At 39.0% G+C, this 72,089-nt stretch overlaps 5 protein-coding genes across 8 annotated transcripts in view; all 5 read right to left on the reverse strand.

The window, feature by feature from the left end:
• The window catches only part of LOC136768556 (interferon-induced very large GTPase 1-like), a 951-nt gene extending 741 nt beyond the window's left edge, over nucleotides 1-210 (reverse strand). Inside the window, exon 1 of the mRNA XM_066722817.1 lies at nucleotides 1-210. This exon is cut by the window's left edge and continues 741 nt beyond it. Within this exon, the coding sequence (XP_066578914.1) occupies nucleotides 1-210 (210 nt within the window).
• Nucleotides 211-279: 69 nt separating this feature from the next.
• Nucleotides 280-3,444, reverse strand: LOC136768524 (up-regulator of cell proliferation-like). The gene is given in 3 exon segments (XM_066722767.1): nucleotides 280-1,667; nucleotides 1,670-2,977; nucleotides 2,980-3,444. Coding segments are annotated over 3 exon segments (3,072 nt in total). The 5' UTR covers nucleotides 3,368-3,444; the 3' UTR covers nucleotides 280-291.
• Nucleotides 3,445-15,985: 12,541 nt separating this feature from the next.
• On the reverse strand, nucleotides 15,986-46,264 carry LOC136768522 (interferon-induced very large GTPase 1). 4 transcript variants are annotated; one of them, XM_066722761.1, is made up of 17 exons: nucleotides 46,100-46,254; nucleotides 45,328-45,436; nucleotides 45,037-45,176; nucleotides 44,507-44,621; nucleotides 43,719-43,855; nucleotides 43,207-43,291; nucleotides 40,621-40,787; nucleotides 40,124-40,235; nucleotides 38,668-39,143; nucleotides 38,127-38,248; nucleotides 37,756-37,831; nucleotides 32,378-32,647; nucleotides 31,006-31,275; nucleotides 27,463-27,732; nucleotides 24,248-24,523; nucleotides 23,646-23,915; nucleotides 15,986-21,715 (listed from the first exon to the last, which is right to left on the reverse strand). In XM_066722761.1, exons 14-17 carry the CDS (start codon nucleotides 27,650-27,652, stop codon nucleotides 16,998-17,000), a joined length of 5,454 nt encoding a protein of 1,817 aa, XP_066578858.1. In that variant the 5' UTR covers nucleotides 27,653-27,732; nucleotides 31,006-31,275; nucleotides 32,378-32,647; nucleotides 37,756-37,831; nucleotides 38,127-38,248; nucleotides 38,668-39,143; nucleotides 40,124-40,235; nucleotides 40,621-40,787; nucleotides 43,207-43,291; nucleotides 43,719-43,855; nucleotides 44,507-44,621; nucleotides 45,037-45,176; nucleotides 45,328-45,436; nucleotides 46,100-46,254; the 3' UTR covers nucleotides 15,986-16,997. The 4 variants fall into 4 exon arrangements, with proteins under 4 accessions (XP_066578858.1, XP_066578860.1, XP_066578859.1 ...); XM_066722763.1 differs by having other exon boundaries at nucleotides 43,683-43,855; XM_066722762.1 differs by having other exon boundaries at nucleotides 43,719-43,858.
• Nucleotides 46,265-66,797: 20,533 nt separating this feature from the next.
• LOC136768103 (snaclec 7-like) lies at nucleotides 66,798-69,714 on the reverse strand. The gene is made up of 2 exons (XM_066722156.1): nucleotides 69,699-69,714; nucleotides 66,798-67,099 (listed from the first exon to the last, which is right to left on the reverse strand). The coding sequence occupies exons 1-2, from the start codon at nucleotides 69,712-69,714 to the stop codon at nucleotides 66,798-66,800; spliced, it is 318 nt and encodes a 105-aa protein (XP_066578253.1).
• Nucleotides 69,715-71,801: 2,087 nt separating this feature from the next.
• Nucleotides 71,802-72,089, reverse strand: part of LOC136768531 (perforin-1) — a 3,867-nt gene continuing 3,579 nt past the window's right edge. The window contains exon 2 of the mRNA XM_066722781.1: nucleotides 71,802-72,089. This exon is cut by the window's right edge and continues 1,999 nt beyond it. The gene's annotated coding sequence lies outside the window, so the exon portion shown is untranslated.

Raw genomic sequence — 72,089 nt, forward strand, 5'->3', positions numbered from 1 at the left:
TCTTGCTGCGATCCCACAGATGTGCAGCTTCATACAGGCTTCAAATCGGTCACTGGTTTCTAGTTCCTTGTTGCTCTCTAGCCTCTCATCAATCATGTTTAACAATTCTCTAATGTAAGTGTTATGGTAATCTGTTCCAGTTCTTACCTTGTCCAAGATAAACTGTCTGCACTGTTCTGTTATACTGTCTGACATTTGTTGTGTTTTCATAGTTTGTTAATCTTTTAAAAAAATAGGAAATATCTTCTTAAAGAAATTCTTATGTTTGGTATCCTTAACAACAAAAGCTTTTCATCCACATTGATATAAATGTTTGACTTCATTTAGCATTTCGTGCACTGAACCTCCCTGCCTTACTAAATTAAACCTTAATTGAATGAATGCGTCCTGTGGAACATCTCGTCTTTGCAAGCCTTTAAAGGACAGCTCAGACACTGTCTTCATCCACATGTTTTGAAATTCTTTATCCAAATCCTCTTCTGAAAAATCAGCTTTGACCTTCCTACAGCGGTCAAGTAACTCCAATACCTTCCGTTTCATTACAGCTGCATGGTTCTTTTTTATGTTGTCTAATTTCTTCATTCCTTTCTGAATTTCAAAAGCAGCCTCAAGTGTGTTCTTCAATGAGATTTCAATTTCTCTGCAGAGGCTTTTGGCACTGTTTACAAAGTCTTCTCTGTACTTCTCCATAAGGTAGATGTGGCCCTCCTGTCTTTCATAGTATTCAGCCAGGTTGTCAAGGATTTCCTTTTCTCTCCTTTTAAGCAGTATGGCTGCCTCACATTTCAATTTGTTCAGAAAGTCATCAATGTTTGAGGGCTGGGGTTGTAGAGATACTGTCCCAAAGTTAGAAATCTTTGTTTCTGCATTTGACTCCCATGTGTACATATGCTCTCTGAATGACCATTCCCATTTATTGAATTCAGTGCACAGCTTGGAATAAGCGTCTGCCACTAGGCTGTTTCTGAAGCTGAAGATGAAATTCTCATACTTCACTGCTTTCCACAAACTTCTTGTCCATTCCAGGAATTCTGTGATTTGGTTTGTGTGGGCTTTGTTCTTACACTCTTTGAAAACTTCAATCATGTTCCTTTTGAACTCACTCACTGATTCGCTGTATCCTGCGTTCACTGGGGCCATTGGGGGATTGCCATGCCACAGGCCTGGGATGTACCAGTTGTCTCTCTCTGGATTGTACTCCATGACATCTGTGGATTTCCTGTTGGATCCCTTCTTTTCCATTCTGGCTGCTGCTTGTGTCATCTCATTCAGCTGTTCTAAAAGCAGTTTCCTGTCCCTCATGTTCTTGTCATGGGCCGACACATCTGCCACATTCTGGTGCACAAACTGACATTTTGGTTTCTTCCCCACTTCCTTCATTCTAAGAAAGGCATGGACCACAATCTGTAGGATGTCCTTCATTTCAGTGGAGTTTTCCATGGCTATGTTGATTATTGTTATGTCACTTAACCCAACCACCAGTGTTGCCAGTTCATTATCATGCTCGTAGCTGTCAGCCAGCTGTGCCAGCTCTGGAGATTTCAATCCTTCAGTGTCGATAACCATAACAAAGTCACATTTCAGCATCTTTTTAAAATTGTCCTTGACTTTAATCAACAACATAAAGGCACCTCTTGTGCATCTGCCACTGCTGACAGCAAACTGACACCAAACATTGTGTTGAGAAGAGTTGACTTCCCGGTACTTTGGACTCCTAACACGGTGACAACTAATAATCTGCTGTTGGACTGCACTTCATGATGGAGTGCAGTTAGAACATCTGTCACCCATTTTATAGGGATATTGGATGCATCTCCATCCACTAATTCAAGAGGGAAGCCAACCAACAAAAGCTTAGCACACAATGTAGGAAGGTGTTGCATTTGTTGTTGATAGGGGTCATTGGAAGGGAGGGAGCTGGCTGCTTCATACAGCTGACCCATTTCTCGTAAGAAGTGTTCAACCCCTAATGAACTGTTTGAAATCTGCTTATCCAGGTCAGCAATTAGGTCTTTGTTTTCTGAAGAATTCTGACACACTTCTCTGTACTTCTCCCGCAGGCCTGAAAGGTTTTTACGAGATAAAGCATCCAAATGAATTCTCATCCACTTGAGAAAATAAGTCCGCTCAGTGATTGAACTTGATATTCCTGCTATGAAACATGTCATGACTTCAGTCATGTTGTAACTCGCTTGCTGTTTTCTCAGTTGTTGCTTCTTATTCTTAAGTTCACTCTTATATGCTTCAATGTTTTTATCCCGTGCCTTTTTCAGTCGGCACTCCTCCTTCTCTAACTTTGCTAGTTCTTTCCAGACCTTTCCTTGCAATGGCAACTGTCTGTTCTTGTACTTCGGGATGTCAGATATGTTTGATGTGATTGCATTGGCTTTCTGCTTGGCCTCTTGACATTCGGGACAGTCTTCATCTACAGGAATCCCTAATTCATGGGCCACTTCAGACATACTTTCCACTTTCACTTTGGATGGGCTCCTCTGAAGGACATTATTCACAGTGGAACGCAGTTTTTTGACAAATTCTGCATCATTCATCTGTTTACTCTTGATAATGATATTGCTTGGTTTTAATTTTAATTCTGAAGCAATTTTTTTCAGAGACTCTGCACTGAAGGTCTTACATTGTGAATTTCCTACCAAAAACAGCTCAGCTTTCATTTGCTGGGGGGTCAGGAGTTTGTAGCTATGCTCTAAATCATGGAAAAATATGAAAACTGCTGTAGAAGTTTGGCACAAAAAGGAATATTGTGTCTCAAAGGAACTGATATCACCTCGGAGATTGGCCACAGCTACAGGCTCTGTAAAGATGTCTATGTTTCTGTTTCCACCTGGCAAATACCAGCTTATTTCTACCAGAATGTCTGAAATTCTACAAGGGCTGTCTCCAAACTCCATGTCATGATGTACAAAGGTATCATGGTATTGTTGGGGGTTGCTCAAGATCTTGTTCAAAATGTGCGACTACAATCACCCAGTCTGACAAAAGACATCACTGGGAGATCAGTGAGAACTATATTATCTTCAACAAAACCTCTTGTGTCTGCTAAGGAATGGGGTCTGAACTTCTTCACAATGTCCCTCATGGCCCACAGCATTAGCGTACACTGCTGCTTATCACAGTTGGGGAGCAAGAGGGGCACAGAAAACTGACACATTGACATCTTCAAAACCATCTCCTGCTGAAGGAAACTGTCAGCACAGAGGAATAGAGCTGTTATAATGTCCAGGGGATTAATTACATTACTGCTATACAGGTCAACACTCAAGTGAGCCAGAACACTGTCAATATCTTGGGGTGTTTCATCTGGGTTAGAAGTGGCACACTTGGCATTTCTAGCTGTGACATTGGCCATTATAAGTTTTTTTAAGAAGCACGAAGGAAGAGATGTCAGAGAATCTGTCGGTTCATATGTAATATTCGTCTCATCAATCTGAAGGACAGTACTCAGTGTTAGTTTATTTTCCAACTGATGCTCCAATCCCAAGGCATGTAGCAGGTCTTCCAGACAGGTTTCTGTTAAGAAAATAGAATACATTTTTATTAATTTGTTCATTCATTTGTTTAGTTAGGCTCGAGAGGATACTAGGGTTTTATGTTTCTGTATGTCCAATTGTTTTGATCATCCACACACTGTATAATACAAACATGTCTTTTGCACCCTAACCCTGCTCTAGTGTTTCCTGAACCCTACCTTCACAGCCCAGATGTCATGTCCAAATGTGTCACATCATGTATGGAAAGGTTTTGTTTGCAGAAGGCACTTACTTGTTTTAACTGATATTGAGACAGCCTGGCTTTGATGATTATTTTCAAGCACTGTAGAGACGTTGAAGGTGTAAACAGTTCCTTTTTCTAGATTTAAGATGGTAGCAGTACTGGACTCTGTGTTAATTACTTGTAATGCTTCACCAGAAGTGGCATAAGTTACTTTAAACTTGAATGTGATCCCTTCCATGTCAGCTGGCTTCACCCAGCTCAGTGTGACTGATTTGCTTGTGATGTTATCTGTCTTTATCTTTCCAGGTGGAGAGAGCTCTGTAAGAGAAATTACATTTACAATTATTTAAATATTATGCACACAATATAGAAAGACTTTCCTGCAATCAACATGATAGCAGCTACTATTACTTCATTGTGAGTATGTGTAACAGCGCACTGTGTGTACATGAGCTCGTTACAGTAACGTAACCCCTCTGTACATAAGTACAGTGATAAACTTCCCGCATTGGGAGACACGGACTTTTGGAGTGGTGTGCTTATCGCTCTACTGGGTGGAGCTGTGCGGTGCAGTGCGCTCAGAGGAGCGTCTGTATGATGTACACTACCTGTCAAAGTTTTAGAACACCTCAATTTTTCCAGTTTTTATTGAAATGTACGAAGTTTAATGTCTCAGTGTACTCTGAAATTAAAGAATAGAACAAATAAACAATTGGAGATAAAAAAAGGAATCATGGAATTGTTTTAACAAAATGTAACCCCTTAAGCCTTTAAAAGGGCATCAAATCCATACGTTTCTCTTTAATCCCATGTCTACTCTCCACTGTTGTGTTTATTGTTTGTCAAGTGTTTGGTATTCCATGAAAACTGAGACTCTCAGCTTTCTAATGATGTGAAGCATTCTCTGATGTGAAAAATCTGTTTTCTATACCCTCCCCCACATTTTTACGCCCCCCCATCCGCATTGTGAAATGGGGGGGTGGGGGGATACTTGGTCTGAGTAGGAATAAAAAATCTCAGAAAATATTGACAATTATGACATATTCTGGAACCAGACAGTCTACTGATCAAAACAAGACCATCCACGTTTTGATAGAAGCAACACACACCCGTAGAGAGCTCAAAATGTCAAGATGGAAAACTCTGTTTACAGTGTACTAATACACAACGGTTTTACATAATTGGATCTGAACTTCTCTGTGTTTGATAGAACATCAAATAATATATCAAATAATATAATTGTTAGGTTGTTCTGAACATAACTGTTCCTCGGCTACGGCCGATCGTGGAGGGGGGGTACTGTCACGGCACAATCTAGCACTTCCACTGTCCCCCACTAGATGTCACCATCACCCTGCCTTATCAAACAACATCCCTGTTACCCTTGTGCACTTCTGCAATCACCCTCTTCTCCCATTCGACCTTCACCTCTCAACCTGGTTTTCCTTTCCACATAAAAACCCCTCACTGTCTCACACTCTTCGCGAAGTTTTGTCAGTTCACGCTACATTTCCAAGCATTCTCTTTGAGCCTAGTTTAGCCTTTTAATCATCGACCCCTTGCTTTACCTCCCAACCCCGACCACAACTTTCCTCTATACTCTGTTTGCCTGATCGCCTGACCCTTGCCTGTGACCACGACCATGTCTTTGTCTTGCCCTTGATTGGCTGTTCTACCAGTATCCAACCCATGCCTGACTGACCACCTCTACCAACACCGCAACTGGGTTCCCTGTTCCCGTGCCCTGCGGTACTTTACAGAAAGCTTCGCCTCCAAATAGACCCAGCGATGCTGACTACCCTCGCCACCCAGAGAGCCGTGCTCGGGGAGCATGAGCGGATGCTCTAGGGGATTGTGACCGCCCTGGACCGGTGACGGCTGATCCGGCTCCTGCTGCCGCCCCTGTAGCTCCTGTCCAGCCGGTCTGGCTGGCTGTTCTGGGGAAATACGACGGCTCCCCCGACCACTGCAATGGGCTTTGGACTGCAGTGCAAGCTGTACTTTGCCCACCTGCCCACGTCCTTCCCCACCGAAGAGGCCAAGATCACCATTCATTGTCACCCTCCTGACTGGGAGAGCGCTCGGATGGGCTGCCGCCGTCTGGGAGCAACAGGGTGAGGTGACACGGTCCCTTAGTGCCTTCCTGAAGCACTTCCTGGAGGTGTTCCATCACCCAGCAGAAGGGAGGGACACCGGGGAACAGCTCGTCGCGCTGCGCAAGGGCTCCTCGTCCACCACGGATTACGCCCTGAGGTTCCAGACCCTGGCAGCGGGCAGCGGATGATGTGACCGGTCTCTGCTCTCCCAGCGCCACAGACAGCTGCCCAAACTTCACACCTGCACTTTCTTCTCCTGCAAGCTGTCACCGGTGGAGCGCAACTACGACATCAGCAACCGTGAGCTCCTCGGCATGAAGCTGGCTTTCGAGGAGTGGCAGCACTGGCTGGAGGGCGCCGCGCACCCATTCCTGGTTCAAACGGACTACCGGAACCCGGAGTACATCCAGTCAGCGAAGCGCCTCAATACCCGCCAGGTGTGCTGGGCACTCTTCTTCACCCGGTATCAAAGAACATCAAGGCGGACTCCCTCTCTCACCAGTTCGACTCCTCTCTAGCCCCGCAGTCCACGGAACCCATCCTGTCTCCCTCCTGCGTTCTGGCTCCCATTCAGTGGAGCATCTGGGACCAGATCCAGCGTGGACTCGCCACTGATCCGGCTCCTCCCACCTGTCCAGCGAACCGGACCTACGTCCCGTCATCCATGCGCCCGCAAATGCTGCACTGGATCCACGGCACTCCTGCCTCCGTTCACCCGGGTGTCAGCTGCACCGTCGCCCTGGTTCAGGGAAAGTTCTGGTGGCTGGGTCTTGCACGTGACATCATTTCGTTTGTCAGATGCTGTTCCACCAGGTGTTCCGTGTCTACAGGCTGCCTGAGGACATTGTTTCCGACAGAGGTCCCCAGTTCACCTCCCGTGTCTGGTCTGCCTTTTTCAAGGCACTGACTTCGGGATATCACCCCCAATCAAACGGCCAGACGGAGCGCTTAAACCAGGAGATCGGGAGGTTTCTATGCTCCTATTGTAGCTCGTCCCAGACTAGAATCACTTCTTGCCCTGGGCGGAGTACGCGCAGAACTCCCTCAACAGCTCTTCCTCTGGCCTCACCCCCTTCCATTGCACCCTTCAGTTACCAGCCTGCCCTGTTCCCCTGGGATGAGGAATCCACAGATGTCCCGGTGCTGGTGATCTGGCAAGCGGCGCACACCTGGCTGCAGTTCGAGATCTGCCGCCAGAAGTCTACAGCAGACCGACATCACCGCCCAGCGCCACACTATCTGCTGGGACAGGAGGTGTGGCTTTCCACCAGGGAAATCAGGATGAAACCGCCCTCCAAGAAACTCAGCCCCCAGTACATCGGCCCTTTCCGGATTCTCCACCACGTCAATCCAGTCACCTACCGCCTGCAGTTGCCCCCACTTTCCACGTCTCCCTCCTGAAGCCGGTGGTTGGATCATTCACCTGCTCCTGCTCAGCCCGCCTCTTCTCCTGCTCCTGCTCCTCCCCCTCCTCCGCCTTTGAATCATCGACCCCTTGCTTTACCTCCCGATCACGACTTTGGACTTTCCTCTATACTCTGTTTGCCTGATCGGCTGACCCTTACGTGTGACCATGACCACGTCTTTGCCTTGCCCTTGATTGCCCTGTTCTACCGGTATCCAACCCACACCTGACTGACCACCTCTACCAGCACTGCAACTGGGTTCCCTGTTCCCGTGCCCCACGGTATGTTACAATAACAAGCCTATTTGCAAAGAAATCCAATTGAAATTGAGTCATCTGTGACCGTCTGAATGAGACCCCCCATCCCCCAGAGCAGACAACACAGAAACTGTAAATTGGATGTGTCTGAGAATGAAACGCCCTGGTAGCCAAGAGAATAAGCTTTCAAATGATGTGCGCATTGTAAGAATACAGTGTAACTTCTATGCACAGGAGCTTCGCGAAACACTGCCAAATAATGCTTTAGAGATTGTAGTAATACAGTATATAGCTCTGAAATGTACATTATTTTTCAGTTTTTGGTAACCTACATTTTTTTTTTAACCTCTGTCAGTTTACCACTTACCTTTGTACCATTTCAGGTTATTCACTGGACTTGAACTGCTTAAATTTCAATAAAAACTGGAAAAATGGGGGTGTTCTAAAAGTTCTGACTGGTAGTGTAGTTCGAATCCCAAGTGGGAAACTCCAAGGTACACACAGTATATCTTGAAACAACACGTATAATAAAATAATTTATTTAACAAAAAATGGAAATACAGTATGTGTAAGTACAGAAAATTAATTAGAATGCTACATTAGTCTGTAGTTGTGTTGTCATGCATACAAAATCAAACCATTGTGACATTAGTGTATTTTATTAGTGCTAAGCTAATTATTTTAAATAATAAAACAGGAAAACATAGTCACAAGTTATAGAATGAACAGAACTTTGTTAATATGTTGTTCCTCTTCCAAAAGTAGTTGCAATAATATAGAAGTAATATATTACTACCTCTTGCCATATCAGAGGTTTCACGGTGAATTCTTTTGTGGTCTGTGTGAGATCTTCTGACTCCACCAAACCTGACTTCATCTAACCTTTCATGGGCATCTTGGAAGTCCTTGAAAATATAATTTGAGAACGTGAGGTATTTAACCAATTTAAATCTGGTTTTGTAATTTAAAATGATCATTAATGATTGTTAATGGAGTTATCTAAACCTGCCTGAAAATAATATTTTGGTGGTAGGGGGCTAATTGAGCAGGAGCCATTAATGACACCTTAGGTCATTGTTGTCAAGGGTAACTTCTCTGCTCAGTGTTAAGGCTGTAATATTACCCACTCTATTTTAATTGAATTACTAGAATCATGAATAAAAGTAATCTTGAATAATTAGAGATTTTATTTGTATCATTATGTTTTTTCTTCTCATAAAAAAGGAGTGAGAAACAGAACATGACAAATGTTTTAAAAGGAAAAAGAACAATAGCAAATAAAACAGTACTATATATTTGTTAATTACAGATGCACAGGGACAAATACATGAATCTATCTTATGTTCTTCCATTTTGCATTGCATTGCTAGGCCACTCCAGGACCTTAATGTGCTTCTTCTTGAGCCACTCCTTTGTGGTGTTTTGGGTCATTGTCATGCTGGAATACCCATCCACGACCCATTTTCAATGCTCTGGCTGAGGGAAGGAGGTTCTCACCCAAGATTTGACGGTACATGGCCCCGTCCATCGTCCCTTTGATGCAGTGCAGTTGTCCTGTCTCCTTAGCAGAAAAACACCCCCAAAGCATAATGTTTCCACCTCTATGTTTGACAGTGGGGATGGTGTTCTTGGGGTCATTCCTCCTCCTCCAAACACGGCGAGTTGAGTTGATGCCAAAGAGCTCGATTTTGGTCTCATCTGACCACAACACTTTCACCCAGTTCTCCTCTGAATCATTCAGATGTTCATTGGCAAACTGCAGACGGGCCTGTACATGTGCTTTCTTGAGCAGGGGGACCTTGCGGGCGCTGCAGGATTTCAGTCCTTCACGGCGTAGTGTGTTACCAATTGTTTTCTTGGTGACTATGGTCCCAGCTGCCTTGAGATCATTAACAAGATCCTCCCGTGTAGTTCTGGGCTGATTCCTCACCATTCTCATGATCATTGAAACTCCATGAGGTGAGATCTTGCATGGAGCCCCAGACCGAGGGAGACTGACAGTTATTTTGTGTTTCTTCCATTTGCGAATAATCACAATTGTCACCTTCTCACCAAGCTGCTTGACGATGGTCTTGTAGCCCATTCCAGCCTTCTGTAGGTCTACAATCTTGTCCCTGACATCCTTGGACAGCTCTTTGTTCTTGGCCATGGTGGAGAGTTTGGAATCTGATTGATTGACTGCTTCTGTGGACAGGTGTCTTTTATACAGGTAACGAGCTGAGATTAGGAGCGCTCCCTTTAAGAGAGTGCTCCTAGTCTCAGCTCGTTACCTGTATAAAAGACACCTGGGAGCCAGAAATCTTGCTGATTGATAGGGGATCAAATACTTATTTCCCTCATTAACATGCAAATCAATTTATAACTTTTTTGAAATGCGTTTTTTTCTGGATATTTTTGTTGTTATTCTGTCTCTCACTGTTAAAATACACCTACCATTAAAATTATAGACTGATCATTTCTTTGTCAGATGGCAAATGTACAAAATCAGCAGGGGATCAAATACTTTTTTCCCTCACTGTACATAGCAAAGGCTAAATTGCATTTCCCATTGCACCCTTAGTTTAACTAATTATTTCCTATATCTGAGCCTTTTGATTATTTTAAACAGTAGGGGTTTTAAGTTAAGTATAAAATTGTATAAGGAACGTATCTTATTAAGGCACCAACTTTTTATTAGTCACACAATTTAAAAATTAAAGTGTAAGCAAATTATTACTTAATTAAGGGCTCGAGAGTCATTGAGTCATTGAAAGTTCAGCTGGCACAAAAAGCAGCAGGGTAGTGGGTCCTCCAGGAGCAGGGTGGAGAACCACTGATCTAGACTAAACACTTAATACGACATTAGTCTGAATTATCTGAATTAGAAAATAAATGTTATGTACATGCAGAGGATTGGACCTGGCACCACCAACACTGCCAACACCGCTCTGCTGTTCAAGAACTGCGGTACCAAGCTGGAGCTCAGCACTGAACCACAGCCCTGCCCCAGGCATCTTATACTAATACACTATTGGCACAAGTCGGCTATAGGCTACATACTATGGAGTGCTAGACCTGTCAAAATCAATAAATAAATACATACTTAAATAAATGCATGATACTGAAATAGATGAATGATACATTTATTTCAACATGTATTCATTAAATCTTTTCAGTGTCAACCATTCAATGATAGACCATGACATTGCTATTGGTTCATAGGTTTTGTCCCTATCCACCAGGGAAGCAGATTCAAGCATGCCATTGGTCAACCCTTTTCTGTGCTGTGCTCAATTGTGTGTGACTGCTAACTGAAAATCCCATGGGAGGCATTTAAAATGATAAAAATGACAGACTTCCAACCCCAAGAGTTTCTTAGTGAGATTGTCAGGGAACTAAAAACTTTGGAAAACAAACCTGATAGCAACAGTTAGGAAAGATGCTTTTTGTGTCGTGTGGAAAACCTTTGTAAAGACTAGGCCAAATTGTGGCTCTCAGTAATTATGATATTGCCAATATAATTGTCTGTAATTGCAAGATGTTTTGGTTAGCATCTAACTGCAAGAGAACAAAATGGCAATGTTAAGCGGACACCGTTCAATCAGCATTAGATTAATCAGTCGAGACAACTGAGGCTTACATTTCGATTGGGTTGCATGCTCCTGAAATTGCAAGCTTATTTGGTGTGTCGGAAAGCACTGTAAGGTGAATAATGGGAGAGTCTAAAACGCCTAATGTAGAAAACACTTAATGTCTTACTGTGTGTAACAGGGCTCATTAGGTATACAGCTGTAAAAAATAGTCAGACATCATACTTGAGTAAAAGTACAAATATTCTATCAAAAACATACTCCAGTAAAAGTAAAAAGTCTCCCATTCAAACAGTACTTGAGTAAAAGTAAAAAAGTAGTTACTTTCAAGAATTACCAAAAGTAAAAGTAAATTGTAATTTTAGTAATATAGTGAAAGTTCATGTGTTAGTGTGTGAGCCTTATGAAGAGCCATGCAAGAGATTCATTCAAAGGGTAACACTGGGGGATTCATATAATAAATGGACACTCGGGCAAGTATAATAAATGGACATTCAATTTAGCCAGTTACTTAGCGCACTTATCAGAAGCGTTACACTGTAGGCTGTGATTATTTAGCATTTATTTAGTATTACTACGAGCTATTGTTCAGTGTAACTGCGTGTGTCTGGCTCTGTCTTTGTCTGTATTCAGAATTGTGCCATTAGTAATCCTGTGTGGGAGGGAGGGCCATCCTGACCAGCCTTGTGAGTTTTGCCGCCGGCAAAAGCAGGAGCAAGATGGGGGGTGGGAACATTTGTTTTTGGGGCAAATGCTTAAGACTTTAGGGGCAATGCGTGAGCTATACCTGCCACAAGAATACAGGTCACTGCACCGCTTTACAACATGGACCATTCATAACCGGCTCGAACAAAACGTTATGACAACTCTACAGCTACATGCACAATACCCATCGATCTAATGCAACACAAAACAGAGTACAGGCTCTCTCAGATCAATACTCACTTCTCTGTGCTGTGTGCGGAGCGGGTGTCTGTGTCCTTCTGTTTCTCCCATAAGTCGTCAAACTCACAGGAAAGTCGCAGTTTTTCATACATACCCATTATTAACGTTAGATATATTTTTTCATGCAGCTGCGCGGTTGTAACAACAGGACTGCCAAGTGTTGTGGACCAAAGTGCATGAATAAAGATTCTGGTCAAAACAGGCGTGAGGTCAAGAACCAGCAAACTGGGCAATGGAGGCTGAGCTAGAATCGTGGTCGGGGTAAACAGGCTATAAATCGGACGATCAGGCAAACAGAGTACAAAGGGAGATCCAAGAGCCGGTAATCAAAGAACAAGCAAGGAACAGAAGAACTACGAACTACGAACTACGAACTACGAACTACGAACTACGAACTCTAATGCTCAGTAGTATAGCACAGGAGGCTTTATAAGACTTTGCGAGGAGCTATAGAAACAAGGGGGTTTAAATACTGAGCTAATGAGCCCAGGTAGCTGGGAACAGGTGTGCTAATTGGTAAATTAATGGAGAGCACTTGACCTGAAGTAACCCAGAGCAGGAAAACAGAAAGTGGAGAAGGATAGAAGGTGAGAAGTATTGACCTCTGGTGGAGAGACTAGGAACAAGGTCAGGACGTGGACATAACAGCGGTGAAACTTTTTTTTTTTCGCTGTGGGCATACGTAACTTTGAAAGCAAACCGAAATGGTCAAAATGACCCAGCCTTTCTACTGTGTGATGACCAATCAAAATATATTTTTTTCACAACTGGTAAAATGTGTGTGACTGACGTATGAATGGTGCTATGAAGCTGCAGAGTGAAGCATATAGTCGGATCAATATTAATGAATTAAGTGAGCTGTGTGCCCCTGAAAACGCAGGTTTGATGTTATTGTATTCCTCTACACCGCGCAACCAGCAACGCAGCACATCAGGTGGGCATGACCGAGGGGTCAAATTGTAGGACAGACTAGGGATACAAAACTGAGGTGCCACAATATTCCAACTGAGGGGGCATTGCCCCCTTGTGGCGCCGGGCCTGTCTCTTTCAAACCCCCAAAACAGCCTTTGAATGCTCAAAAACAGCCTTTGCTGATTAATGCATTTTATTGTCAGAACAATCAAAAACTCACTCTGCTGGGACCTTGAATAGAGACCCTGACTCTGAAAGCCCAGAACTACACGGGAGGATCTTGTTAATGATCTCAAGGCAGCTGGGACCATAGTCACAAAGAAAACAATTGGTAACACACTACGCCGTGAAGGACTGAAATCCTGCAGTGCCCGTATGGTCCCCCTGCTCAAGAAAGCACATGTACAGGCCCGTCTGAAGTTTGCCAATGAACATCTGAATGATTCAGAGGAGAACTGGGTGAAAGTGTTGTGGTCAGATGAGACCAAAATCGAGCTCTTTGGCATCAACTCAACTCGCCGTGTTTGGAGGAGGAGGAATGACCCCAAGAACACCATCCCCACCGTCAAACATAGAGGTGGAAACATTATGCTTTGGGGGTGTTTTTCTGCTAAGGAGACAGGACAACTGCACCGCATCAAAGGGACGATGGATGGGGCCATGTACCGTCAAATCTTGGGTGAGAACCTCCTTCCCTCAGCCAGGGCATTGAAAATGGGTCGAGGATGGGTATTCCAGCATGACAATGACCCAAAACACACAGCCAAGGCAACAAAGGAGTGGCTCAAGAAGAAGCACATTAAGGTCTTGGAGTGGCCTAGCCAGTCTCCAGACCTTAATCCCATAGAAAATCTGTGGAAGGAGCTGAAGGTTCGAGTTGACATACGTCAGCCTTGAAACCTTAATGACTTGGAGAGGATCTGCAAAGAGGAGTGGGACAAAATCCCTCCTGAGATGTGTGCAAACCTGGTGGCCAACTACAAGAAACGTCTGACCTCTGTGATTGCCAACAAGGGTTTTGCCACCAAGTACTAAGTCAAAGGGGTCAAATACTTCTTTCCCTCATTAACATGCAAATCAATTCATAACTTTTTTTAAATGAGTTTTTCTGGATTTTTTTGTTGTTATTCTGTCTCTCACTGTTAAAATACACCTACCATTAAAATTATAGACTGATCATTTCTTTGTCAGTGGGCAAACGTATAAAATCAGCAGGGGATCAAATATTTTTTTCACTCACTGTATACCAAACAGGTGCTAATGATCATCAATTCAATATGTAGGTTGAAACACAATCATTAACTGAAACAGAAACAGCTGTGTAGGAGGAATAAAACTGGGTGAGGAACAGCCAAACTCAGCTAACAAGGTGAGGTTGCTGAAGACAGTTTACAGTCAAAAGTCATACACCATGGCAAGACTTGGTCAGGACAAAAACTATCAATGGCAGGATGCCTGCTGCTACCAGAAGCTCAGCTTTGTCTGCTAGTAACTTTGACTAAAAGCCACTTCACAACATCTAGATTTGTTTATTAATTTTCTAATTATGATGCTATACTGAACAATATGCATGCATTCAATGGTCTTGTTTAATACCACAGTCTCTATATAAACTTAATTTGTATGAAAACTCACTTAAAACAAGTAGTTAAGTAGAAATCAGACCCTAAAATATAATAAGTTGCATGAAACATTGTGGTGCCCAAGTTATACCTGCAGGTTTAGGATGTCATTCAATATTTGTAGACTTGGCATGTTCGCTAAGGGTTTGCCCTCTCCAGGTTAGGGGGGAGTAGGCTGTCCCAGGGCACGCTGGAGGGATTATATCTCCCGGCTGGCCTGGGAACACCTGGGAATCCCCCAGGAGGAGCTGGAATCTGTTGCTGGGGAAAGGGAGGTGTGGTCCGCCCTGCTTAGTATGTTGCCACCGCGACCCTCACCAGGACAAGCGGTGTAGAAAATGGATGGATGGATGGCTAAAGGTTGTTGTTGCAAATTATTCGTATTTTTTTATTTTACCACCACCTAAATAGTTTTTGTATCTGAAAAGCAGTAATTAAATTACCATCTGTTGATTATTCACATGCCTAAAAATTGATTGGTTGATGGCAGTCATTTTGTTACTCAGTTTTATTTAAGTTTTGGGCTTTGTTTTGCTATCCTCCTCTCTGGTTTAGAGTCTTTTTAATTTACCATACAACACCAGACTGCATGTACAGTTAGGTCCATACAAACTAACATAATGATGAATTAAATTGTGAGTTTCAGTACTTGGTTGCAAATCCTTTGCAGTCAATGACTGACTGAAGTCTGGAACCCATAGACATCACCAGATGCTGGGTTTCTTCCCTGGTGATGCTCTGCCAGGCCTGTACTGCAGCTGTCTTTAGTTCCTGCTTGGGCGTTTTGCCTTCAGTTTTGGCTTCAGCCAGTGAAATGCACGCTCAGTTAATTTCAGGTCAGGTGATTGACTTGGCCATTGCAGAGCATTCCACTTCTTCACCTTAAAAGTCTTGGGTTGCTTTCACAGTATGCTTCGGGTCATTGTCCATTGTCCAAATATTTATGGACATAACTGTATATAATATGTATGTAATCCAGACCATATTCTAAATATTTTAGTCATTATGGTAATGCTAAAAGCTAGAATGCTCAACCTATTCATATTTAGTCCAATATCTAATTTTCTAGCATTTCAGTGTCCTCCCCAGATAATTCCCATGCTGCCTGTTCTAACACATTGAATGCAAGGAATGCTTTAAAACCGATCATCCAACATTTGGGATAATTGTACATACTTTGGTGAATTTAACTCCGACAGGGCGAGTCTGTTATATTTCAAATATGCTATTATTGAATCTCTTTTTGTTTATGCCTTTCTCTCACCATATATCACACCACTACAATCTTTACTAGCAAACATACCCAAAATAATTTGTTTAAGCAGCATGGTAGAATACACCAGAGTTTAAATGAATACTCTATAATAGATTAAAAAAAATAATAATAATTGCAAAAGAGAATTATAAATGTAATTGGGAGAATAAAATACAAAATATAAGACAATATTAATTATTGGTATATTTATTAAGGATTACAATATGTGTAACAAATCAAACCTTGTCTTCATGGAGGGAAATTAAAAGAAAATTGGCAGAATAATAAAAGCAGAATATAGCAAAGCAACATATAAAGAAATACAAAATGAAGTAAAGTGTTACACAGTCATAATGTCCATATGCCAAAGCTCCTTTTGATTAACTGTATTTTGAGAAGAAATAACCCCAAAAATGTCAATCCAGTTTACAAACCCCTCAGGTCAATCAGCTGAAATCATTAAAGTCATCTCTGTGCTGAATTCAGCATTATGTTTTTGTATTTTTTATCAGACACCCTTATCCCAATAATTGTCAAAATATAATTAAAAGTAGTTTAATTAAAAAGGTTACTTTCACAAATTTGATCACTTCAATAACATTGCTTAAATGTGTGAATAATTTCAAAAACCAAAAATGATATGGAATAATTTAACAATAAAAATAATGTAATTAATTAATTAAAGACTATAACTTGTTTTCAGTAATATAAAGCAAAAAATAACAAGATTAAAATCTGGTGCACTACACATCTTATTAACTTCTACTTTTTCCTTTGTCTTCAATGGAATCATTGCATTTGTCTTTGCAGATAAAAGTGAAAGCAATTGATCATATTTGTTTCTTTCCTGTTCCTAAGCCTGGATACACACAGCCATTTGTTTTAACTTCAGAAGGACGGTAATGCAGTTAAAGCACAGTAGTAAGGCTCACTGTCTCAGATCCCATGCCTTTGTATCTCACATATCTCTTCTGTTATTTGCACACCATTCTCCCAATTATATGTCACACTTTTATTTAAACATATGCCAAGATAACAGTTGTAACAGTACCTAATTAGAAACATACACTTGTGAAGACATAATCTTAATTCTAACCATTAACTTCACTTGCAGTCAATCAGTCACCAGTTTCAAAATGTAAAAAGAAAAATGAAATAATTATCTCCCTGGTGTCACACCAAACTCCTGGTTGCTGAGTTGGTTCATTTCATGTTGAATGATTCTTTCAAGCTGTTCATAGCTTGTCCTTTTGTTATCTCACACCAGTCTGGCGGCATATCAGCAGGTTTAGCATTGTACGTCTTCGCAAACTTTTGGTTAAATGAACGAAACACATATTTCCAGTAATCTGTTGTCTGAATGCTGGTGTCTGGTGGGATATTCCAGTCAGGGTACAATGTCCTGTAATCTTTATATGGATGGAGCTTCCAATCTGTAAGACTGTTTTTAAATTTCCTCTCACTGTACACATCAGATGAGCAAATTTCACATGCAAGTTTATATGTGGTAACACTCCTGTATCCACCAAGCCCCTGAGGACGGTGTACAGAAGTCCAGTGGTCTTTGTGATCTTTCCCTCCTGCTTCACAAGGAGCTTTGCAAAATGGGCATTGTTTCCCACAGCCAAACACTCTCTTGAACAGCTCGTTCTCTGGTTTGAATGGCAGATTGTGAAGTTTCTTCTCTATGTCACTTTCCTTATGAAACTCAGCACTTATACCCTGTTCCATTTCTCCTACGACGTGTTTAAGACACTGAGAGAAGTCCTCTGTGTTTGCATTGTTTAACATCATCACTGCTTCTAACCCATCCCTGGGAATAACAAGCTTCTCTGCCAGGTTACTGCAAATGTCTTGAATAAATTCCTTTATGTTTCTGCTGTCCTTGCAATGTGATCCCTCACTTTGTCTCTTCTGTGCATCTGCAATGGCTCCCTTTATTTTCTGTATTATTTGTTTCAGCTGTTTCTCTTCCAATTCCACAATTTGGTTTTCTGTTGAAAAGTGCTCTGTGATTTTTCCAAAGATCCATTTCTTCACAAAATCTTCATAGGACTGAATATACTTCACATAGTTTTCAAACTTTTCTTCTGAAAGCAGCTGTTTCAGAATGGAGAACTGGAAAAATGACCGGGTGCTATAATCTACAGAGCTCTTTCCTGTCAGCATTTCATCCACAATATCTGGACCCAAGCATTTGGTGACATACGCCCTTACTGCAGGTCTAAGGCAGAGTTGAGTAAACTCTTCAGCTTTCTTCTGGCACTGGTCTCTTTCATGGAATAGATCCTTGAAGTCTGCACAGTACTGTTCCTTGTACTGCTCCAGACAGAGTCGGGGGTCATTGACTTTAATGAAACGATCATGCATCTGCTGAAACGCTCTTGCTGCGATCCCACAGATGTGCAGCTTCAGACAGGCTTCAAATCGGTCACTGGTTTCTAGTTCCTTGTTGCTCTCTAGCCTCTCATCAATCATGTTTAACAATTCTCTAATGTAAGTGTTATGGTAATCTATTCCAGTTCTTACCTTGTCCAAGATAAACTGTCTGCACTGTTCTGTTATACTGTCTGACATTTGTTGTGTTTTCATAGTTTGTTCCTCTTTAAAAAGAGTATGATATAGCTTCTTGAAGAAATTCTTATGTTTGGTATCCTTAACAACAAAAGGCTCTCGTCCACATTGATCTAAATGTTTGACTTCATTTAGCATTTCAAGCACTGACCCTCCCTGCCTTACTAAATTAAACCTTAATTGAATGAATGCGTCCTGTGGAACATCTCGTCTTTGCAAGCCTTTAAAGGACAGCTCATCCACTGTCTTTATCCACATGTTTTGAAATTCTTTATCCAGGACCTCTTCTGAAAAATCAGCTTTGATCTTCCTACAGCGTTCAAGTAACTCCAATACCTTCTGCTCCATTACAGCTGCATGGTTCTTTTTTATGTCGTCTAATTTCTTCATTCCTTTCTGAATTTCAAAAGCAGCCTCAAGTGTGTTCTTCAATGAGCTTTCAATTTCTCTGCAGAGGCTTTTGGCACTGTTTACAAAGTCTTCTCTGTACTTCTCCACAAGGTAGACGTGACCCTCCTGTCTTTCATAGTATTCAGCCAGGTTGTCAAGGATTTCCTTTTCTCCCTTTTTAAGCAGTATGGCTGCATCACATTTTAAGATGTCCATAAAATCATCAATATTTGAGGGCTGGGATTGTAGAGATATTGTCCCAAAGTTAGAAATCTTAGTTTCTGCATTTGACCCCCATGTGTACATATGCTTTCTGAATGACCATTCCCATTTATTGAATTCAGTGCACAGCTTGGAATAAGCGTCTGCCACTAGGCTGTTTCTGAAGCTGAAGATGAAATTCTCATACTTCACTGCTTTCCACAAACTTCTTGTCCATTCCAGGAATTCTGTGATTTGGTTTGTGTGGGCTTTGTTCTTACACTCTTTGAAAACTTCAATCATGTTCCTTTTGAACTCACTCACTGATTCGCTGTATCCTGCGTTCACTGGGGCCATTGGGGGATTGCCATGCCACAGGCCTGGGATGTACCAGTTGTCTCTCTCTGGATTGTACTCCATGACATCTGTGAATTTCCTGTTGGATCCCTTCTTTTCCATTCTGGCTGCTGCTTGTGTCATCTCATTCAGCTGTTCTAAAAGCAGTTTCCTGTCCCTCATGTTTTTGTCATGGGCCGACACATCTGCCACATTCTGGTGCACAAACTGACATTTTGGTTTCTTCCCCACTTCCTTCATTCTAAGAAAGGCATGGACCACAATCTGTAGGATGTCCTTCATTTCAGTGGAGTTTTCCATGGCTATGTTGATTATTGTTATGTCACTTAACCCAACCACCAGTGTTGCCAGTTCATTATCATGCTCGTAGCTGTCAGCCAGCTGTGCCAGCTCTGGAGATTTCAATCCTTCAGTGTCGATAACCATAACAAAGTCACATTTCAGCTTCTTTTTAAAATTGTCCTTGACTTTAATCAACAACATAAAGGCACCTCTTGTGCATCTGCCACTGCTGACAGCAAACTGAACACCAAACATTGTGTTGAGAAGAGTTGACTTCCCGGTACTTTGGACTCCTAACACGGTGACAACTAATAATCTGCTGTTGGACTGCACTTCATGATGGAGTGCAGTTAGAACATCTGAAACCCATTTTATAGGGATATTGGATGCATCTCCATCCACTAATTCAAGAGGGAAGCCATCCAACAAAAGCTTAGCACACAATGTAGGAAGGTGTTGCATTTGTTGTTGATAGGGGTCATTGGAAGGGAGGGAGCTGGCTGCTTCATACAGCTGACCCATTTCTCGTAAGAAGTGTTCAACCCCTAATGAACTGTTTGAAATCTGCTTATCCAGGTCAGCAATTAGGTCTTTGTTTTCTGAAGAATTCTGACACACTTCTCTGTACTTCTCCCGCAGGCCTGAAAGGTTTTTACGAGATAAAGCATCCAAATTATTTCTCATCCACTTGAGAAAATAAGTCCGCTCAGTGATTGAACTTGATATTCCAGCTATGAAACATGTCATGGCTTCAGTCATGTCGTAATTTGCTTGCTGTTTTCTGAGTTGCTGCTTCTTGTTCCTAAGTTCACACTTATACTCTTCAATGTTTTGATATCCTGCCTTTTTCAGTCGGCACTCCTCCTTTTCTAACTTTGCCAGTTCTTTCCAGACCTTTCCTTGCAATGGCAACTGTCTGTTCTTGTACTTCGGGATGTCAGATATGTTTGATGTGATTGCATCGGCTTTCTGCTTGGCCTCTTGACATTCGGGACAGTCTTCATCTACAGGAATCCCTAATTCATGGGCCACTTCAGACATACTTTCCACTTTCACTTTGGATGGGCTCCTCTGAAGGACATCATTCACAGTGGAACGCAGTTTTTTGACAAATTCTGCATCATTCATCTGTTTACGTTTGATAATGATATTGCTTGGTTTTAATTTTAATTCTGAAGCAATTTTTTTCAGAGACTCTGCACTGAAGGTCTTACATTGTGAATTTCCTACCAAAAACAGCTCAGCTTTCATTTGCTGGGGGGTCAGGAGTTTGTAGCTATGCTCTAAATCATAGAAAAATATGAAAACCGCTGTAGAGGTTTGGCACAAAAAGGAATATTGTGTCTCGAAGGAACTGATATCGCCTCGGAGATTAGCCAAAGCTACAGGCTCTGTAAAGATGTCTATGTTTCTGTTTCCACCTGGAAAATACCAGCTTATTTCTACCAGACCGTCTGAAATTCTACGAGGGCAGTCTCCACACTCCATGTCATGATGTACAAAGGTATCATGGTATTGCTGGGGGTTGCTGAAGATGTTATTCAAAATCTGCGACTTAGATAAACTACAATTGCCCAGTCTGACAAAAGACATAATTGGGAGATCAGTGAGAACTATATTGTCCTCAACAAACCCTCTTGTGTCTGCTAAGGAATGGGGTCTGAACTTCTTCACAATGTCCCTCATGGCCCACAGCATAAGCGTACACTGCTGCTTATCACAGTTGGGGAGCAAGAGGGGCACAGAAAACTGACACATTGACATCTTCAAAACCATCTCCTGCTGAAGGAAACTGTCAGAGCAGAGAAATAGAGCTGTTATAATGTCCAGTGGATTAATTACATCACTGCTATACAGGTCAGCACTAAGGTGAGCCAGAACACTGTCAATGTCTTGGGGTGTTTCATCTGGGTTAGAAGTGGCACACTTGGTATTTCTAGCTGTGACATTGGCCATTATAAGTTTTTTTAAGAAGCACCATGGAAGAGATTTCAGAGAATCGGTTGGTTCATCTGTAATGCTTGTGTCATCAATTTGAAGGACAGTACTAAGTGTTAGTTTATTTTTTAACTGATGCTCCAATCCCAAGTCATGTAGCAGGTCTTCCAGACAGGTCTCTGTGAAATAAATGGAAGACATTTGCATGCGATTGTAAGAAGTTGTACTGAATATAGAAATTATATTCATGTTGCTGTTCTGATCCATAGTGTGATGCCATGTTGGGTGGAGCAGCGGGAGACCACCCTGAACTCCCCTGCACCTCCCCAGACCCTGAGCAAGGTAAATTACCTGGATGAGCACCTGACCTGCTCTTGCCCACCGACTGGATCTCTGCCTTTATAAAGCAGTTAGGGACCTGTTTATTTGTTTATTGAAGCTTAACTGAAGGAGCTAGGGGTTTGTTTTATGTTTTTGTATGTCCTTTTGTCTTGATAACCTGCACACTGTATTATAAAAGTACATATTTTGCAACCTAAACCTGCCTAAAGCCCCATTCACACTGGCTTTGAAAGCCAGCAATTCTGAGTGTTATTGATGAACCAATTCCCAGGAATTTGCTGGCTTTCAAAGCCAGTGTGCAGGTTATCAAGACAAAAGGACATACAAAAACATAAAACAAACCCCTAGCTCCTTCAATATACATTATTTTCAACTTCCACCATTTTTGCAGCCCTATTCTGGTTGGTTATGTCAGCTAGTTAATGTACTGCATCGATAATGCAAGGACGTGACATGTCATATGCTCGCATTTGTTTCCCTGCTTCATTCACACAGACCCATTGCCGGACAATTGATAGTATTTAGACTAGGTCCCGAGGTGGAAAATCTAAATGCCAGCATAAACCCATTTACACAGACCTTGCAGACAACAAAATGACACCAAAAAGCCAGTATTTGTTTCAGTGTGAATGGGTGTTTCCTGAAGCATGTTGTGACAAGGGTGCTGCAATTTGCCCTCCCAGACACTAGAGGGCTGTGCGACAACTTTGGACACCTCTAAAAACAAGACATGAAGCAGAAGCCCTATTTTAGAAGCAGAAATTCAGTTTAGAACAGGCACCATCTTTTGATGGGGGCCACAATACGAATATATTGGCAAATCAGCTGGCAATTTGGAAGCTGGCTATTGATTGGCGTGATGCTGATTGTGGTGGGTTTCCCACTGAATAAAAAGGGTTATAGTATCCAGGTCAGAGGGTTTTCTGTGGAGAGGGAGAGGGAGAGAAGTTTAGGGCTGTCCCAAATGTCACATTTTTACCTTCGAAGGTTCAGAACACATTACCGAATGATGGTTCGAAGCTTCGTTGGTGCTAATTTGCATAATGTATAGATTATGTCACATTAGCTACTTGTGTATAGCTTTGAATGAAAATCCTACTTTTTGTTTTACATGTATTCCATATAAGCAAAATAAAACTGCGGTCTGCAGAGGCTGTCAATAAGGCACTTTGGGGAAAAAAGGGCAGTGGTGAAAAAGGGGCAGTGGCTCGCACCACCCCTGCACCCCACCTCTGTATGTCGCTGACTGCAGCACACACAGGTCTCAGGGATTGAACACACTCACACACCAACTAATTTTTCTACATCCCTTCACCTTTTATCCCCTCTCCCTACGCTCTTCCCCGCCCGCCAGCCCTATTTACCCTTTATTGGGTGTTGGGGCATGCTACAGTATTCAAACATTGTCAGTTTCTATTAACAAGAGAAAAAAAAACTGTGATTGTCACACGAAGAAACCAATGAACCTACGAAGACAGCCCTAGAGAAGTTTGCCTTCTTTGTTTTGCAGAAGCAAATTAAAAATCCTGAAAACTAAGGTCCTGTAAAACTGTTTATTTTAGTTATTAACCCACCCTTTTGTTGGGCTTTCCTCCACTATTGGACACGTATTTTGTTGTATTTTGCTACCCTTAATAAAGGAAGGTGGGAAACCCCAGAAAACTTTTTTAAACCATCACCAGACTCCTTGTGGTCCTTGCCATGTCCAACCCCTCACGGTGTCACAGTAGGTATGGAAAGGTTTTGTTTTTTGCAGAAGGTACTTACTTGTTTTAACAGATATTGAGACAGCCTGGCTTTGATGATTATTTTCAAGCACTGTAGAGACGCTGAAGGTGTAACCAGTTCCTTTTTCTAGATTGAAGATGGTGGCGGTACTGGACTCTGTGTTAATTACTTGTAATTCTTCACCAGAAGTGGCATAAGTTACTTTAAACTTGAATGGGATTCCTTCCATGTCAGCTGGCTTCGCCCAGCTCAGTGTGACTGATTTGCTTGTGATGTTTTCTGTCTTTATCTTCCCAGGTGGAGAGAGCTCTGTAAGAGAAATCACATTTTGTTGATCAGAATAGTGTAATTGATGCTACGGTACAACTAAAGTATTGTTGCTTATTCAGAATCCAGTTGCTTTGTATTAATTAGACTGAAATATGTAATATATATGTCCTTTAATATGCAATAAAGATATATTCTCGATTTTTTTTTATTTAGTGCTTAAATAATCCCCCTCAAAAATTTTACAAATCTTAAAAAATCATTTATTTAATTATTTTACAAGGGACTGGCTAAACAACACCCTGGATGTCTAAATGGATACAGTTAATCTGGAAGACTGAAGCTGGGCTGGAATATGTACATTTAGTTCTGACCTGTATATGCAGAGATTGAGGCGGCTTTGCTGAGTTTTCCATTCGATCCAACTGTGGCAACACTGAAGGTGTATTGTCTTCCTGGTCTCAGTTTGTCAATTACAGCACAATCAGTATCTTTGATTTTGACACTGGCTTTGGTTCTGTCTACAGAGTTGATGTAGGTTATTTTAAATCTCTTCTGAGGCCTGGTCATCCCATCAGGACATCTCCAGCTTAGTGAAACACGGTCAACTCCTGTAGAGTTTATTTTTATCTCTTCAGGAGGGGCTAGATCTGGAAGTAACAGGAACAGTTATGGACCACTACATGCGGTTATTTATAATTAAATATTATTATGAGTTATTATGATTTGTATGCACACAATACAGAAAGAAATGCCAGCAATCACCATGGCAGCAGCTAATATTACTTCATAGTGTGTACATGAGCTTATTACAGTGACATAACCCCTCTATAAAATCAGAACAGTGATATGCTTCCCACATCAGATGACCCGGCCTTTTAGCGTAGCAGGCTTATCACTGGTGTGGTGTGGAGTGGAGTAGAAACACCTGTGCCGTGTGGATTGCGCTCTCCCTGCACACATAACACGCTACATATGCTGAAACAGCAAGGTCATAATATTCATAGTGTCTTCTAGTTGGACTACGATGGAAACGAAACATCAATCACTGAATGTCTGTTATCTGAGAACACTGACACTATACACTCACCTAAAGGATTATTAGGAACACCTGTTCAATTTCTCATTAATGCAATTATCTAATCAACCAAACACATGGCAGTTGCTTCAATGCATTTAGGGGTGTGGTCCTGGTCAAGACAATCTCCTGAACTCCAAACTGAATGTCTGAATGGGAAAGAAAGGTGATTTAAGCAATTTTGAGCGTGGCGTGGTTCTTGGTGCCAGACGGGCCGGTCTGAGTATTTCACAATCTGCTCAGTTACTGGGATTTTCACGCACAACCATTTCTAGGGTTTACAAAGAATGGTGTGAAAAGGGAAAACATCCAGTATGCGGCAGTCCTGTGGGCGAAAATGCCTTGTTGATGCTAGAGGTCAGAGGAGAATGGGCCGACTGATTCAAGCTGATAGAAGAGCAACTTTGACTGAAATAACCACTCGTTACAACCGAGGTATGCAGCAAAGCATTTGTGAAGCCACAACACGTACAACCTTGAGGCGGATGGGCTACAACAGCAGAAGACCCCACCGGGTACCACTCATCTCCACTACAAATAGGAAAAAGAGGCTACAATTTGCACAAGCTCAGCAAAATTGGACAGTTGAAGACTGGAAAAATGTTGCCTGGTCTGATGAGTCTCGATTTCTGTTGAGACATTCAGATGGTAGAGTCAGAATTTGGCGTAAACAGAATGAGAACATGGATCCATCATGCCTCGTTACCACTGTGCAGGCTGGTGGTGGTGGTGTAATGGTGTGGGGGATGTTTTCTTGGCACACTTTAGGCCCCTTAGTGCCAATTGGGCATCGTTTAAATGCCACGGCCTACCTGAGCATTGTTTCTGACCATGTCCATCCCTTTATGACCACCATGTACCCATCCTCTGATGGCTACTTCCAGCAGGATAATGCACCATGTCACAAAGGTCGAATCATTTCAAATTGGTTTCTTGAACATGACAATGAGTTCACTGTACTAAACTGGCCCCCACAGTCACCAGATCTCAACCCAATAGAGCATCTTTGGGATGTGGTGGAACGGGAGCTTCGTGCCCTGGATGTGCATCCCACAAATCTCCATCAACTGCAAGATGCTATCCTATCAATATGGGCCAACATTTCTAAAGAATGCTTTCAGCACCTTGTTGAATCAATGCCACGTAGAATTAAGGCAGTTCTGAAGGCGAAAGGGGGTCAAACACAGTATTAGTATGGTGTTCCTAATAATCCTTTAGGTGAGTGTATGTCCTCTATTGTAAAACAAGTTCAGCTTTATTAATCTTTAAAAATAATATTTTATACCCGAAAACACTGTCTGACAAAACTTATAATAGAACACAGTAGAATATTTTAATTTATATTAGTTTGAAAAATATATTGGAAGCATCGCTTGCAAATGAAAGAGAAAACCTTTCCTTGACTTCAATGTTTACTTCTGAATCCAATTTGAATCCAAAGCTAGACTGTAATTTTCCTTTTAGCAGCTTGTAACCCACCATTATGTGGATACCGTACTGTAGCTCTACTGATGTGATGCTAGATGTACTAATATCTTGCATTATTAGCCTCCTTATAAATTAACTGTATAATTGGCAATCAAAATAATGAAAATAAATAACTTGCTCAATTAGAGAAACTAATGATCATAGATCAATTAATTCGTTGATTAATATTGATTAATTGATTAATCAAGGCAGCCCTATTACTAAGTAATTCATATTATTTTAAACTGCTCCATACCCAAAAGATTATTAAATTTCAAGCCTTTGAATAAAATGCTATAAATCATGAGCAATTTCAAGATGTTTTGTGTTTTAACCTCAGAATCTAGAAATGTGTTTAAAACAGGCTGATCTCACTCAACTCTGTGTTTGTGGTTTTGCATTTACATATATTTATTTTGTTTCTTTTGTTTGCTGAACTACCAGACAAACATCTCCTTTTTGGGTAGTTTTTAAATATGCCCAAGGCTCGACTCTGGCTACTGATCCAATTCCTTTAGTGGCAATTGCAGCCATCAGGCAGCCCCTTACTGTCGCCTACTGTTGTTGTCCAATGTTCGTACTATTTTACCACTTTGGCTTAATTTCAAATTAACCAGTATTAAATAGTAACTAAGTTGGTATAGGTTAGCAGGGAAGACTATTATGAAAAGTAAAGGGGGAAAAAGGATTCTTGTAGGTTATACTTGAAGAAAACAAGTGGAAAATAGTGGATTTTGATTCATTTTCCAGACAGCAGCTTCCCCCACCCCCAATTATAGGAAATCAATGTTCTGCATTTTCTGCACCTGTAGTTACCTTCAAAACCTAATACAATAATTTGCTTATATGGTTTATGCAATCGATTTTCTTTGTTTTACGAGCATTGCATCTGGATAATAAATTGGCCTAAATTAATTGTTTAGAACTAAAACAGTTAAGAAGACCTCTCTCAGCATAGTTCACATTTATGGCTCAAAACGAAAAACTATGTAATGATCAAAATAACCTGGAGAGGAAAAAGTAGGACTTTGAGACACGCCTTACTTGTGCAGGTAGTTGTGGAGACAGGTGCACTCAGCTGTCCATTGTCAAGAGCTGTGCTGACAGTGAAGGTGTACACACTTCCAGGCTGGAGGTTAGAAATGACAGAGTGGGTGTCGTCTGTGCGGGTTTTTCTTTTCTGATTATCAGGGCTACAATGAGAAACAATGAAGCTGTGGGGGACTGCATCCATGCAAGCAGGTTTACTCCAGCTAAGACACACTGATGTAGCATCCAGCGAGCTGATGTTCAACTGTCAAGGTGGAGACGGCTCTGCAAGACAAAGAATGTTTTTAAGTGTGTGTATACATTTATATATATATATATATATATATATATATATATATATATATATATATATATATATATATATATACAGTGAGGGAAAAAAGTATTTGATCCCCTGCTGATTTTGTACATTTGCCCACTGACAAAGAAATGATCAGTCTATAATTTTAATGGTAGGTGTATTTTAACAGTGAGAGACAGAATAACAACAACAAAATCCAGAAAAACGCATTTCAAAAAAGTTATAAATTGATTTGCATGTTAATGAGGGAAAGAAGTATTTGACCCCTTCAACTTAGTACTTGGTGCCAAAACCCTTGTTGGTAATCACAGAGGTCAGACGTTTCTTGTAGATGGCCACCAGGTTTGCACACATCTCAGGAGGGATTTTGTCCCACTCCTCATTGCAGATCCTCTCCAAGTCATTAAGGTTTCGAGGCTGACGTTTGGCAACTCGAACCTTCAGCTCCCTCCACAGATGTTCTATGGGATTAAGGTCTGGAGACTGGCTAGGCCACTCCAAGACCTTAATGTGCTTCTTCTTGAGCCACTCCTTTGTTGCCTTGGCTGTGTGTTTTGGGTCATTGTCATGCTGGAATACCCATCCACGACCCATTTTCAAAGCCCTGGCTGAGGGAAGGAGGTTCTCACCCAAGATTTGACGGTACATGGCCTCGTCCAGCGTCCCTTTGATGCGGTGCAGTTGTCCTGTCCCCTTAGCAGAAAAACACCCCCAAAGCATAATGTTTCCACCTCCATGTTTGATGGTAGGGATGGTGTTTTTGGGGTCATTCCTCCTACTCCAAACACGGCGAGTTGAGTTGATGCCAAAGAGCTCGATTTTGGTCTCATCTGACCACAACACTTTCACCCAGTTCTCCTCTGAATCATTCAGATGTTCATTGGCAAACTTCAGACAGGCCTGTACATGAGCTTTCTTGAACAGGGGGACCTTGTGGGTGCTGCAGGATTTCAGTCCTTCACAGTGTAGTTTGTTACCAATTGTTTTCTTGGTGACAATGGTCCCAGCTGCCTTGAGATCATTAACAAGATCCTCCCGTGTAGTTCTGGGCTGATTCCTCACCATTCTCATGATCATTGAAACTCCACGAGGTGAGATGTTGCATGGAGTCCCAGATCGAGGGAGACTGACAGTTATTTTGTGTTTCTTCCATTTGCGAGTAATCGCACCAACTGTTGTCACCTTCTCACCAAGCTGCTTGGCGATGGTCTTGTAGCCCATTCCAGCCTTGTGTAGGTCTACAATCTTGTCCCTGACATCCTTGGACAGCTCTTTGTTCTTGACCATGGTGGAGAGTTTGGAATCTGATTGATTGATTGCTTCTGTGGACAGGTGTCTTTTATACAGGTAACGAGCTGAGATTAGGAGAGTCCCTTTAAGAGAGTGATCCTAATCTCAGCTCGTTACCTGTATAATAGACACCTGGGAGCCAGAAATCTTGCTGATTGATAGGGGATCAAATACTTATTTCCCTCATTAACATGAAAATCAATTTATAACTTTTTTGAAATGCGTTTTTCTGGATTTTTTTGTTGTTATTCTGTCTCTCACTGTTAAAATACACCTACCATTAAAATTATAGACTGATCATTTCTTTGTCAGTGGGAAAATGTACAAAATCAGCAGGGGATCAAATACTTTTTTCCCTCACTGTATATATATATATATATATATATATATATATATATATATATATATATAGTTGTCACACACATTGTTTAGCGTAATACATTTTTTTGTGACCTGACCTCAAAGCAACACTTCTTGGAAGCATGTGACTGGACCCTGCCCACAGAACCACATGCCATGCTTTGTATAAAATGCTGTTATTTTTGTTGTTCAGAGAGACTCTGAGGTGGAGAGCTTCCATGTCAGGGCCTTCCAGGCTGGGCATGTTAAATAAATACATGATCCTCTGTGCTTGAAGACTTCAAATCTTTATTGGGCTCTTCTCTCTCTCTCTCTCTCTCTCTCTATATATATATATATATATATATATATATATATATACACACACACAGACTGGTGACAAATTAAAGGAAGAACCTGAATACCTGAGTGGAGGAACATAATGAATGCAGATGCCTCCAAACAGGTGTACTGCATGATACAATTAAGCAATTAACATCCTATCATGCTCTGTGGCATGTATAAAAATGCTGAGCGGGCCCAGTTGACCTAGAGTTTAGATCAACATGGCGGTTCATAAACCCCTCATTACAAAGACAAATGCATATTTGAGAGTCCAGTGGTGCAAACACCATAGGCAGTGGTCTACAGAGATGTGGGAAAAAGTTATCTGGTCAGATGAGTCATCCTTCACCATATTCTGCACAAGTGGGTGAGTGCATGTGTGGTGACACCAAGAGAACAGTACAGGCCTGACAGCTGGACCCCTAGAGTGAGGGGGTTCGGATGCTCTGTTATGCTGCAGGGGGCATTTTCCTGGCATGGTTTGGGTCCACTTGTCCCCTTAGAGGAAAGGGTCACTGCAAATCAATACAAAGTTATTCTGAGTGATCACCTTTATCCTATGGTGACACATTTCTATCGTGATGGGAGTGGTCTCTTCCAGGATGACAATGCCCCCATCCACAGGGCACGAGAGCTCACTGAATGGTTTGACGAGTATGAAAATTATGTGAATCATATGCTATGGCCTTTACAGTCACCAGATCTCAACCCAGTTGAACACCTATGTGAGATTTTGGACCGACGTGTTAGACAGCGCTCTCCACCACCACCATCAAAACCCCAAATGAGGGAATATCTTTTGGAAGAATGGTGTTCATCCCTCCAGTAGAGTCCAGACACTCATACAATTTGTGCCTAGAATATTGAAGCTGTTCTGGTGGCTCGTGGTGGCCCAACACCTCACTGAGACACTTTATGTTGGGTTTTCCTGTAATTTGTCACCCGTCTGTATCTGTGTATATTAATTTTTTTCCTAAAATGCTTCTATATGAAAATGAATAGATATTAAACAGTACATTTTAACTAATGGTCAGTGTCGACCCTGTTTGGTGTATAATAACCACTCAATGTTCAAAAAAGTTTTTTAGGTCATTAATATACTTTTGGTTTACTTCTCAAACCAATATACACTGCATAATTGTCTACAATGGCAAGTGTTGGCCATAGACTGCTGTACCACAATAAAAAGACTCAGCTGTGATTTAGACATTTGATGAGAAACAAAATGCTAAATATACACATGATGTAGAAACATGTCTTACTTGTGAAGACCTTTGTGGACACAGCCGTGCTTTGGTCTCCGTTCTCCATCGCTGTGGTGACACTGATCGTGTACTCTCTTCCAGGCTGGAGGTCAGTAAAAACAGCACGTCTGGATGTAGTTGGAGCAGAACAGGTCCGATTCTCAGAGTTGCAGTGCGATACCATGAAGCTATGTGGGATACTATCCATACCAGCAGGTCCGCTCCAGCTAAGAAAGACTGATTGAACATCCACTTTGTCTACGTTCAAATTTCTTGGTGGAGATGGCTCTGGGAAAACAAGGATTGTTTTCAAGATGTTATGCAGTTCCTTTTTTTCAAGTGAAATCTGTACAATTACTTGTGTATGTCCTACAATCCTCTTGGTATTATTTTAGAAAAGATTAATGTAAAGAAGAAACTGAATCCAAAATATAATGTAACAATCTGTTTTAGAAATGGAAAACAGACAAGCAGACAGGAAGAACAGTGCAGTTATGATCTAGACCACTTTACTAAACTTCAAATTCTGCTTTAAGTAATCAATTAGCAAAACATTTAAACTTTCTGTTCATTTTCCAAGGGGTTGCTCTTGGTATTTTTCATGCCATACCCATAAGGAAGAACCATATATTTACAATATAAAAAAACATATATTGTAATGAAGAACTGTGTGTCTTTCCCTGTGTGTCTTGTGTGAACAAGGTCTCTGTCTTACTGGGCTGCGGTACTGTGCTATAGTTCAACCCTGATACCCAGAAGAACATGGTTTGATTAGAACCAGTTTTCACCAGTTATTTGGGCTTGATACATATCTCTCTCGATTATTTGGACTCAGTAGTATGGTATAATATATTTAAAATGTATATTTGTTATATATATGTCATATAAATGCAACATATATAACACATTTGTGAAAAGTAATATATGATATATTAACACTAAACAGATTATAAATGTATCCATTCCTGCTGTGGTTCATAAATAATATATACATTCATTTTGGCCATACATTTTAAATATACGTTTCATATATATTTCAAACAACGTCCAATTGTGTGGTATTTTAAATATATTAATATATGTATAACTGCTTTTCCATATATTTTACATTTATGGTTCTTCTGTACACATAGTGCCTATATTGAGAAAATACTTTTTTGACACCGAATAAACTGCATAAATAGTGTTTATGGAAAAACTTCTGAATTAACATTTAATGATCTACACCCATTAACTCAAACACACATCATACACAAAGTAAAATGGTGTTGTCTTTCTTATTCCTGCTTATTCTTGACTATCTTAATTACAGTAAGGGTGCAAATGTTCAACGTACTGAAGAAAAAGTCTGTAAACCTCATAATTACTCTTATCACAGATCAATTCTTACTTGTGTTGGCACTGGTGTAAAGGACTGTCTTCTTCTCTCTTTTGTTTGGTGTAGTGGTGACAGTGAATTGATAAACACTCCCAGGTCTCAGGTCGGAAATAACAATTGAGTTGGAAGTTGTAGAGGAAAACTTCTTAGCATTTTCAGAATTCTGGTACGACACAATAAAGGTTTGCTTGATTCCATCGATATGAACCAGCGATTTCCAGCTGAGTGTTACTGAGGTGGTGTCCACACCAACTACACTCAGGTTTTCAAGTGCAGACAGTTCTGGGGAAGACATAAGTGGTTTATATTAGTTACATACATATGCAATGTAGCACCATTTTCTAAAAAGTACTACTAGTAACTAACAGGCAACTATTGCAAATGGCATTGAACAGATAACAGAACACAGATAATCTTGCTTGTTTGCTATCGTGATACACAAAATTAAGTGCAAACTTGAAGAGTCAATAGTGCAACATCAGAGCTTCAGCAGAGCAGGGTGGACGATCACATTTTCACTGATAACACCAGAAACCCACAGATGTCACTGTCTTCCACACACAGGCTTTTACTTTAATTTATATCCATTCATGTGGATAATCAAACCATTTTCATGTCAAAACCATTTGGTAAAAACCAAAGTTATCAACTTTCTGTAGTACCCTTCTGAAAGACCTGAGGTTTTGTCAAATTTAAATACAATAAATGACATATCAGCTCTGCATAAATATTCAAGTGTATATGAATATATATATATATATATATATATTTCTTTGAATGGAATATGTAAAATGTTGTTGTATATTTCTGTCTGTCTGTCTCTCTCCCACTGCACACCCACTTTGTCTGGTTCCACGTGCAAAACACGTCGAACCACTCTCCCCCACAGTCCTTTGTGCATCCCAGAATGCTTTGCATAGGAAGCGGTGACGTCGCCCCAATGCTTGGTAACTCCACCCTCCAAAGGAGGAAGAGGAAGTTACTGAGCCAATCCACATGCACATCCGGGACACTGCCCTCTGCTGATTGGACATTATGCTCCTTTTGTTTAGAACTGTATAAAAATGCAAACCCGGAAGATTTAGAACCAAGCATTTCTCAGGGAGGTGGTTCCCCAGGACCAGGCAGTGTTTGGCAGTTTGGACTTTTATAGATCGTAGCATTTTGAAATTGGTGTATTTTTTCAGAAATGTCTAACAAACATTGCACAATACTTTAGAAACAACATTATTTACCAAAATATGTGTTTTATTATTATTATTATTATTATTATTATTATGCATTCTGCTTAGTGTTCTCAAACAAATAAATGCATACACTTGTGATTCTGTGATCTGAGTGACCTTCCAGTACCTTATAGTACTTTCAGAAAGATTACTATCATGTTTACACAAGAGTACTCGCAGAAGCCCACTTCAATAATAGTTAGGGCTGTGCTGGTATATGGTATACCACCTCACTGCAATATCAAGCCCACACCACGGTGAAAAATAATTGATCATCAATACTGCCGATTTTGTTTTGTTTTTAAAAAAAAGCTGTGCTTTATAACCTCCGGCTGCAACAGAAAATATAGCAAATAAAAATATTTCAAAACAAATGACACACCGGAATAGGTGTCTGTCAGGTTGCTCACAGCTGTAAGATCATCACATTTCCAGAGCAACTGTCTTTGAGCAGACCTGTTTGAAGATGCTGCTGGAGTTTCACTGAAACTTTCAGTAATTCTGGCGCTTCAATCATGGTGTCTCCCGTGTATAGGTGTAGGTCTAGGGGGGGTGTTGAGAGAACATTAAATTCCCCCTCCCCATCACGAAAGCCTGGCTCCATAGGCATAAGGGACGCTTCCCACCCAGTATTGACAGCGTCCCCCCTTAATAAAAAAATGATGCCACTCCCCCTTCACTCGACAACTGCGCACCCCTACCCACCCACCCTTGACAATTTTTTTTTAAGTTGCAAAAAACTACTTCTTATTATTCAATATAATTATATATATATATATATATATATATATATATATATATATATATATATATATATTAAACTTATATGGGTAAAGCTTTTTCTGTAAAATAAACTAATTGAGATGTGTTATTACAGTTAGGTTTAATTCCTCATAGCCCATAGAGTTTTAGTTTTTCTATTTTAGTCTTATTTTTTTAATTGTAGGCTATTTTAGTTTATTTTAAGTATTATTATTATTGGGGCTCCAACACGTTGATAATGTGATTGGACTATTGCTAATAATACTATTAGGCTCCCATTTAAGATTGCAGCTCCAATGCGATCATTGTTAAGTTGGACAAGGGGCAGGATTAAAACAAAGATCTGCGGAAGAGTCGCAGGAGGAAATCTCTCAGCTCATCTTCTCACTGAATTAAATCTAAAATATGAGGCCCTGCGAGCGGGGAGGAGACGTGTATTGCCGCGTGGCTTCCAGGATGGGCGGGCAGCACGAGAGACACCGCGAGCCAATCACTGTGTCTGAAACTGAAGGGAAACCGAAGGGTGGAAGTGGCAGACAGTCCTGCAATCAGTCTTTAAAGCATATAAACACAGCGATCTGGCGCTCCATGCTGTAAATCAACAACATTAATCTCCCCACTGATACAAAACTACAAGCCTGTACTTCGCAGTGGTTACAAATATGAGTAGAAGAAAAAATTATTAAATAAAAACCAAAGCCGCCATTGATGACAGCTGTGTAGTTATTTTTTTATTCATATTGCTGTTGTTGTTGTTGATGTTATTTATTTATTGGCAGACACCCTTATCTAGGCGTTATCTATTAGAGGGTGGATCAATGGTGATGTGTTAGATGAATAAGAGATGAACACTGACAAAAGATGTAATGCAGAAACCAGTGTTCAATGTTTACACGTACATGTTAAATATGATTGTGTTACACAGCTATATTTACACTTGTACCATTGTCTGAATTGCATATCCATACATAAATACTCTTTACAGTACACAGCTTTGTGTATTGTGTGTGTGTCAATGTAACAGTGCACACCAGTACAGTGAAAACATAGTTACCAGTTCCACTTTGTATACTGTGCCTGGGATGAAGCTGGATTTATTTATTTATTCATGTAATCCACCCACTGTACAGTGCACAAACCTCATACACTGGATGTGTTGGCTTGCAAGTTAGGCAACCATATGCCTGTACAATTTTCCATAGATATAATTCAGATGTCTCCATATGCTTTACTAGCGTAAATATTCATATTAGCAATTATACAGTATGTTTACACTACAGCCGCTTTGACAGCAGTGCCATTCGATGCAGTCTCTTAAAAGTCGCCTTCAATCCCATATTAGAGAGAGATGCATTAATTATTGAAAACCTACTGATTTGTCCGAACATCGATTACAAAATGCATACATTAGACTACACATTAAATCTGGGCATCTACACATTTAACCTTTTCTGTTACATGTAAAACTTTAAACTAATACCAAATGTATCATGCATGGAAACCCCCCCTTATATACGATATAGTCTGAATATACACCGTTCAGCCATAAGAATATGACCACTGACAGGTGAAGTGAATAACACTGATAATCTCGTTATCATGGCACCTGTCAGTGGGTGGGATATATTAGGCAGCAAGTTGATGTGTTAGAAGCAGGAAAAATGGACAAGCGTAAGGATCTGAGCGACTTTGACAAGGGCCAAATTGTGATGGCTAGACGACTGGGTCAGAGCATCTCCAAAACTGCAGCTCTTGTGGGGTGTTCCCGGTCTGCAGTGGTCAGTACCTATCAAAAGTGGTCCAAGGAAGGAAAAGCGGTGAACCGGCGACAGGGTCATAGGCGGCCAAGGCTCATTGATGCACGTGGGGAGCGAAGGCTGGCCCGTGTGGTCTGATCCAACAGACGAGCTACTGTAGCTCAAATTGCTGAAAAAGTGAATGCTGGTTCTGATAGAAAGGTGTCAGAACACACAGTGCATCGCAGTTTGTTGCGTATGGGGTTGCGTAGCCGCAGACCAGTCAGGGTGCCCATGCTGACCCCTGTCCACTGCCGAAAGCGCCTACAATGGGCACGTGAGCATCAGAACTGGACTACGGAGCAATGGAAGAAGGTGGCCTGGTCTGATGAATCACGAGTTCAAGGTGTTGACTTGGCCTCCAAATTCCCCAGATCTCAATCCAATCGAGCATCTGTGGGATGTGCTGGACAAACAAGTCCGATCCATGGAGGCCCCACCTCACAACTTACAGGACTTAAAGGATCTGCTGCTAACGTCTTGGTGCCAGATACCACAGCACACCTTCAGAGGTCTAGTGGAGTCCATGCCACGACAGGTCAGGGCTGTTCTGGAGGCAAAAGGGGGACCTACACAGTATTAGGCAGGTGGTTATAATGTTATGGCTGATCAGTGTACATCACGAAATGAGTATGAGTTGTTTTTTTGCAGATATTTTCTTGATTTAATACAGCGAAAATGTAACCACTCCTACTGTATTGTTGTGCAGGATTAAAAACAACTTAAACCAGCCGCTAATAGCAAACTACACAACTGTACTGGGATTTACATTAAAAAAATTGAAGAAAGTGCCATCTAACTAAAAGTGAAACCAGGCCTGAGTGCAGTTGTGTAGTTTTCTAGTAGTGGCTGTGTGACAATTGTGTTTTATCTTGTCTCTTTGTGCAAGAAAACAGTTGCGAGAAGTTAGTTTTGCAGCGCAAATCATGTTAAATTTAATACCACGAAAGCTTAGCAGCGCAATTTCCATTTGCAGACATGTCGCTAATGCTTTTGAGAGCCACTCGCAGTGCCAACATTTTTTATTTAATTCTGTCAACATGTTGGGATTTCTGTCAGGAACATCCACACACTACATGACTGAAATCACACATTTGTAACTCTTAAAACAAAAAGTATTTGGAACCAAGTCATTTACATATCATTCTTTTAATATTTATTTCAATGTAAATAATAAAGTTTGGAATTTTAAGCCAGCCATTACTTTATAACACTTTAAAATATATATTTGCCAATGGAGTAATGTACACATTGTGCTTTTAAAATCTTTATTTTATTCTGTTTGTGTGTATTTGTTAATATGTTTAGTTTGGATTTGTGTAGTTCTACTGTTTGACTGAACAATAAAACATATTTGGAAAGTGAATTTGAAGAGTCTTCCTACTTCTAGACGAGTTTCAGAACAACACCCCGCCCCGCCCACCGGTACATTCTTCTACGGTATGTCGATATTAATTATAAAAACTCTGTCACCGGCACAGCCCTAATAATAGTGTTAACATGATACCACTTCCTAAAGGTATACAGCACCATTTGAGACCACAGAACACATAAGTACTATAACAGAATAGTGATAATATTCCCTGTTATACTTCCTTTATTCTACCTTTTGCATTTTCTTGCTTCTTGCCGGCAACTTCATCTTCAGAAACCATTAAACTCTCCTGGGCATCTTCGAATTCCTGAAAACACACAAAAAAACATGTCAATGAATGTAAAAGAATTTGAGAGAAAAAAATATCCTGACATGTTTTACGATTCCTGAATGATTTAATTCACAAATTTACAAACCATAGTACTTCAAGAAAGTGATTTATGATAAGAACCCGACACCTAACAAGAGGATTTTGCACATCTTTTGTTTTGTTTCTAGTAGTCCTGAGTATTATTTGTCCGTCTATCTAACCATCAGCATTCATTAAATAAAATAATTAAATCTTAAAGGATGAAACCAGGTTTAATGGAAAGTGCTCTCACCACAGCTTCCTCACAGAAGTCTATCTGTATTGACGAAGCATCGATTTCGCTTTCATGTAGTTCTGACTGGGTTTGGGATGATACTGAATTACTCTCTGTGTTCACTTTCAGTCTTCCTTCATCTGCAAATGAATACCACAGCTAGATTAACATTGATATAAACAAAATGCAACTGCAGACATACAATCCATGGGCAAACACTTTAATTTAACAGTTATTTTTAAATTGAAGTTAACATGTTAATTAAGGATTAAAATAATTCTATATTAAAGTTTGTAAGAAAATATGCAAATACAGTATGTGTACGTACAGAAAATTCATTAGAATGCTACATTGGCTCTAGCTGTGTTGTCATGCATACGAAATCAAACCATTGTGACTTATTATCTATGAAATGAGCGTCTACTGTGTTAAGCATAAACTGACACTATTTAAAAATAATAAAACAGGAAAAAGTTATAGAATGAGTGGAACTTTGTTACTATGTTGTTGTTCATCTTCCACAAATAGTTGCAATACTATAGAAGTAATATATTACTACCTTTTGCGACATCAGAGGTTTCACAGTGAATGGTTTTGTGGTCTGTGTGAGATCTTCTGACTCCACCGTCATCTACCCTTTGACTGGCATCTTGGAAATCCTTGAAAATATAATCTGAGAATGTGAGGTATTTAACCAGTTTATATCTGGTTTTGAGGTTTAAAATTATCATAACATTGATGATATTTAATGTAGTTATCTAAACCTGCCTGAAAAAACTATTTTGGTGGTAGAGGGCTAATTGTGCAGGGGGCCATTAAAGGGATACTTCAGTATATGATTCGGTATATTATTTCGCAAATCGCTGACTCTCACTCTCCTTTCGATTGTTTTATTTTTGATCTAAACATCCATTATTCCACATTTCCTCGAAAATATTCTTGTGACGTTTTCAGGTAAATTTGTAGATGTTTCCATATCCATTTGGTTTGAAGCTGGTGGGAGTGCTTCTCCCTTCAACCTGGTTACACTGCATCCTGGTTGAAATAAAAATATCAAAGTTTGAGCACTAGTAATGCATCTATTACAATTGTTTACCTAATTTCAAAAATGTCTATTTCATTGGGAATATACTTCCTGTCACTAAGCAGTGTTTTCTACTTCCAGAAAAGCAACATCCCCAACTAGTTTTGCAATGATCTGAAGTTACACACTGCACAAATCTTTACAATGCCATGCATATGTACAAATAGGGGTTATGTCATTTAATAAATGAAAGATGTTTTTCAAAATTATATTGAAGTCATTTTCCACCTTGCCCAGCTACAACCCTCAGTTTGGAGGGATGGCCTGATTTAGACAAGTGTCTGGGAGGTACAATGCACCATCCATGTCCTGATGCTTGAGAAGACATGTCCCAGGCATATTCAGACTGTGCTCTTCTCCTGACCTTTTCTATTCAACGACTTTATCGCTGACCTGCTTGGCCTTCATGGTTGAGTCTTTACTTGAAATTCACTACCTGACTACCTACCTGTTTTGATTCTTACATCATGAGAACCACTACAAATGCAGACAGACAGAAGACATTCATGTAATTGGGTGGCTCATTAAAGTCGCTGTAGAACATTATGTAATTCTTGAGGCGGGTTTAAATATCCCTTCATTCATGGGATGTTTTCATTTATTTACTATCAAATGGCTACTCACGTTGACTACACAGTAATGCCCCTAGTAACCTCATCTAACGCTTCATTGTTTCTGTTTCATATTTATTGGGATTAAAGTGAGCTCCCTGCTTGAACCATCACTTTTTTATTTTCTTTCATAGCATGCAATAGATCTACCTCAAGTACAAAGCATTTCATGTTAATTGGAAACCGTGTGCTTTCCAAAACCATTAAATATTGAAAAGGTATATAATTATATTAAAAAAAAAATCGAATTGAACATTGTCATTTGGTGGTTAAAACTGATACAGTATAATAATAATAAAATAATAATAATAAAAAAATACCTTCTTTATTTTCATCGGATGCTGCATATTTAATGTCTCTTGTTTCAGTTTGAAGTCTTTCGTCTTTGGCAGAAATATTATCTTCAGCTTTATCATAACTATTTTTCAGTCCCTTTAAAACACAACAAAAATCATATGTAAACACTATAAGGAAAATAAATACTATATTTTAATATTTCAGTACTGTGTCAATCTACTTCCACGTGCTTTGTTCAAATGTCTTTGATGATTCAGACAATAGAAATTGATTTTTCATTGGGACAGCTTAAAGCTAACATAGTTCATTATCTAATTTATTTATATTTTTAAAGAACATACAAATCTTACACACTTCTATAATATAGAATTTGCTTTCACATATTTATTGACTATCAATCATTCTAACAAGTATGTTGAGTTCTGAAGTAAGACAAACATTTGGTGGTGTTCATGTAAACTTTTACCCATAAATTAACAATATAAGAATGAGCAAAGGAAAAGGGAAATGTTTTCACTACCTCCTCCTCCCCAGGGGCAGCACGGTCTCTGTGTTTGCCTGTTGCAGTCTGACACGCTTCTCTGCTCTTAGTCACGTCCTTTTCCCGCTCCGATTGGACTGAAGGATCTGAGTCTGGGTCCATTTCTGGGTCCACACTGGATCCACTGTGAGCTGCTTCCTGGATTGCTAATTCAACCACAGAAGCATTGCACTGAATGAAAGTCATGAAACCGATATAATCACAATTGAAAAAACATATAATCATATAAACATGTTATCAACCCTGTACCTGTCAATTGTTGAGCCCTGTGCATTAACCCATGTGTCGTTCACAGCATTCACCCTGTACTTTATCGATTTATTTATACTGTACGAGCTAAAATATGTTTAATCCTTTTATTATTGTTCTTGCAGAAATGTATTATTATTACTTTTCAGTGATTTTCAGTGACTTGTTTTACTATGATACATAAAAAATGTCATCTCTCTACCGGAATAGTGTTTTAAGCCAACTGCATTAAAGACTTCTGTAGTCCTACCAACAAAGATGCATGAACATATTTCATGAAATACATGTTAGCCTGTATTGCATGTGTTGAATATCAGTGTTCAAACTTAATGTTGAAAATGTACATTGGAACAACGAGAACACAATGAAAATACAATAAGTTAATGCCAGTATTTATTCTATGCAAAATGTAAATATATAAAACAATATATTTTACTTGGGGCCTGACAGATATATTTGAACACCGATATTATCGGCTGATATTGGCCTTTTACAGAAATATATGTATCGGCAGATATTCCACCGATAATGCACTGATATAATTTCTCAAACTATTGGCTAAATATTAGAACATGATTTTTTCTACTGTTGTGTGAAATTACACATATAGCTTGGTCTTTGTTCTAATGTATAGAACATGCATATTTTTAATTTTTCCTTGGCTCTCCCTTATTCTAATTTATTTAATGTATTTTTACAATGTTTGATTTGTGGTTGTTATTTATGATGAAAATTAATGTAAAGTTTATTATGTAAAATGTAAAAATCCTGCCTTCAGGGCATATTTTACACATTTTCTCTCTGACAGGGATTCATGCTTGAAAATGTCTGTTTTGCATGAAATCATTTTGCACAATAATTTCACATGATGCAACCTTAGTTTGGAAAGGTTATTAAACCTGGAGAAGGCAATGCCCCCCCACGTCTTGCAATGTGGTCAATGGGCGAGCCGGCCTTGCATGTTATAGATTCCAACCTTATTGTTTTAGGTTTTTAATTTCAAATATATACTTCTGTAATTTAATCTATGTAAAATAAATCAGTCAAAGATGTCAGCTTCTATCATAGTGAAAAGATCTCTGGGGCTCCAGCACAGCATACAAATGTTTACATCATTTTAACTGTCCTTAAATCTGCTCAAGGATCCTGCATATACAATATATGTGCTGCAAGTTGTATGTAAATCACAGTCTAATTCAACAGTGTTACAAGCAATCTAGGTGCAGGATATTCTTTAATATAGTTGTATCGGGTGGGACTGTGCGCTCTGGTACCGATTTGCTAATTGCATGTTTAGTGCTCCTTATAAGACAGGTGAAGCGTAGTGGCTAGAGAAACAGTAATGATCAGGACTCTCAGCAGCTGTACCAAGTTCCTGTTTTAGTTTCTTTCCTGTGCTGAAAGATGAGCCTTCCACATTGTTTATTATTAGTGTGATCTTGTTTAATTAATTTTACTAATATTGGTTATTTCCGTTTTATAGGTGACCTAACCATATTATTTGTATCTTTTTAATGACAACTTTTAAGGTAATTAAATTGAGCTCATGAGATTTTAATCTTGAGCAGTTGTTAGTGGCGATGCATTTTAACTTGTTTTACAGATTTTATTGTAGGAGCGTCAGCCACTGTTTCTCATTACCATTGTTTCTTTGTTTGTCTTTTGTTTTGCACTATTTTATCATTGAGACTAGTTAGGAATAACATGCAGTTCAGCTATCACTAGCCACTTTCATTGTGGTTAACACTAGATAGTGTTTTATGCATATTGGGCTTTGGTTGTTGGACAACAGCACAATGTAGGCAAAGACAGGAACCAAGGTCAAGAAACAGGCGTGGGGTTGTGGGATCAAGCGAACAACACTAACTAGGTAGTGCATAAGAGCGATGGTCAAAGAGAGGATAAGAATGGTCAATACACAGCAAGATCTACAGCCATAAACACTAAGCATTGCAAACTACTAGAGAAGGCAAGATTTTACAGAGAACAAAGGGGTATATATACAGAAAGCAGGTGAAGCAAGGAAATGAGGAACAGGTGTGCTAATGGATTGGGGAACAACGGGCAATAATTCAATTATGAAGAGGAATGGAAAAACAGGGAAGGTACAAGACTGGGGAAAATGGAAACCCTTGTGGTGAAATGTAGACATGACAGGAACCCCCCTCATGCTGTATACATGACAAATCTATTCATTCTTATCATTACTATCATCATCATCAGCATCATCTTGGGTTCTATTTAAGTAATTTCTGTATTATACAGAAAAAAGGCAGGTCAAATGCACATAGCCAACGGCCTACATAATGTTTTTACCTCCTTTGCTTTCATTGGCTGCCGCATGATCAATGTCTTCTGCCTCAGCTGGAGCTCGTCTGTCTTTGCCGGAAACCAGCAGTTTCTTAAAAACACATAACATGTTTGATTAATACTATTGCATTTTAAAAAATAATTATTGGTTATGAATCTTTGTTCTAATGTATTCTAATTAAGGACATTGGAAAACATTTGTTTTGCTCTTTTCAAATTCTCTATATATATCTGGAAAAAAATCTTTATTAGAGCACCTAAAAGAACACATGCAGATGCTAGATTAGCTGCACTTTATATGAAGAAAATTTAGCTTTTCATTTCTATAAAAATAAAACAAAACAATCATTGTTATGACACACGATAAATCACGCCAATAAGAATGCAGAATTCTGGAATGCTCAAAAAACCTGTCAGTTATATCAAGAACAATTCAAATAGACAATGTCAGCATGACCATTTTTGAAAGGAAATATCTTCACCATCTCGTCCTCCTCAACAGGTGAACCATTTCTTGCCTTATCAGCTGATGTCTGACATGGTTCACTGTTTTCAGCCACATCTTCTCCTGCTTCTGACGGGACTGTGGAAGCCGAGTCTGGTTCCATTTCTGGTTCCACACTGGATCCACTTTTGTCTGTCTCCTTCTGTAGTTCTGCTTTAACGACAGAGACATTGCACTGAATTATTTTTGAATGTTAAACTATTGAATACAGTATTAATGCAGACTACATAAATAAAATCTACATGCATTTGGTTATACAGGTCTTCATTTTAACAAAATGAAACCCTGAAATTTCTAAATGTGTATTATTCATAATATACCATGCACAGCCAAAAGGCAACAGAAAAAAGATTAAGAAAAAACAAGGTTGATGTGTTGAAATGTTCTCTATATGTCATTGGTCTGCTTTTGAAATCCATATGCAGTTTAAATTTAAGGTACATGTATATTTAAGTGTGGCAAATACAGTTTTTAATTTTGTCTTTATTAAGTCATCACAACTAAGGTGGTTTGGTGTAGTGTATCTTATTACATAATCAGTTGGATAAACAGAAGTTACTATCACCGGTATTGTATTGGAATAATTTGTTGGTATTTAACTTTTTTGTTTTTTAGTTTAATCTTAGTACTTTTACATGTTATAGTGGCTTAATTAAAATGTATTGAACAATGATTTTATGAACAGGTTGTGTTCTCCTTGTTATAAGATAACATGGTAATATGTAACATGTACTTATTATATGGCAGAATTAAAATTGGGTGAATTTGTGCAATATTCAGAATGTATTTGGTAAATAGTACCTTGTCTTGTTTTAGTAAATGTTTCATGCCGAACAGCTTCTAGTCCAGTCTGCTGTGTTCCAGCTCTCCTGATTCCCTCATTATTTTGTACCATTTCCCAGTCATTTTCAAACACCTTTGAATAAAAAATATACATAGATATATACATACATTGTATTACTTTGTTTCAATATCAAATACAATCTTAATTATTTATATCTTCAGTCACCAAGTATGTGAGATGCACACCCATCGACACTTCGCCAGCCACCCTGCCCCAGGTGGGCCCCTGCCCTTTTAATGTCCTGTGCATGTTACTGCAATAATGAGCTTAAGAGTGCAAGTCTAGACTCCGCTGTCCAAAGATCAGCTAGGTTGACTGAGTTGAGAGTGAAATACTTCCAGGATTTCCCCCAGAAATGTGCATAGACAGTTACTGAATTGTTGATGGTGGAGAGTGCTTTTGTGTGTTTTTAAGTGTAATGGTAGAGGAAACACAATGAAATGAAGCCTGGAAATACTGAATCTGGAATTTTCAAATTAGAAGATACCTTTTCTGTTGTATTGCCTTTCCTTGCCGACTCTGTGGTAGTGATGGTGTCATTGCTTGTGCTCTCTGTTGACATCGGTGGGACTGAAGAGGGGGCAGGATCTGACATCACTCTGCCATGGTGTCTTGATTTCTGCAAATCTAATATAGTAGATACTCTCACATTATGAACAAGTCATGATTGAGTACAGGTAGTTCATGTGTAGGATAAAGCTCTGATTAGGCCATAGTTATCTCTTGTGTAGCAGATGATCTCACTGCAATCTGTTACACAGTATTGGACGGTACTCACCCCGGCACAGGGTCTCTTCTGAAGCCAGCCTCTGACCACATTCACAGCAGAATTTATGTCTTTCCCCGCAATCGCAATTGCAATTAGGACACTTCATTGTGTCACTGTCCTGAGAAATGAAAAGGACAGCGGGATCTGGATTAGTTATGGAAAGTCAAATGTAAGCATGCCTAGCATTATATTGAATATTATAATGAATATTTCATTCAGGCATTAGGACACTTCAGAAACAAGATCAATTTTACATGATCTTAGCAAGCCTACTGTTATATTGATGTAGTATAATAATGTCCGTTTAAAACTTGGCTCTTAGTTCATTGTAAGTTTTTTATTTAAGCTCGAATATTTAAATGTTAACATACATAATTAATATAATATAATAATACATTTAAAGCAGACTGGGGTACTGCTTTTAAAGCGTATAATAATAATAATAATAATAATAATAATAATAATAATAATAATAATAATAATAATAATAATTGCCGTACTGTGGCTTTTTCTTAAGTCACTGTTTATGTTACAAAAAAAAAACATTTGGCTATTGAATATTATTGAATATAAATTTAGGGCCGGATTAAATCAAAACTTTGACCCACCCGCTATCTACAAACCTGTAGTTTTACTAAATGCAGCCGCAACTGAGTCCAGTTCTGTATTTTTGTATTAGCGGGTGGGTCAAAGATTTGATTTATCCGGCTGACTTTTTGGTCTATAATGATAAAATTGCAAATACATAGGCTACTTAACAAAAATATGAAATAAGTATTACCATAAATCACGGTTTCATGTCTGGTATACATTTACTTTAGGATAGTCCTATTTTCCGAGAGTCCGTACGCACTTAAATATTTGAGTATCTGATTAAATATTTAAAGTTACAGATGTTCATGTAGTGGCGCGATCCATCCGAAGAGGCAAAACTGTGCGAAAACTAAAATAATTAGTTTGCTTTTTTTTTTAATTAAGATTTACTGTCACTAAGATATTCTGTTACATATTAAGATAATGTTATTGGATTAAGTGTTGCAGGTTTAAATAGCGTCTGGGGTTTTACATACCTATACACTCTAATGGTCTCTCCCAAAATGTTTGCCAAGTCATTCATATAAACTGAAACTTAACTGGTTTCGTTTCCTGCTGATGAGCTGTTGTATGTCAGATGTTGTTTGCTTGATTTAAGTGAAAACATCAGTGGAAACCTGCAAATTCAACTACTTTACTCACTGCCATATATTACCACACATAAAAGAGTCATGCAATATTGCAAACATTTACTGAGGATTACATTAATCAAATCATACACGTTTCACATATTTCACCCCATTTTTGTATGGAAGGACAAAATATCTTCCTGAGATTGAGTTATGTATTTTTTCATTGTTTGGATATAAGGGTGTGTGGCAAACACAGCATTTAAAGCACAGGCTAATGGGAGAAGTAATGAGAAAACATACACAAAACATGAAGTCCTTAATGCATTGAGCTCGGGTGGTGCACAAAAACTAGTTTTAGTAACATTAACCCTTTATTTTGCACAGTATGCTTTTTCATGTAAGCATCAACTACTTTGCTACAAATGGGTGTGAAGGGGAGAATCAAAACAAAACAAAACGTAAATGGAGGAAGAAAGACAAAGTAGGGCCAACAGGGACTCCTATACGTTTTCTCTTTAGTTTAAAGTATCCAACTTCCCAGCGGTCTGGCCAAAACAAAAACCCTGCTCTCTCTCTGATTCAGCCCCCACCGAACCTACAAAACAAACAAACAAACAAAAACATTTGTGAACAGCTGTTGCACCTACAACTCCTTTATATATGCAGCTCTGAAAAAAAAAAAAAAAAAAAAAAGAGACCACTGCAAGTTCAGAAATCAATGTTAAGTGGTCTCAATTTTTTCCATAGCTGTATATAAAAAAGATAACTAGAACGGTGTGCAACTGTAATAATTTAAATAAATGTAATACAAAATACACACTCTATATATAACAAAGTATACATGAATTATTTTAGCACTCAAAACTAAAAATAACATACAGAAATGTAACACACCCTATGGAAACAAATACAGTAGGCCTATAAAAACTAAAACCATCACTTAGACTAGAGTAAGAACATACCAGGGAAGATATATATTTATATACAGAGTTAAATGCCATTTATGGCCATGAGTGGACTTTTATACTTTATTTAGCTGATAATGATTAATATGACATTTTAAACATGTGTTTTTAGTTATTTGCAATAACAGCTTTTCTGTCGTCCGATGTAGGCCTAACATGCATAGATACATTCTTTGTTTGTCTCTCTCTTTTTTGCAATAGTGTATTCAATTTCATGTCCATTATGACAGTTATTACACGTGTGTCACAAAGGTAACAACTGGACACCCACCAAGGGGAGCTGCAGCCCCTTAACCTCAGACAGCTCTCCCCCTACACACAGAAGAGATCTCAGGGTTGGCGCAACAGCCAGGTTACAATCAAGACATTTTATTGTATGTAGATCAATGAAAATGATCTAAAAAAAAAACAACTACACTACCAAAAGTGATTTATTAAGATTTGTACCCGAAGAAGAATTTTCTTGTAACAAGAGAAAATACTTAGATATTATGATGCGCCGTTAGGGACATAATTCACCCCGTGGTACATACACTATACTGAGACGCATACACTATATACTGAAATACATACACTACATACTGAGACACCTACACTACATACTGAGACGCATACACTACATACTGAAATGCATACACTACATACTGAGACACATACACTACATACTGAAATGCATACAGTGAGATACTTCCGCATACATCCGCATCGATCAATCTGGTGAGCAAGGCAAACTAGGAAGATCTGGAGACAAGAACGAAGAGAAGGCTGGGGTCAAAACACTGGCTAGAAACTACAAGGAACTGCTCGGAAAGTCAAGACAATACTTCACATTGAGTGACTGAATCAAAGGAGTATATATACAAAGGATAATCAGAAGGAAAACAGGAGACAGGAATGGGATCTAAGTCTCAGGTGACCTCTGGTGGTGAAGCAGGGCATAATTCAGACAGTGGATGTAACATATAGTATAATAAAGTAATTGAGACAGTACACAGACGGGTGACAAATTAAAGGAAAAAACTGAATAAATGAGTGGAGGAACATAACGAATGCAGATGCCTCCAATTAGGTTTACTGCATGATACAATTAAGCAATTAACATCCTGTCATGCTCTGTGGCATGTAAAAAATGCTGAGCAGGCCCAGCTGACCTCGATTTTGGATCAAGATGGGAGAGCATAAACCCCTCATTACAATGACAAATACACATTTGAGAGTTAAATGGTGCAAAAACCATAGGCACTGAAAGAGGGGTCATTATTGGGGCACGAACGGCAGGGGCTTCATTCACAAAGATGCTCAACTGGCTCGTGTTCTGGACAAGTGGGCGAGTGCATGTGTGTGACACCAAGAGAACGGTACAGGCCTGACTGGTGGACCCCTACAGTGAGGGGGTCTGGAGGCTCTGTTATGCTGTGGGGGGCATTTTCCTGGCATGGTTTGGGTCCACTTGTCCCCTTAGAGGGAAGGGTCACTGCAAATCATTTTCAAAGTTATTACGAGTGATCAATCCTATGGTGAAACATTTCTATCCTGATGGGAGGGGTCTCTTCCAGGATGACAATGCACATCCACAGGGCACGAGGGTCACTGAATGGTGTGATGAGTATGAAAATGATGTGAATCATATGCTGTGGCCTTCACAGTCACCAGATCTCAACCCAACTGAACACCTATGGGAGATTTTGGACCGACGTGTTAGACAGCGCTCTCCACCACCATCATCAAAACCCCAATTGAGGGAATATCTTTTGGAAGAATGGTGTTCATCCCTCCAGTAGAGTCCAGAGACTCGTGGAATCTGTGCCAAGAGCATTGAAGCTGTTCTGGTGGCTCGTGGTGCCCAACACCTTACTGAGACACTTTATGTTGGTTTTCCTTTAATTTGTCACCCGTCTGTATATATTAATATAATATAAAAAGATAACCTACTGACCACCCCTTGTAGAACCCTGAGTCACTAAGAAGAGAAGCAGTAGGAAACATTTAATTTGCAGAGAATGAGCCAGAACAGAAAACTACTAGAACTAGAGCAGGATGTATTGTAAAGGCAGTAGAGGTAGTGTAAACAGAATAAGATTGTACAACTAATAACCAGAACCAAAGTTTAACGTATAGTTTTAAAACCAAGTGCGTTCATTCTTTTATTTTATTGATTTCTAAGTGTATGTTATGTGTATGTCAGCATGTCACAAAGTAAACGTGGGAGAGTGGTAACAAGCAAGGAGCAACACACGTCCAGGAATATTGTTCTTGTTGGCAATTTATTTAACAGTCATCAGTTCTTATGTAGAACCAGTTAAGAGGTTATTAGCAAGAAGATATTCTCCAGCAAACAAATCAATCGCCAATCATCGCCAATCGAGGTCTCAGCTAAACTCAGACCATCCACCTCCCCAGTTACCAACATACTGACCCTTCTGTAGGATGTGTCTAACTCCCCAGCTAAACCACTAGTCAAGAAGACCCAGGTATATAGTGTTGCATAAGTATTAATATAAACACAGTACTCGTTTGAGTATGTAGCATATGATCATCTACATAAATAATCATGTAAAGAACTTATCAAATACCATTACAAAATAAGCTAAAACATCAGATATACAAAATACCAATACTAAGCACATCCCTCCACCGGACTGCGCTCTTCACAACACGCATGCTCGTCTCTTGTGAGAGTGGAGACTTGTGAAGCTGCAGGTTTCAAAGTAAGTTTTAATGCGTTACTAAAACGTGGAGCTTTGTTTTAATGAGCAAACAATAAGATGTAAGCTTTATTGTTTCATTAATGCGAGTTTCATATAATAATAGAGGTGTATAAAAACAATTGCCCTGTGTTCTATGGCCACTCTCAATCATTGCCTTCTATGTATCTACACACTACTGTTTATCATTGAAAAATGTCAATACATACAAACTGTTACACTTTGTATTCATTTTTATACTCATTTTATATGCGAAAGTCTGTCTTTTATTGTTCAGCCCCGTGACGCAGCAGTGAGGGACAGCACATTGCAACAGAGACAGTACAGTTTCTTTCACTTTCACTTTTTCATAATTAATTTGGTCATAGTTGGTGTATCTAGCTGAGCAGGTCACTCAAGCCTTGTTTCTTTTCCATTAGTGTGTTTTTTAGGGACTGTTCAATGTCACATATGATGTGTTTTGCAAGTTTGCTGAACTTTTGAGGGGGTGTGAGATGTAACAGATGCAATTTTAATAAGCACTGTTCCTTTCATGGTTTTCTTTTGTTCATATTTTGCTTTAATTCATGGACTAGTGTTTTCTAGAGGAAGAAAATAATTCATAATAGAAATTATACAGTTGCATGGTGCAGAATACAATTGTATTAAATCCTGTTTAAATTTCCCTTTTAGTACATACTCTGTAATACACATGATTATTATGAACATCATGGCACACAGTGGTCTGTGCCCGATATTTTGGGATTTCCAAGTGTTGGGACAGTCCGTGTGAAGCGCATATAGGCAAAGCACAACTCATATAACCATATAGCAACACGCAGACCTTTGCATTCTGCACAAGATAATTGGTTGCATTCTTGTACTACGTAAATTCACTGAATTCAATGAAACTGAAAATAATATTGAGCGTGTTTAAAATGGGTATAAATCAGTAAAATGCAAACTCCTCAAATACAAAAATCTGGTAATTTATTGGTGAAAATCATTTTTTATAATTTTGTTTGATATAAGGAAAAAAAATATCAAAAGCTTTCAAGTTTAAATCAAAGCAGTCGCCTAAAACACTTCTTTAGCAGCGTATGGGAAAGGATTACTGTAGGCCCCTACTGAACTGACCATTTGTATATCGTAATGTATGTTTTTATTAATTAATTTAGCTGATTTATAAAATCATTAAAATACAGAGTATAATCTGTATTTTAATTATTTTAGCACTAATTCTGAATTGCCTTGAATATAAACTAATAACTATAACATTAATAATGATTCTTGTTGCTTTGTATAGTTTCTACTGTAATTAACATTTATAGTGTATTACAGACCACCCAACTCAGATACTCAGCAAGATGTTGCATTGTACAGTGTAATCAGGACTGCATATAACAAGAATGTGGCTGTTATAATGGGGGACTTCAATTTCCCAAATTAGCCAAGTCGGGACTACAGAAGCAGAAATAGAAATGGTTGAGATGGTAAATGACTGCTTTCTAACTGAATTTGTCAGGGAACCAACCAGAGAGAGAGCATGCATTGACTTGATCTTTTCAAATGACCAAGATAGAGTCAGAGGGACACTAGTTAGAGAACCAATGGCAAATTGTGATCACAATATGGTTAGCGTTGAGGCATTCTTTAAAAAACAAGGACCAAGTCTAAAACAATGGTCTACAATTTTAGAAAAGCAAACCTTGAAGGTATGAGGAAAAGAAGAGTTAGAAGAGTTAGACTGGAGCACACTGGATACAGAATATGTATTTGTATCAGTAAATGCTTTGCGGTTCCATAGAGGTCAAGGTGTCGGGACTGCGCAGGAGCAAGTCACTCCAGGCTGCTCTGTTCAGGCGAGGCTGCCCCTTGGTGCTTCCCTGATTTAAAATATTTTAAAGGGAGATATTTATTTAAATAGCAATGTCTCCTATTTATGAATTTAAGCAATGATATGTACCTAGACAATACGATTTCATTTATTACATTTGAAATACATTTCCGCAAAGAAACGAGGATTAATCAACGTATTTAGGTGGGGTCTAAGTGAGCTTGACAGAAAATATTTCACTAAAACTTTGATGATGATGATGATGATGATGATGATTAATTAATTAATAAATAATTATCGCACCTGGATTGTAATTAGACAGAATTTAAGAACTACCTGCAGGCATATACAATGCTAAAATGAAAACGAAACCAAACCAATCTGAAATGTATGCATTTCTGTAGAGAGCCATTTCCTTTTGAAAACCTCAGACATTTTAATAAAATAACATTGATTTAACATAAAGTCATACTAACTAAATCTGAATATAAAAAATAGCAAAATATACATATGATAATAAATTTAGTTTTTATCTAGAGGAATTTGGATGAAATGTGCCAATTAATACATTCAACTTTTGACTCATTCAGTTAGCCGTTAAGATTTTGTTGTTCTTTGGAAGGTAATATGATGTAGCAAATACTGTTATGTTGTGGATAAAACTATCCAGCCTTTTCAGACTAATACTTCTGGTCTATTCATCTTGAAGAATAATGACACAATGAAGTGTCCTAATTGCTATTGCGATTGCGGAGGAAGACATAAATTCTGCTCAGAATGTGGTTGTAGAATGAAGCTGCCTTCGGAAGAGACCCTGTTCCAGGGTAAATACCGTCAAGATGTGTTTACTTTACTCTTTACGCAGATTACTTTTCAGTTTTTTGCCCTGTTTATATTGAGGTCTGCTACACAAGAGCAACTCTATAGCCAAGAGAGACCAAATAAAATCTGTACCTTACCCATTCATCACAAATCACAGACTTGTATCCAATCACAGTTATTTTTAAATATTATATAAGTTTTAAATTCATAATTTGAGTTTTTGTTTCATAATATATTAGGCCAAAAAAATACAAGCCACCGTGGAAAAGTGATGTCACATTCTGAACCCTCTGCAGCACCTCAGACATCCAGAGGGAGAACAAGCAATGACACCATCACTCCCTCCAAGACGGCAAGGGGAGGCACTGGAGGAGAAGAGGTACATTCTAGTTTAAACAATGTCTGACATGTTTGGCTGAACTGTCTTAGTGACCCCAGGTATATGCTCCCTGGCCGCAAACATTTCTCTCACACCACACACATTTACGCCGAGTGTAGGGAAAATTTTGAGGAACAGCTCAATACAGATTTTACGTATTTTGCTACTACTACTGATCTGTGGACTAGTCGCATGTCAGAGCCATATATTAGCCTCACTATCCACTATATTGACAAAGAGTAGAATCTTTGAAATAAATGCCTTCAAACTTTCCTGACGACCACACAGGTGAATCTATAGCAGAGGGGCTCATTGACACTCTCGCCTCCTGGGGACTCAATACAGACAAGTCTGCATTACAAGGGACAGTGATGCGAACGTGGTGAAGGCCACTCAAATCAACAAATGGACCCGACTGCCATCAGGCTAACAGTTATAATGCATATTGACTGGCACTATTTTTTATTTTTTATTTTTTTATTTCTTGTTCATAACTTGTAAGGGTTTACAGCTTTTAAAAAAAAGTGGAGGTATTTGTGAGATCTACTTCTGACAATAAGTAAGAAACATTAAAGCCTTTGGTTTGTTCAGTCATTCTTGAGTCTGAAGCAGATATGCACCTTTTAAACATTATTTGATTAATATCGTGATAATTATTGTCATTGAATGAAAAAAAAATATATATATATTGTGATTATTTATTTGCTATATCACCCAGCTCTAGATCTATCCTGCCAGGTGTCAACAATTCAGGCTGGTGGTGGTGGTGTGGGATGTGTTTTCGTGGCAGACATTAGGTCCCTTTATACGAGTGAAGCAACGTTTGAATGTTCATTGAAATCTGTTTTGTCTTTTAAGGAATTTCAGGATGCCAAAGAGACATTAGTGACATCTGAGGAAGAAGCTGAGAGTAAGAGTCCAGAAAATATAGGCGGTGAGTGAAGGAAACAAACAGTGGTATAAATTACAGACATAATTCTACTTGTGCAGTAATTGTATCATCTACAGTGGCTCTGTAGTGACCTATTTGTGTAAATCATTTTGGTCTCAGCTCAGAATACCCGCCTTTGATTACATAAAAACATGTAGAATACATTTAATCTCCTTCAAAGTGTCATCTATAAATTACTAAATATCTGTAATGTTTTTTTAACCCTCTCACACAAATCACAGCACTTGGTACAGCACAGCAAATTACTTAATTTCACATAAATAAATATAATGATCATATGAAACCTATATACAATGGCGGCGGGAGGGAGGGCATGGTTCCTACGGTCATTGAAAATCCTGGAAAAGTCATGGAATTAAAAAATGGTTTTGTAAAGTCATGGAAAAGTAATGAAAAATGACCAAAACATTTTAAGTCATGGTTCAAGGGTTCGTCTTTGGCAGAAGACTTGGAGAGCAATAATGAGAGTGGGAGAGGGAGAGAAGTGTTAGCTTCCACTGCCATAGCTGCCATCACTGGCAAGAAACCTGGTGGTCCTGTGGATTTAAGCCAAGATCCAGCTGAGGGACCAAGGTGTCCTCAATTAAAGTCTTAAATTTGGATCTCAATCAAGGGGGTTTAACAACTCTTGGTTCAAACAATACTCATGGTTGGAATACTTGCTCTCAGTTGATGCTGCTTTCTGCTATGCGTGTCGAAATTTTTTCCACCATGGGCTGGGTCAAATTGAGAAAATGAGAAAATGAGCAGAGAAACTGGCCCAACACAATGCAAGTGTTTCCCATAAACTAGCAATGGAAGCATTTTGTGAATTTAAGGTGTGATCGAAAAGTGGGTTGAAGATTTTAACACAGTTTGACGTTGGACATTCCAAGATTGTACAAGAAAACAGGCAGTACATACAAGCAGTAGTTGAGTCACTACGGTTTACAGGTTGTCAAACAATTGGTCAGTGAGGGCACAGAGAAAATAAGCAATCCACCAGCAGAGGTAATTTCCTTGAACTGTTAAACCTGCTTGGAACGTTTGAAAGTACTGTGTCAAAAAAGTTAGCTAGTGGGACTGGCAATGCTAAATATGTGCACCATGACATTCAGAACAAATTGATTGACATTATGGCTAGCATGATAAGGGGGCAAGTAAGCGACGAGGTTAAGCTGGGAGAGCACTTTGCTTTAATGGTTGACAAAACCAAACACATAAGCAAGAAAGAGCAGATATCTGCTGTATTGCGATACCTAAACAATGACAACATTCATGAAGAATTCTTGGACTTTATTCGAGCAGATGGCTTAGATGCACAGTCTGTACTTGAGTCAGTTAAACAGATGTTGGCTAAGTGTAACATAGACAAAAATGCAAGTATTGCCCAGTGCTACATCAGTTATGTCTGGGTGCAACAACGGTGTCCAGGAAAGATTTCACCAAGAAGTGCCACGTGCTTTACTTCCATTGCTATGCACACAGACTAAACTTAGTTTTAATTGACTGTGTGCATAATGTGAAACCAGTCGCAGAATATTTTGCAGTAGTACAGATGCTCTACAACTTTTTTTCCGGGTCTGTTGTTCACAAACTGTTTGTCGAGAAGCAGCAAGAACTTGAGTCCACCAAACGGGTCGTGGAAGTGAAAAGATTATCAGACACGCGATGGGCCTGCCAATATTCTACACTGTGGGCAATAAAAAGAGCTCTCCCTGCTATTTCAGCGACTCTAGCAGATGTGAGCGACCAGTCAAATGCTCATAGGGTGACCAAAGCAAAATTACTGATTAGATTGATTGATAGACAGTTTGTTCTACACGTCACTGTGCTGGAAAGCATATTCAGCCTCACAAAAACCCTATCCGATCATCTACAGGCCACAGATTTGGAGCTGGCATCTGACACTTATCTGGTCTGTTCAGTTGTCGATACCCTCAACGAGAAACGCAACGTTGAAACATGGAATGCAATCTGGGAGTGTGCCAGTGACTAGTGTGCTTCGGTGGGCATTGAAATGCAGCGACCACTGGTGAGGAGAAAAGCACAGCTTCGCCACCTGAACAGCCAAACAGGGTCAAGAGAGTGATTATCATAACCACTGTTTTTTCCCAGTAATCGACCGATTGGTTAGTGAATTGAACAGACATTTTTCGTCTCAAAGCTGTCACATTCTGAGAGGAGCAACAGCCCTCAACCACAAGCACAAAACATTAATGGACAAAGATTGCCTTTTGCCAATGGCTAAACACTATAGGGTAATGGAGGAAAACCTCTCTGCAGAACTTCACCAGGCAAAGCGACTTATTGAAAGGAAAAAACAAATTGGGGTATCGTCAACACCACCCATGACGTGTTGGTGCTATTAAAGCCATACAAGGATGCGCTTGTTGATTTATATAAACTTGTGTGCATCTCCATGACGCTGCCCGTCACATCAGCTGCGTGTGAGAGGAGCTTTTCTTGCTTACACCGTATAAAGACCTATCTGAGGAATAGAAGCAGAGACGCTCGAACAAGCAATCTGGGTGTGCTGGCAATCAGTTCCAGAAGGACCAAAGAATTGGACATTAATGCAGTGATTGACAATAAATGTCAAATCATTATTTCTTTCAAGTTTAAAAGGTTGATTTTTGCTCCTGAGTGAAAGTTGAAGAAATCAGATGGTTAATTGTGGTTTTAAACAATTCTTTATGGTCAGAACATGACAAACACTTGCCAGACAGTGGATCATTTCACAAATCTGAGGTAGAACATTCAAGACAATTATAATGATAAAATATTTTTTCAACATACAAATATGCATGAGTATAATGAAGTGAAATCCCTTTTCAGTCCTTTTTCCTTAACAAAATAAATATCTGCAGTCTGATGTATAACAGTCAGTATGAAGGTGAACACGATTTAGTTAACGTTTGTCCATTTACAAGTTAAATTAATGAATTAATAAATAAATAAATACAGCAGATCTGGGTTTCCCTCTAAAATATTAAGGAATGGTTTATAAATGTGTCCATAAATGCCATGACTGAGACGCGCACACATTAGTTCAATTATAACCTGCTATATAGTAGCTGGATGATTCATCGTGAAACGTGTGTATTTTGTTTCAACTGTAACTTGCCCTGGTTAAGGACGTCTGCTAAGTAAAATAAGCATAATACGGCAAAAAGTATTGATTGCAGTTACAAATCTGTAGGAAGAGTAATAAGTTAAGGGAGTCAAGTTACTTATCTACTTATCAAAATACTTATCTACTAGCACATATATTGATGATGATTACAATAATAACAACACGTATAAATGCTTAAAAAATCATATATACAAATCCCCAGAATGTTATTTTTAAATACAAAAAATCACAGATATGCAAGAAGCAAAACAACAAAAACAAAACAAACTAAATCAGCTGGTCGGGCTCTGCTGTATTAAATAAATACATTAATCATAAATAAATAAATAATCATGAATCAATAATAATAATAATAATGAATGTTAATTGCTTACTTTGCATTGATTTGTAAACGCATTTGTTCAACTCTGTGCAGATGTGATCTTTCTTCTTTGCTGAGAAATTGTCCGTTTGAGTCTGCTGTGTTGAATACATCTTGGACTTCTGTGTATTTCTTTATCTTAGTGATTTTTATTTTTTGTAAATTCTGTAATTTGGTGAAATAAACTAGAAACATCTTAATCTGTACCATCACCATCAACTTCTGCCTCCTCCTCTTCCAAATTGCTGTCATAATTGTCTAAAATTCAACAATGTGCCCAAATAAAAGTTTACGATACAAAAAAAATGCTTGAATAAGTTTTATCAGTCTCAGAAGCAGTAAAATGTTCAAAATATCCCTCATTTGACTTCCTTGAAACTCTCATTTAGTGAGCACAGCATGCTGCCATCTTCACCATCTCCTCTAAGAGATATTTGTTTTAAAAGCTTTTAGATTGGTTAATACTCACAACAAACCTCTCTGCAAATGGTTAAGACAGTCTGTTGCTATGTAGAATTGTCCAAAACCTTTTTAAGGCTAAAGTGGTGGTGGACGTTTGGGCCGAAAATCGTCTCTGTAGTCCTCTAGCAACATGACAGCATGGGATGAAAATTGTCCAAGTAGTCCTCTGACTGTTTTCTACAGTCCAGTTAGTGCTGGTTAGAACATTAGTGTCTAACAAGACATAAGTAGGATTCTCCACAGATGTGCCTCCAATTATCTGAAAGCTGCTGGAGTTGGGTGGGTTCCAAGTCAGCTACAGCTTCCCCTTTGGTTTACTGGGGGCCTTTAAGCTTTGCAGTGTTACTCTGAGAGATGCTGGCTTTAAGTTCACTTTCCTCGGGGAGGCAGAGGCAGAGGGTTTTATCATGTAAACCGGGCCGTGTTAACCGCATAGTGTAAAGAGGGACGACAAACTGTTCATAGCCTAGGGCCACAAAATGTTTTATCCCAGCTCTGCATGTAAATGTAATACACCTTATGGCCACCAAATTTTTTAAAATGTATTCTGTTTCTTTTTTGATCCAGGGCCCACACCTCCAAAGTGTCTGAATGTAGACAAAGTTGATGCACAGTCAGTCTCTCTTAGCTGGAGTGAACCTGCTGGTATGGGTAGAATTCCACACATCTTCATTGTGTCAAACTGCCACAAGGATCAATTACTGTTCACCACATCTGCTTCCAGAAATGCTATTATTTCTGACCTTCAACCTGGAATGACATACACCTTCAGGGTCTCCACAGCACTGAAAAATGGAGAACAGAGCTTGGCTGTGTCCAAAACCATCCTCACAAGTAAGAAATGTTTATATAAAGTATATCCATAACCAATTGTCTATTATCCTGTGTCTTATGCTGTCAAAATGCATCCTGTGATGAACAGTTTTCACCACATAAAATGTTGAAATTCAGGACAGCACAATTTCTATAATAAAAGCTTTAATAAATTGTATTAATGTAAAAGGTGGTTTTTCTTTGCTTCACTGGATGCTTTCATTGCTGTTTTATACATATATTTATACATAAAATGCAAACATTATCCATATTGTAAACTGCGTATCTATTCTTGGCAATACTCTGAGCCGTGTTAACTGCATAGGCTACATAGGCTGCAGCCTAGGGCCTCTCGCCATCAGGGGGCTTCAACGAGGGAAATACAACTGTTAATTATACTGTAGGTTGTTCAGAAACCCGCTAACACCATGGATAAAACACCACCAGCCCCACCGCTAACCCAGGCAAAACACTGCCAGCACCCCCTAACACATAGGGTCTGTTATTTTTAATGAAAAAAAAATAGACCTGTAATTGAAAAACTGTCATACTGGCAGGGCAACGTGTTCTCGGTGATCAGAAATATATAGCCTAACACATAATTCATGATTTGTGATAAAGTTACGTCTACATTTTTAGTATATTTCATCCAAAAGAATCCAACAGTGTCAGTAAGAATGTTAGTGAAGACATAAATGAAGATATTCAGATCAGGCAGAGAGAGGCCAAATGTATGATGATGCATCAGAACTTTCTTGATTGTTCTGGGATGTTTTTAAACTATCTTCATTTTTCAGAGTTATATATTTCTGAAATGACAATAAGATGAATATTTTAAAATGTATTTAAAACAGATTTGTCTTGCATTTTGTGTTTGGGTTTGCATTTCTAACTCCTTGTTGCACTGCATGTTTGTCTTTCTATGTTGTGTAATTATATTAGCCACACATTTTAGGATCGAAATCTCATATTAAAACATTTAATCAACTTTACTCTTTGTGTTAATTTTTAAAATGTATGCATACAAAATTTAAGTTAAAATAAATGTGAAGTAGGTTTTCCCAGTAAGCATATTTCTGTTTTAATTTTACATATATTACAAGGTAAAATAATATCTTGCCCTCTCCTCTTGCTCTGGAATTGACTAATGTAAACCTTGAAAACAAACACGCAGTCATGTATATACGAGAATGTCGTGCATTTCAAAATTTGAGTCTCCTGTTTGGATGTCCATTTACCACGTAACTCGAATTTGTATATCTTGAGGGATTACGATTACTGCATTGTGTTACCAGGAGTACTCTGAATTTAAACTGTAACTTTAATGTAAGAAAATATATTAATGTAAGAAAAAAATGTATTTTAGGAAATTTGTATAGGAATGATGCTCATTTAATTCTCTTACAGAGCCGCTTCAACCTGGAAAGATCAAGACCGATATTATCACAAGTAAATTGGTTACACTGAGCTGGGACAGTCCACTTGACATGGAAGGATTTCCATTTAAGTTTGAAGTAACCTATTGCTGTTCTGAAAGTTCACTCCAAGCATTTGGCACGACTTTCAACAGTGCAACCATCTCGAATCTGCAGCCTGGAGTTGAGTACACCTTCAGTGTCACTACAGTACTTGAAAATGGTCATCACAGCATGGCGGTCTCAACATCTGTCAAAACAAGTAAGTTCATTGTTTTACTTAAAATACACAGTGATGGCTACAGGGCCGGCACACAAAATAAATGTCATTTTTAATTGTAGGTAATAATATATACCTAGTCAGTCCACCACATTTTCACTCCTTTACCAATACCAGCTCCATCCTACATGTTTTATATTTTAATCACAGACAATCTGCTGCCGCATTGCTATATGTGAGGCGGGGTCAAAGCCATACCTGGTCTCCTGTAGCCATCCATGTATTGACCGGGAACATTTTATGGAAAAAAAATATCCTTTGCTCTCATCCTGTATCCAATATGGCTTGTTCCTTCAGTGTCCTCAAACTGTAACCCTCAGTGTTTTGAACCCATTCTTCATCTTGTAGAAATATATTGCAGAAGAGCACTACTGTCACGGTCTCCCCTGTTTCTACCTTAGTTCACCACCAGAGGTCTCCCTCTCCCGAATACTAGTTTAGTGCTTCTCCTTTCCTTTATCCAGTCAAACCAGTCTTTCCACATTCTTCCCTACCAGGTGCACCTGTTCTGTCCTCCTCTCCTATCATTGGTCAATCCTTCATTCACCTTGTTCAATCCCTCTCTCCTTCACAGTACTAAAACCCCTCTGTTTCCTAGATTCATCGCGAAGTCTTGCATTCTCCCCTGGATCATCTTTAAGCCTTGTTTCTTGAGTGCCTTCCTGTGTATTTTTGACCTCTTGCTTCCTTCTCTCGTTTACCCCTTTCAGATCTCCCTACTAGCCTGTTCGCTTGATCATTTGACCTGGACTGTCCCTGTGTATGCTCTCTTGTCTTATTGGATTATATGCTTCAACTCTAAAAGCCTGCACTTGGATCCTTTCCTTTGGTCCTAGAGGACATCACAACTACCTTAAAACAATCACTTTTTCAATTATTTTGCTTCGTTTTCGCTCTTCCTGGCAAGGTGGAAATGCGAGAAGCTTGAGAGAGTATTTCCAAAATTATATATATATATATATATATATATATATATATATATATATATATATATATATATATATATATAAAATAAAGAAAGGTTTGTTTCCCAGTTATATTCAGATGTCAATGACTTTCAGGCAAAACTCAAACTCTTCCGACAACACTCAGATAGGGGTACACTGTCTAATTTCTCATCCTGTGTTGAATTCAGTTGTGACAAAAATGTCAGTGTTCAATTCCAAATTCTGATCCAGTATGATAAAATTACTAGACCTGTTGACTGAAAAATGTACACCAGATTTTCTGACTTCAGGTCACACTCAAACGACATTTATCTGTTTGAAACCCCGTTGTTGTTGAGGTGAATCAACGATCAATTCCACAATCTTTGAAAATTGTGCAGTTTTTGACAGCACATACATCTTTGAAAAAACATTCTCACTTATGAAACTGATTAAATCTAAGCTGAGTTCCCATATGACAGACAACCACCTGCATGATGTACTACTTATAAGCATTTCCAAACTTTGGGAATTTGGCAGCTGAGAAACAACCTCAAAGTTCTCATTAAGTCAGTAAGTGTAGGTTATATTTTTCTATATATGTAAGAGATGGTTTTTGTTACTGTTTTTCATATCTTTTGTATTTGCTCGTGTTCTTTAACAAGTAGTTCTACAGTATGTTGTGTGACATTGGAACTCTGGTTTATTTATTATATTCTGTGTCTATTTTATTATTGAATGTCAAAAGATATTCCTGCGGACAGAAACATGCATTTGCAATCTAATAAACAAAATAAATATATACAAATTACTTTAACTTGGCAGCAAATTAAATTTGGAAGCTATATTTAGGATTTATTTTAAAATGTAGGTTTATCTGGCACACCTATTCAAAAAACGTTGGGCACTCTTTTTTTCATTCAGCACGTGCAGTTAGAATGGCGGTTACTGTGCAGATATTAATTGGGTATTCCATTTCATTTACAGAAACCTGTCTGGAGGAGCTGCTGCATGATCTGGGACTAGAGCATCAGTTAAAAAATAAACTAACACTGAGTACTGTCCTTCAGATTGATGAGACGAATATTACAGATGAACCAACCGATTCTCTGAAATCTCTTCCATGGTGCTTCTTAAAAAAACTTATAATGGCAAATGTCAAGGATCTATTCCATGAAAGAGACCAGTGCCAGAAGAAAGCTGAAGAGTTTACTCAACTCTGCCTTAGACCTGCAGTAAGGGCGTATGTCACCAAATGCTTGGGTCCAGATATTGTGGATGAAATGCTGACGGGAAAGAGCTCTGTAGATTATAGCACCCGGTCATTTTTCCAGTTCTCCATTCTGAAACAGCTGCTTTCAGAAGAAAAGTTTGAAAACTATGTGAAGTATATTCAGTCCTATGAAGATTTTGTGAAGAAATGGATCTTTGGAAAAATCACAGAGCACTTTTCAACAGAAAACAGCATTGTGGAATTGGAAGAGAAACAGCTGAAACAAATAATACAGAAAATAAAGGAAGCCATTGCAGATGCACAAAAGAGACAAAGTGAAGGATCACATTGCAAGGACAGCAGAAACATAAAGGAATTTATTCAAGACATTTGCAGTAACCTGGCAGAGAAGCTTGTTATTCCCAGGGATGGGTTAGAAGCAGTGATGATGTTAAACAATGCAAACACAGAGGACTTCTCTCAGTGTCTTAAACACGTCGTAGGAGAAATGGAACAGGGTATAAGTGCTGAGTTTCATAAGGAAAGTGACATAGAGAAAAAACTTCACAATCTGTGATTCAAACCAGAGAACGAGCTGTTCAAGAGAGTGTTTGGCTGTGGGAAACAATGCCCATTTTCCATGGCTCCTTGTGAAGCAGGAGGGAAAGATCACAGTGAACACTGGACCTCCATACACCATCCTAAGGCGCTTGGTGAATACAGGTGTCTTAAAACATGTAAACTTGCATGTGAAATTTGCTCATCTGGTGTTTACAGTGAGAGGACATTTCAAAACAGTCTTACAGATTGGAAGCCCCATCCATATAAAGATTACAGGAAATTTTACCCTGACTGGAATATCCCACCAGACACCAGCATTCAGGCAACAGATTACTGGAAATATGTGCTTGCTAAATTTAACCAAGAGTTTGCGGTGAAGTACAATGCTAAACCTGCTGATATCCCACCAGACTGGTGTGAGATAACAAAAGAACAAGCAATGAACAGCTTGAAAGAATCATTCAACCTTAAATAAACCAGCTCAGCAACCAGGAGTTTGGTGTTACACCAGTCAGAAATTATTTTTCTTTTTCTTTTCAATTTTGAAACTGATAACTGATCATCAATAAGCAGTTTTGAAGATGGATGGGAACTGATCATCAACTGCAGCACTGTGGAGTAGTGGTTAGGGCTTGGGACTCATAACTGGGTAAAACTGCAATTGAAGTCAGTTATTAGAATTAAGATTTTCTACACAACAGTTTGTTTATAATTAGGTAATTAAACCTGTCACCTTTGCATATGTTTAAAGAAAAGGGAAAAGATAGGACTGTAATAGGTTCACTCAGAAGGGGTTAGCAGACAGTGGTTACAGTGTGAAGTGTAAATGGAAGAATAGTATACAAATAGAGGATCAGATCAAGTAATAAAATGGCACAGCCAAGAAATGCATGGGATCTGCATGGGAGACAGTGAGCTTTACTACTGTGCTTTAACTGCATTATCATCCTTCTGAAGATAAAACAAATGGCTGTGCAAATGCAATGATTTCATTGCAGAAGAAGGAAATACAAGACGTTAATAGGAAGTGCAGTGCAGCAGATGTTTTGTGTTGTTAAATCTGTTCATTTTTGACTGCTTTATATTTCTGAAAACAATTAATAGTCTTCAATTATTTTAATGTTGTTAAATCTTGCATATGATATTAAACTTTATCATATAGCAACATTTAGCCATGTTATCAGAGTAATTTAATTAAATGAAACTATTTAAATTCATTATGTATTTTCACTGTTCTTGTGATTCTGATTCAGCCTAGAGATGACTTAAACAATTCCAACTGATTGACATGAGGATTTTGTAAACTGGATTGGCATTGTTTTCATTTCTAGGGGTTTCCATGGTTTTGTTATTTCTACTTAAAATAGAGTTAATCAAAATGAGCTTTGGCAATTGGGTATAATGACTGTATAACTCAGTTAAAAAACACTTCATTTAAAAATGTTATATCTTTAAATGTTGCTTTGCTATAATGTGATTGTATTATTGTGACAAGGTTCTTTTTATTTCCCTCCATGAAGACAAGGTTTTATTGTTTATGCTTTTTCTCTTACACATATTGTAATCCTTAATACAATATATAATGAAGCATTCTTTGTTTATCATATATTTTGCACTATTGATATATTCAATTTGTAATGTCCTCCCAATTACATTTATAATTATCTTTTGTAATGATTTTACATATTTTAATTTTGTTATTTTGCAATGCTGCTTTAACATTTTTGGGGGGATTGTTTGCTAGTAAAGATTGTAATGGTGTGATATATGATATATGATATATGATGAGAGAAAGTCCTAAATGAGAGTTGTGGTAGAGAAACAATAATAGCTTATTTGGATCATTACAGAATCACCCTGTAGGAGTTAAATTCACCTAAGAATGGACAATTATACCCAATGTCAGATGACCAGTTTTGAAGCAATCCTTGTATTCAATGTGTTACAACAGGCAGTATGGGAATGATCTGGGTAGGACACTGAAATTATTTAAAATTAGACATCAAACTAAATATGAATGGGTTGACAATAGTATTTTTAGCTTTTAGCATCGCCATAATGACTGAAATAGTAAAAATGCAATCTGAATTATATACATACTGTAGCAATATATGCTTTTGCTACTTGGATTCACCACCAAAACAACAAATATTAGGAGAGGAAGTCAGAGGTAAAACAACATGTTTATGAACAGAACAACAGCTTTTTAATGGAGAAACACATACTGTTCTCTCAACTGCTTCTCACTAATTCAGAACTGCTTGTGCTCGGCGGGAAACAGGGCACCCCTATGTATGCCATTGCCATTGCACCCCATTACTGGCTCCCCCTATCCCAGTTTAGTTGTTAAAAATCAAAGAACAAAACTGTGCAGTATCAGATTTTACAATTCAAATATGTCTATATTGACTAATGTATTGCTGTCATTATGTCTCAGTACTCGTCTCTTCCACAGCAGCAAGTAAAGATCCAGCAGGGAGTTTAAGATCTGATCCTGCTGCAATTCATGTGTATTTTATCCTGTATTTCCCCTGATAATGCAGCACAGACTCATGTTTGAGTGAAGGCACAGTTATATTCTGAGTGCTTCAGAGTGAAACTTTTTTACAGAGCAGTATAATGTAGGCTTACATAATAACATCATAATTGTATCCCTGCTGACCCTTCAACTCTCAGGGGAATGACATATTCACAACAATCATTACACACCAAGCCCCCTAGAGGGCAGTGTTTCACAAAAATAGCCAAAACTAAATCCAAGCTCATGCTAACAAAACAATCATTCAACTTCATGGACTCCCACTAACTCAACAAGGCTGCTATTATTAGCGCAGAATGCCACATCCCCAAGGACCGTTCATGCACTTCTTCACCTCAATACTGTGCAAAGGGGAGAGAGAGAGAGATAGAGAGAGAGAGAGAGAGAGAGAGAGTAAGAGAGAGAGAGAGAGAGAGAGAGAGAGAGAGAGAGAGATCTTCAGAGGAGAGGGATGATGGAGGGGGGTAATGCTTTCTTCTTTCCTCATCTGTTTCTTTTCTTCCTATCATCAAGCTAAGAATTCATACTGGAAAAATATATCAAAAGACTGCAACAAACATGGATCGGCCAGTAAGTTGATTTTTAAGAGAATGTTGGATAATTTTCATTAATCTTCTTCGAAACTGCTTATTGCACAGACCTGGAAGTTACTACGTGAAGTCACATGTTGTTGATTTGTTGTAGAGAATTCGGTTGGTCACATGGTTTGGCTGCCACATTGTGATTGTCTGAAGCCATTTGGACAATTTAAGTGAAATGTTGTAAATGTAACTGGCACTGTCCTCTCAAGTTAGCTCAAGGGATGTAAGTGCAAAAAACTAAAAACAAATTACCACAAGCAGGCAAACCAACTTCTGCAGTAGTCTGTATCAGTTGCAGCATTAGGTATGGGGTAATATAATAGACTGTTGCAGTGAAGATGATTAATGTCCAAGTTAGTAGCAGACAAAGCTGAGCTTCTGGTAGCAGCAGGTGTCATGCCATTGATACTATTTTGTCCTGATCCAGCCTTGCCCACACATCTCATCAACAGGGTGCCTGGGCTGCCCCTCGGCCCAGTGTGAGTATTGCAGTGGATGCTTGTCTGTCCAGTACCAGTGCTGATAGGCCATGTGCTTCTTCAGGCCCAGGCATACCATGTCTGGAGGTCCAGCTTCTTTGTGAAGCTTCTTCAACAGTTGCTGGTGCTGCTTCTCGTTTATGATGCTCAGCAGGTTGGTGTGGTTGGTGCGGCAATATTGCAGGGCCTCCTTCCAGCCTCGGCCCTCCTTCACAAAGTAGAGATTCCTTTCTGGAGGACCAAGGACAAGAGAGATCACAGGTGTCTTCTTTTAACCTCTTTTTAATTGTTTTAAAACTCGCAAATGCAATTCAAATCCTGTGCAGCACTCCGATCATTCAAATTATTAATTGGTTACAATATATGCAAGTCATACAAATGAGTGAGCTGTCTCTTCACCTAGTCCCTATATTACTTTGTAAAATAACAGGGAGAGATCACACTCAGGTACCAGGCCAGGAAGGGGAGCTGAGAGTTTGATCTCGGCCCAAATGTCATAACAAATGGCAATCAGGAATGCCGTGTCTCCAGCTAAATCAATTAAATGTCTGAGAGAGAAATATATATATATATATATATATATATATATATATATATATATGTGTGTGTATTTGTTGTGGTCCATTTAATTTTACTTTATATGAAACAAACACACTAATATAACATAAAACCCATGATGTCAGTTGTATATCCCCTGTAATTCAATCTGTTGCGCATGTGTCAATTACTGTATGTGTTCCTTCGCTAATCAATCCAACATTTTAGAAATGTCCAGACACCATTTAAGAACAAACCCACAATGATTATCAACAGTATGAAAATTTTCTTACCTTCACAGGGGCTTGAATTGCTCGTCAGGACATATCCAGTTGCACAGATGCAGCTATAACTGCCAATACTGTTAATACAGTGTGCATTGGGACCAAAGATGGATGGGGATTGGGCACACTCATCAATGTCTGTAGAGAATCAGAGTTGTTACTGAGATCAAGCTGTACTCATTCCTATAACATTTGTTCTGAGATGAGTGTCATCAATGTGATTTACTCATTCTAATATCTGGGGAACACAGTCTGAAGGAGTAGTCATGATTTGTGAACTCTGGTTGGTGTTGTCCACTGCAAAAAATGATTATGCATTTTAATTATAGTTTTTACGATGGTCTTTTTTTATCAATTTGCAAATCAGTTATAACCATGTTCATATTGTTACGCCTCACTGATCTCATATGACATATGACAACATCACAATTGATTCCATCAGTTCCCAGTGATCTGGAATTATTCATATTTACCTTCACAAGGGTATGACCTGCTGACCAGTGTGACTCCATTGGGGGGGCGTATCCACTGTTACAGGAGCAGTTGTGTTTCCCAGCAGTGTTGTTACACTGTGCATTGGGACCACATTTTGTTGCAGAGAGTGCACACTTATCAATATCTCAATATCTGTGAATAATCAAAGTATCATTGAGCATGACCAGAAATGTGCTCCATCTAATTTTTTGAGTTCCTCATCACAGAAACAGATATGAAAATGCAGACCAGCAAGTGTATTTCATTATATAAATTTGAAATGTATAGAACCACTGAATGCTGCTATCCATCTGTGGTCATTTATTTCTATGTGGGTTTACATTTGCTTTGAATGTTTCATTCAGGAAAAAAGTGGGAATAAATCTTAGAAGCACCTAAAAGTAAATTATATATTTTTTGTGTGTGTTAGATTATTATTATTATTATTATTATTTCTTGGCAGGCGCCCTTATCCAGGGCGACTTACAACATAAGTGCAAACAAAGTGCAAAAATACAGAGAAGTACAAGGCATCAATCATTACAAATTCAACATAGCAATTCAAGATAATACATTTTACAAATTCTAATTTACAATTTACACAAGATTGCACATTTGATTTGCTTATTATATATTATATATATTATATATAAAAGCATTATTATATCAACTCAGCTAAACAAAGTGCACATGCCAGAACATTAGAAACACGAATTTATCAAACACAATTCCTTATCTCTGGGGCTCCAGGAGTCAGACTGTATCCAGTCTCACAGACACACATGTAACTCCCACAAGTGTTAATACATTGTGCGTTTAATAGCCTAATTAGACTTTCACTACATTTCACATTTCTCCCCATTCGGAAATGTGCGATCTCTTCCCCTTAGATCAGCAATGGTTGCAACCAGACACACAAGGGGACATGGGAGTAATTGAAAGACTCATGTTCGACTGCTATATCCTGCCCCCTATGAAATGAAAAAGACCTCAGTCAGGGAGATTCGGGAAAGTGAGAATTATCTAATAGGCCTCAGGGGAGAGATGGCAGGCAACTGCTGAGAAGCCAGGGCCAAAACCAACCCAGGGCCAGAACCGGGCAGTTTCTCTGACCAGAACACAGGTGACACTTTCTATGTTCTATTTCTATGTGTCAATAAAAAATAAATGAGCAGTGAGCAATGATTCGATTGTGATCTGAATTAATTAGATGTTTATGGTGACTAGGGAGTGGGAATGTATTTATTTCTTTGGATTTTATATTTTACTAATACACTGTTGCTTCTTTCCCAGTAGTTAGTTGGGTGTACACTGTGTTGGTAGTTTTATTGTTGTTCTATTTGGGTATTTTAGTAGCTGTCTCTTTTCCACTCTTCTCTCCCCCTCTCCTAGAGAAAACACTATATCATGATATCAGTGTATTCATGTTTTTTCCTCCCAGACCTTGCTGGGTGAAGCAAAGTTAGTGGCAGCTTCCATGATACCCTGTTAGGCCAGTGCCTTGTCTGTAGTTGGACATATATATGGTAGCTTACCTCTAGGGGCAGTCATTACAAATTTGGGTTTCGGATCAGGGTGTAGCATTATGATGGGTGTATTTTGATAAGAGCATTTTAGCTCTGAGCTGAAGCACTAATCTAAAGAAGACCTCTCCCCCCCAAAGTTAGCAGATTTCCTTAACTCATCAGCTGGGAACTGGTTTACATCAAAGTGACAGTCATGGGAGGATGGCACCGAGAAGAGGCCAAATAGTTTGGAATCCTGCTGTGAGATGTCTGGGGTAGAGGGCCTTTAGGTAATAAAAACTCTTTGAAATGGACGAGAGCCGAAATCCCGGCATAGAGCTACGAACCCGGGCCAACCGGCATTTCCAAAAGATGGCATGGATTGACATCAGTCATAAATTAAGCCCCCCTCCAATAGGACACTGGGGGCTGAAACCGAAATCCAATCTCAATAAATTCAATAAATAAATAAATTCAAAAACCAATCATCTATTGATCTGACCTGAACCAGTAACTCGCTGCCACAGCTCAACCTGTAGCTCTGTTGCCCGAACCGGAACCAGAAACCAATTAAGTCTTTGCCGGCAACAGAAGAGTTAAACTGGGAGAAGGAGATTTAGCCATATGAAGAATTCTTTTAAAGGACTTTATTAAATAAAGAACTTTACAGACTGCGCTGCCCGCCTGTTCCCACCTGATCAGTGGAGTTTTACAGCTGGACAATTGACTAAGTCGACAGTATACGAAAGTGTTCAGTCATTTAAATAGCTATTGAGTCTTAAGAAACTTGACCCTTGGAACCAAACAAGGCCCTGCTTTCCTCAAAGACTTCGTCTTCAAGTAACTATGGTGGAAACCCTGCTTACAAAGAAGATTTAGTGCACAACCTTGGAGCCTTCAAACCAGTGGAAAATCTGTTTGGAAACGACTTCCAAATTCCAGGTGCATCGACTGAGTGGAAGTTCTTGGACAAAGCCGAACCGGACTGCCTTTGTTCCAAACAACACGGACCTCGTGCTGTGTGCTGTTATCTGAGCCCGAAGACAGAGAGGCCTCTCTGCGACGAAGTTCAGATAAGTTTAACAGTTTGGAGTTTGTGATTCATGACATTTGAGAAATCAATTAGAAATGTTAATCTGTGATTCATAACTCTAGAATGTGTAATATCATTTAGTTTTCTTAAATATAAATGTGTGTTGCATTAAACTGTTTTGTTGATAATTTTAGAAATAAAATCTGTCAACGCCGAGAAATATCTTCTCATTCCTGTTTAACTGTTTAGTCTGAAATTGACACAAGTTAATAGACGTTAGATTACTGGTGGCCCTGCCTATCCTTAATCATTGAATAATAATCAGTTAAAGGAAATTGTGGTAACAAGTAATGATAGGATCTTTCTCGGCACCTAAACGTAAATGAGACTGATATATATATAACGAGAATACTAACCTGCGTATTTATGTAATGTCTGACTAACAATACTAATGAGAGACTCACCTTCGTCTTAATAACTGGTATTGTAGTCAATGTGTTTATAATTTTTTTTTGTTTAACGATTTGTGTTATCATATGCGATCCCATGGTCTTTGATTTGGTCACGGAAGTGATTTGTCTTTGATTTGTTGATCTAGTGTTGAATTTTAATTAGTTTTTCCCTTTTGTATAATTAGTGTAGTGCTACATTTAGTCTTTGTTTTTAATAAATTTGACAATTTATATCTTTGGAATTGGTGCCTGTGTCCAATTATTATAGAAATTGAGTTCTACAAGATTCCAGGATTCGTGATAAGGTGATACTATAAATTCACTTATTTAATTGAAATTTATAAGTGTACCTTACGTTACAAGGGCAAGCAAACTGCAGCATTCCTGTCTGTAGTTGCATAGGAAAAATTAATATCGGAATGGACTGTTTTCAATTAAATCTAAATTTTAATTGAACAATGTCATCAAGAAAGGATTATTCTGGGAGTGACTCTTCCCCCTACTAGAATGGGTGGGGCAAGGCATGAATAGCCAATTAATGACACTGACTACACCACCCTGAATTTGGATAGGAGGGACCAGAAATTATTCCCTGTTTATTAATTCTTTGGTGGCTACATCAATGACTAAAGATTCAACCATGCCAGATAAAGAGTGACAACAATGTTTATTTTAACAATTTCTGGAACACAAGCTTTTCACATTCACAGCCAGGTGAACAAACACTGTCCTAATGCTTGCACACAAAAGGGACCCAGGTATTCAGTTTCCTACAGGTGTCAAAATCTGCAAAGATTAAAATGCCATGATCCAATAATACTGATAATGCAAAACAAACACATTTCAGTATTAAAAATAAAGATACAAAGTTCACTTCCCACCATGTTTTAAAAGACAGTAACAGCATATTAAAGGTCTTGTATTAAATCCAGAAAG

Source organism: Amia ocellicauda, chromosome 14 (genome assembly GCF_036373705.1).
Source record: "Amia ocellicauda isolate fAmiCal2 chromosome 14, fAmiCal2.hap1, whole genome shotgun sequence".
Classification (NCBI taxonomy): domain Eukaryota; kingdom Metazoa; phylum Chordata; class Actinopteri; order Amiiformes; family Amiidae; genus Amia; species Amia ocellicauda.

Coding starts and splice junctions, on each gene's coding strand:
- LOC136768522 (XM_066722761.1), bottom strand. CDS start 27,652: ATGGATGCAGTCCCCCACAGCTTCATTGTTTCTCATTGTAGCCCTGAT. Junction 23,916..24,247: donor CTCAATCTCTGCATATACAG/GTCAGAACTAAA, acceptor TTTCTCTTACAG/AGCTCTCTCCACCTGGGAAG. Junction 21,716..23,645: donor CTCAATATCTGTTAAAACAA/GTAAGTACCTTC, acceptor TTTATTTCACAG/AGACCTGTCTGGAAGACCTG.